The sequence below is a fragment of the Aegilops tauschii genome, chromosome 2 (assembly GCF_002575655.3).
Source record: "Aegilops tauschii subsp. strangulata cultivar AL8/78 chromosome 2, Aet v6.0, whole genome shotgun sequence".
Taxonomy (NCBI): Eukaryota; Viridiplantae; Streptophyta; class Magnoliopsida; order Poales; family Poaceae; genus Aegilops; species Aegilops tauschii.
In genome coordinates, this window is record NC_053036.3 from 239,869,924 (window position 1) to 239,942,012 (window position 72,089).

At 45.1% G+C, this 72,089-nt stretch overlaps 2 protein-coding genes and 2 long non-coding RNA genes across 20 annotated transcripts; 2 read left to right on the top strand and 2 right to left on the bottom strand.

The window, feature by feature from the left end:
- Window positions 1–4,810: 4,810 nt before the first annotated feature.
- LOC109768051 (pyruvate kinase isozyme A, chloroplastic) lies at window positions 4,811–13,485 on the top strand. Its single transcript, XM_020326778.4, has 6 exons — window positions 4,811–5,503; window positions 8,507–8,597; window positions 8,668–8,861; window positions 8,990–9,111; window positions 12,412–12,890; window positions 12,959–13,485. Exons 1-6 carry the CDS (start codon window positions 4,979–4,981, stop codon window positions 13,258–13,260), a joined length of 1,713 nt encoding a protein of 570 aa, XP_020182367.1. The 5' UTR covers window positions 4,811–4,978; the 3' UTR covers window positions 13,261–13,485.
- Window positions 13,486–39,223: 25,738 nt separating this feature from the next.
- On the top strand, window positions 39,224–44,974 carry LOC120973267 (uncharacterized). Of its 17 annotated transcripts, none has more exons than XR_012202370.1 (11): window positions 39,224–39,834; window positions 39,941–40,832; window positions 40,954–41,312; window positions 41,393–41,444; window positions 41,993–42,113; window positions 42,498–42,593; window positions 42,847–42,924; window positions 43,182–43,306; window positions 43,385–43,477; window positions 43,955–44,329; window positions 44,656–44,974. It is a non-coding gene; the product is annotated as an uncharacterized lncRNA (long non-coding RNA). The 17 variants fall into 17 exon arrangements; XR_012202369.1 differs by having other exon boundaries at window positions 42,858–42,924; XR_012202374.1 differs by lacking the exon at window positions 39,224–39,834 and adding an exon at window positions 41,618–41,897 and having other exon boundaries at window positions 40,452–40,832; window positions 42,858–42,924.
- LOC141041627 (uncharacterized) lies at window positions 43,239–43,955 on the bottom strand. Its single transcript, XR_012202377.1, has 2 exons — window positions 43,596–43,955; window positions 43,239–43,497 (listed from the first exon to the last, which is right to left on the bottom strand). It is a non-coding gene; the product is annotated as an uncharacterized lncRNA (long non-coding RNA).
- Window positions 44,975–45,246: 272 nt separating the features above from the next.
- On the bottom strand, window positions 45,247–47,353 carry LOC109768069 (zinc finger protein 36). Its single transcript, XM_020326803.2, has 5 exons — window positions 47,342–47,353; window positions 46,502–47,150; window positions 46,062–46,415; window positions 45,770–45,904; window positions 45,247–45,647 (listed from the first exon to the last, which is right to left on the bottom strand). The coding sequence occupies exons 1-2, from the start codon at window positions 47,351–47,353 to the stop codon at window positions 46,569–46,571; spliced, it is 594 nt and encodes a 197-aa protein (XP_020182392.1). The 3' UTR covers window positions 45,247–45,647; window positions 45,770–45,904; window positions 46,062–46,415; window positions 46,502–46,568.
- Window positions 47,354–72,089: the final 24,736 nt, after the last annotated feature.

Here is a 72,089-nt window from a genome sequence, read left to right on the forward strand (position 1 = left end):
CGTCCCCGAGGATTCTTTTGTACATACAGGGGGCCAGTGCTGGTCCAAACTAGAGTCGTGTGCGGCTTCCCCCGGGGCAACTCGGGTCTCAGTTGCTATACGCTGCGCTCATCCGGACGTGGCCTGAGACGAGATACGCACGGCTACTATCAGGGTGTTGGCACGCCGGGAGGTCTTGCTGGATTAGTTTTACCATTGTCGAAATGTCTTGTGCACCGGGATTCCGAGTCTGATTGGAGGGTCCCGCGATGGAGGATTGTCTCCGCGGATCGTGAGCTTGTCATGGGTTAAGTTGGGACACCCCTGCAGGGTTTAAACTTTCAAAAGCCGTGCCCGCGGTTATGTGGCAGATGGGAATTTGTTAATATCCGGTTGTAGAGGACTTGAAGTAAACTCAATTAAAATACACCAACCGCGTTGCGTAACCGTGATTGTCTCTTTTCGGGGAAGTTCGAGAGGAGAACACGGTTGGGTTGTGTTTGAAGGTAAGTTGTTCAGGATCACTTCTTGATCATTACTAGTTTGCGACCATTTGCGTAGTTTCTCATCTTACTCTTGTACTCGTGAGTTAGCCACCATACATTGCTTAGTCACTGCTGCAACCTCACCACCTTACCCCTTCCTTACCCATTAAGCTTTGCTAGTCTTGATACCCATGGTAATGGGATTGCTGAGTCCTCGTGGCTCACAGATTACTACACCAACAGTTGCAGGTACAGGTAATGCGATGATCATGACGCGAGAGCGATGTTTGCCCGTTTTGAGTTCTTCTTCTTCTTCGTCGATCTTGGGTTAGGTTCCTGGTCGGCAGCCTGGGATAGCAGGGTGGATGTCATTTGAGCTTTTGTTTGTGTTTCATCCGTAGCCGGATGTTGTTCTATGTATGATGTATTGATGTATTCGTGCGGCATTTGTATGCCTTGTATGTATCCCCATATATTATGTAATGGATCGATGTAATGATATCCACCTTGCAAAAGTGTGTTAATATGCGATTCTATCCTTGGTGGGACCTTCGAGTCCCTTTAGGATAGTGTCGCATATTGGGCGTGACAAGTTGGTATCAGAGCCTCGACCGACCATAGGAGCCCCCTTGATTGTTCTTAGTTGGCCGTTGTTGAGTCTAGAAGAAAACTATTTTGAGTCTTAGGATTATATATATCGGAGAGTAGGATTCTTTTTACTCCTTAGCCCCCTTCGTCGCTCTAGTGAGGACTCCTGACGTAGATGTTTTTGACTTTCCTCTCCTCATTTTCACTAAATATTTTTTAGGATCACGCGGGTATCTTGGGATCGTTCTGATATTCTTGTGACGAGAACATTGTTCTTGGTGTCTCTTGACATTTAGGGGTTGTGGCGGTGTCCCGGGGAGTTGAGCTCCGAGGTGTTGTCGTCACAATTTTATCGTTGCAGTTCCGGTATACCTGAGCTTTGCCGACATCGAAAATCTCTTATATGCAGTTAGTGGTGAGATAACCTCGACGCCACCCAGTACTGGGGCGGGAGTTCGGGAGTATTGCCACAACTCGTATATCGGATGCTTTTCGAAGGTCGAGGTACACGATTTCCGGAGTTTTCTTGGTTATGTGTTGACGGATGGATACAGTTGGAGCATAGGGCTTGTTAGTTGTGTGATATATATTGTGCCTCCCTGTATCCTCAACACCAGATTGCATAATCAGAAAGTTTCGGGAGTTTTTAGGTGGGAATTCAAGTATCTCGTAGGATATCTTTCCAACAGACACATGATATGATATGGGGTCTATCATATGTTTGTTCCGGCTTATTCTGCAAGACAAATCCTTGGTTTTGTTTTGATTGTGGTATTCGAGTTGCTTCATTGTCAAGTGTTGATTCCATACCTTTTCCAAGTGGTGTTCTCATATTTCTATGGGAGTGCTAATCGTTCGTGATCATCGAGATGGTCATGCCAATTCTTTTCCAACCAACGTGCTTCTCTTCAAGTGGATCCGATCATTTTCAACATCCGCAATATCAATTCTAAGTTTTCTCAACGGTGTTTGTTCCATCCGTCCCAAGTTGCCTTTGTTTGAAAGATAAAAAATGTTATGAATTTTCCATAGGTCAAGAGAAAGAATTAAAAAAATCATGTGTACAAAACAATTTGAACATTACAAGAAACACTGCTGATGCTTTAAGTGTCTTTTTCTTGTTCTTTTTGAGGTAGATGTTTAACGTCTTGACTTAAATATAAGGGAAAAGGTGTTGTAAATATTAACAAATTTCAATTGATGTAATTCCTAAATAAATGATGAACATGGCATTAATAGGAGGAAGCTCGTTGATATCTAAACATGTGAGTATGTATCAAACATAGAATCGAAACATCCATGCACATGGTAAAAACGACTAGCATATAAACGAGTAAATAGGGGATGAAAAATTCATACCCTTCCTAAGGTCACGACGGCGGCTACGACTTCCTCCGCAACCTTCTTATTGGCGGAGGCGGCGGCCATGGGGTCGGGGAAGTAGTCGAAGTAGAGAGCAAAGAAGTACACAAAGAGGAAGCAGTCGCGCTGAGGCGCTCCCCAAAAACCTTATCACCCTTCTCTCGATGCAGGATCGCAAAGGGCAGGGTTTCAAAGGCTTACTCTCCCGAATGGTTGTGCACGCGGTCGACGAGATGGGGTCGCGGGAAGCAGCAATAGTGAGTGAAACAGTAGCTGACAGCTAGGGTTATGCGCAAAGAGGATTTTAGTGTTTTCATTGGAGTGGCCAATACCTCCAATATATAGGCCGTTGAGTAGGAGTTGTGGGCCTAGGCTTAGGCCCATGACCGAGTTGGTAGGCAGCCCACGGACCAACATCTCGGACAGTGGTACATCTATTAGCGACTCGTAATTAATCTTGGATTAATTAACCATTCATGACCGATAAAAAAAGCGTATACATGACATAGGTCTGAGCTCAGCGATCACGAAACACGATGGATGCGCGAGTGTTGCGTCGCAAGGCGAGGGGTGGGGTGGAGGAGGAGCGCGTGTACCACTCCTCTTCTCACGCTCCAATAGTAACTAGAAGAGAATCCTTTATAAACATGCCTTAACTCTCTTCCACTAACGGTATGGTACTAAACTTCATCATGTCATGGCATCTCATATGGGACATAGAAATTAACCCGAAATTATTTTTTATATGGCCCAACACCCATGCATAATTCAACAATCCCCCACTAGATCTCGAGGCACATTATGTTGTCCTTTGTTTCAAACAATGTTTTGATATACCAGAATTTTTATTGGGACCAATTAAGGTTGAACATCCACCTAGAGCAAAGAGCTAGACTTCTTCACAACTAAACAATGAACCATGCCTTTCAGTTTGGCGTTCAGAAGTTCACCAATTGGCTTACTAGTACTAGGCTACCGAAGGCTAACTTCACTGGTGGAGCATATTAGTCACACTTCTGACCTTTTCATGACCTTGCTAGAGATTACCCTATCTCATAGGTTATGACCAGTAGTCAGACTTACATAGATGTGTTCTTCCAAAGATTGCTCTGTAGTATAACATCTTGCTTTTACAAGTTTTAGAACATATTAAGACAAACATCAACCTGCCTTAAAGATTACGAGAGTACCGCATCTCCAACAAAGTGGGTTGGTAAGGTTACTCTCCTTAGTTAACTAGTAGCTTGTCTTCTCAGCTCCTATTTCACGGGATCTCCAATCACATAAGTTAGGTTACTACCATATGTCAACTCATGTGCGTCTCATACCATCTCACTCGATGCATTTTTTATCACAATTCACGATAACCCTTCCGTAAAGGTTCCGCCAGGTTCTTAGCCGATTGGATGTAATCTAACGACACTACTCCGGAGTTTCTTATATGCCTGACATATTTCAATCTCCTTATATGCTTTGTGGATTGCATATTGTCCCTTGACCTCTTTGCCTTGGCAGTTACTGTCTAATTATCACAGTTTATAAGGATAGTCGGAATTGGCTTTTCAACCACCGACAAGTCCATCAAAAGCTCTCGAAGTCATTATGCTTCGACACATGATTTGTCTAATATTGTGAGTTCAGCTTCCATTGTTAACTTCGTTAAGATAGTCTGCATGCAAGACCCCTAGGAAACACCACCACCACCAAGTATGAACACATATTCACTTGTGGCTTTCGTCTCATCAGCATCAGAGATCATATTCGCATCACTATACCCTTCAAGTACCATCGGGTATTCGGTACAGTGAAGTCCATGGCTCACAATTCCTCTCAGATAGCGCATAACTCTTTCAACATCACGACAATGTATATCGCTTGGATTGGAAACAAATCGGCTCACTATGCTCACAACAAAAGCGCAAACTAGGTACATTCGTGAACCAATCACTTAAGAGTATCTCATTTGATCTATATCCGCGCCTTCGAACTTTCGAATCGGCATGTTATGGTTATATGGTGTTAGAGAAGGTTTGCAATCTGAATACCCAAAGCGACTCGGAATCTTCTCAACATAGTGGGATTGCAGAAGTGTAATCCCACCCTCACTATCTGTCAACATCTTGATATTCAGGATAACACCAGCCACATCCAGGTCTTTCATCTCAAAATTATGAGATAGAAAAGCTTATTTTTTAAGCTAAGCTTCCCACATTTAATTATTTAATAACCAAACTCTTTTATGCATTTGTTGGTGAACATTTTGCATAGTTCCACGTGATTAACACTATTTCTTTTTAGATCATCATAACATTCTTTTCTTTTTAGTTGCTTTGTCAAGTCAGTTTTTTTTTACTACGTGGCATTCATATTTGTGCATATAGCGTGAAGCACTCGGAAGGACAAGATGATGTCACCAGCTCATACGGCGACACTCCCAACCGAACCGGCGGCATCTCCCAAAGCATCATCCTCGCAATCTCCGCCCCCCTCCCGCGAGAGCCAAAGCCCCCGCAAAATTTACTCACTACTCTCCGCAAGCGCGCATCTCCACCGCCGACGCCGCTATGCCCGCCGCGCACTCCCTCCTCCACCTCGCGGCGCCCAAGTCCGTCGCCCCCACGTCCACCCTCTCGCTGGCCGGCGCCGCCCACCTCCGCCTGCTGCCCTCCCGCCGGCCTCAGCGCCTGGTCGCGTCCTGTAGCTCAGCCCACCCTGACCTCGCCGCCTTCCCCAACCCAAACGGCCTCCTGGTGGCCGAGCCCGCTGCGGCAGCGCCCATCGACATTGACGTGGCCACGGAGGCCGAGCTGCGGGAGAACGGGTCCCGGAGTACGCGCCGCACCAAGCTCGTCTGCACCGTGGGCCCCGCCACCTGCGGCCCCTCGGAGCTGGAGGCGCTGGCCGTGGGGGGGATGAACGTCGCGCGTCTCAACATGTGCCATGGGGACCGCGAGTGGCACCAGAAGGTCATCAGCTCCGTGCGGATGCTCAACGAGGAGAAGGGGTATGCCGTTGCCGTCATGATGGACACCGAGGGGAGCGAGATCCACATGGGGGACCTCGGCGGCGCGCCAGCGGCCAAGGCAGAGGTGAGGTTGGCGCTGGGTTTTGGCTCGGCAGCTGCTCTTCCCTTTTCATGTTCCTTACGAATTCTCATGCACATCAGACAATATGTGCTTCGCTACGGAGCAAACACCAGCTGTCATGAATCAGGGTTGGTTTGGCTGAGGAATTGGGTAGTGGAGTGTCGTTCGTGTCCGGTGAGATCGAAACCGTTGCGCGAAAAATCTCCATCCTCCAACTAACATAATAGAAAAATTCGAGGAGTTCTTATCGAACACATTAGGGACTCGGCTGAGGTACGCCGGTACAGCTGTGCACACGTACGAGCTACCTTGATCGATTCCTACTTTTTGAATAATTAAACGTTTCACAAGTAGTGAACTAAATTTCTTGTTATTACAACTAACAACTATTTCCACAGGTTCAGAACCATTTAATCCATAATGGTGGGCAAATGCATAAATATATTCCTGAAAGAGAAGTGGGTAGACAAAGTATTGTTGACGAGATTTATGTTTTTCTGAATACCCTTCGAATTTTTCCATTTGTATTTCTACTTGAATCAGAGAGAAGAAGCATTTCTCGGTTTATCGAATGATGATACATAGGGCAATATGGTCAGAACAGGGTGTTGCATTTTTAATACAAACCCTGGAAAGAAAGGGAAGTATTGAAGGCTGGCTTAACACACACGCAGCGCACATGACACGTACATCGATTTGGTTGCCTCAGAAGCTTGCCTTTCTTTGATCTGATTGATTACACGTAGAGTTACATGTATAGATATATAAAGCAGCAAAAGGTAGCTAGGTAATATCTATACAGTGATTGTTTCGGGTCTGACCTGGACTATGACTTGTGGTTAATTCGAACAGAAGGATTAGGAGATAGCCCAGCCATACTGGCGTACGTGAGCTAGACTCTTGTGTTCCTGTTTCATGTGTGAGATGGACAACCGAGGAAAATCTAGGGGGGAAGCTTTGCGCCTGTTGATTGAAAAGAAAGGATAACTTGTATGCTTCCACCGGCCTATTTGGCTGAGTTGGTTACAACAGATAGAACTAAACCGCAAGTCACGTGTTTGAATCCCATCTCCGTATGGCCAAGCCGCTCGCGTGGGCATAAAATTCCTGTTCGCTGCAAGCTGTTTTTTTCAAAGCCCAAGTGTACGCGGCCAGCCGGCCACCAGGTTTTTCGCTGAAATATACAGGCGAAGTCCCAAGTAGATGCGGTCTTTTCGGTGGCTTTGTTTTGCTTTTGGAGCGTGGGCAAGGCCCAACCGAACGAGGGAGGACGAAACAAAAATTAATGACCTACAAACACCAACTTCCCTTTATAGTAGAGGTATCCCATTTTTAAAATGCTGGTAGCATTTCTAATTTAATTTCTTGAATGCAGGGGCCAGTAAAATAGCTGAAACAAGGGATATTATAGCAATTATCTCGTTTCAGATATTTGTTTTTGCGTATCTTTGTCATATGTTTGGTACTGGGTTGAAAAAATTCTAGATTCTAGATAGCTAAGAAGTTAAGAAGTGATGAGCAATGAGCTTCTGAAGGTAATTGTCATGGTCTAGGGTCCAACACTTGAATAATCGTATGAAGCATCCTTCAGGTCTTGCTTTTAGCAGCTCTCGAAACAAAAAAGGTATTCTGATTTGAGTGACTTCAGTGGATTGGTTGTACCAGATTTAGTTGTTAGGAATTTAGTATGATTTTTTAAAATCTAATCTGTAGTCACTTTTTGGCCATTTGGGTTGAACTCCCAATGACCCCAACATGACTGATATGTGACACGGTTGGGCATGTTGTCTTTGGTTAACTTATCAATAGGATGTGGGCATGAGTTTTCTTTTCTTCTAAGATGTTGTTATTGCTTCTTTAAATACTTGGAAGTTAATAGTGCTTGAGACCGTGTTTTGAAAACATGTATATATATTTTCGGAGAATCCTTGAAAGGTTAGGGCAATTGATTGTAAGAATAGAGTTGCCCAGTTCATTAGGGAAAACCAGGCGAAAACCAGAAGAAACTTGTATACTTAAAACCCACAAATTTCTTGAATCTTTTCCCCTCTCTATAGGCAGGCTTAGCAAAATCTTCGTGATTAGTGGAGTCTGAACTTTGCGGATCACCTTTGTCAATGGAAATACAATGGTAAGAAAAGTCCAATAAAATCGAGTAACTCAAAGGAGAAATGCATTTTGGCATGCAGTCGCCAAGTTCTACGATCAAGAAAAGACTAGTGTAATCATAATAAAAATTAAAGATATGCATGTTCAACCTAATGCAGCCTTTTATGAAAGCTGGGTTACTTTTCAAATTTAATCTTATCTTCTATTCTTAAATAGTTGCAACCCACTATCTATTCTAAGCATGCAGAGCCTCCACATGAACAAACCATGCATGTCCTCCACGTCTTTAATCTACCATCCCAAACTATTTTCCCCATGCATGCAACCCTTTCACATCAACAAATCATGCATGGCTGCCAAATCATTTGCCATCACATCAAAATTAATTCTCACAATTATTCACGTCATCAATGTAATTATCCATGTTTTCAGCCTACCATCCCGCGGCAACGCGTGGGTTATCTACTAGTTTTCCATATATAACAGTTGAAATTTTGATGGTAACTAGTGGTGGCATGATACGGTCTATTTCATACTAAATGTTATGAATATAATCTGTAAAAATTTCAGACTAAAGTTTAATCAACAGCTATAGGTAATTGAGGCACTACTCTGAAAAATGAGATTCTGACATCCTCTTTGTGAAAACATCATATAACAAGAGCTGGACATAAGATTGAAGAGTAGCCAACTACCCAACCCAACTCATCTATACTCATATTTAATGAGAATCCCTGATATGCTCAGCTATATCGTTTACTGTGCAATTTCTGATTTGAGCCTTGGGTGCAAGTGTTTCTGTGGTCATCACTAGGAATTTTATTTGCTATCTTTTTTAGAGAATTGCCTTAGTACCATTATAAGTTTGGTCACACTCTATTTTGGTGGATTTCACAGGATGGAGAAATCTGGACATTCAGTGTTAGATCTTTTGAGGCACCTCTCCCAGAACTAACTGTTCATGTGAACTACGAAGGCTTCGCTGAAGGTTAGTATACCTCTTCATTACCCTCTATAGTTTTTGTCGCCGCTTAATTGTATTTCTGATTCCTACGAAGATGTGAGAGTTGGTGATGATCTTCTTGTGGATGGTGGAATGGCTCGGTTTGAGGTCGTTGAGAAACTAGGACCGGATGTGAAGTGCCGTTGCACAGATCCTGGTTTGCTGTTGCCACGTGCCAATCTTACATTTTGGCGGGATGGCAGTGTTGTCCGCGCGAAGAATGCCATGCTTCCGACAATTACATCTAAGGTGACTTTACTATCATGATAAGCTGTTGCTATGAATCTGTAGTATTCTGGGTGGTTTTTTTTTTTGCTGAAAAAGGGATTTGGTAGTTATCCATAATAATCCCCTTTTTCTTGTGATGCCTTTTGCAGGATTGGCTTGACATAGACTTTGGAATTGCTGAAGGTGTAGATTTTATTGCAGTTTCATTTGTTAAGTCAGCTGAGGTTATTAACCATCTAAAGAGCTACATAGCAGCAAGGAGTCGTGGCAGGTAATATTTCTCTCAAGTTCTTGACTAGTTGAAAAGAATTGTTTAATGCCGTCTGATGCGTTCTTTCCCATCCTTCTGTCCATGGAGCTGTGGCATCACTTTACACATCCATTGGATGAAATAATATTGTCATGGAGATCTGAGCTCAGCTAACATACGCACATGCAAACTAATGCCTGAGCTGTACAAGGTGCACATGTCAGTCGCGCAGACAAGTATCATGTTTTTGGTCCCACAGCTCCCAACATCCCATGTACAATATCACTAACAGACCCCCCCTCCCCCCACCCCGCCCAAAAGAAAAGAGACTCGGTCATAACAGCACTGACCCATTTTGTGTGAGGCAAGGCAACTTTTTCTTTTCTTTCAAGGGTTGTGTTCCGAGGGTGGGTCAGGCATGTTGGATTGAGTGAGTTTTCTCCCTCAGTTGTACATATTTCTTCCTAATGAAATGTTACAAAGCTGTCTTGCGTGTTTGAGAAAAAATAACAGCGCTAAGCCTTTCTAGTTCTCCTCCACTGCTGTTCGCATATCGATTTATGTATTTCCTCTATGGATGGCAATCGGGCGTGACGGGTCCGTTTAAGGGTCACCCATGCCGTCCCTGCCACACATTTTCGTGCCCATGAGGACCACTCATGACAGGCACACAACCTTGCGCATACCCATCACCGGCTATTGCCCGACACCCATGGGTATGCTCATGTGCCTGACGCCCATCGGTCAGTAGCACATGGAGCTACCAAGTTCAGACGTCGATGCTACCTCACTCCCAAAGAAGGTCCACATACAACAATTGATTCCATTGAATTAGACAGGGTTTAGTTTTGTAAACGGGTGGACCCGGCACAGGTTACCTATGCTCTTGACCACTTATTGGGCGTTACTTTGCACCTGCGAAGATGCCTGCGGGGAGAAAACTCGGAACATGTGCGCAGGTTATTGGACAAGATTGCCATCCTTAACTCTCTCCATTTCATATTTTAGGGCGTGTAGTTTCTTTTCTTACTTTATAAGGCGTATGCTGGTAACAAAGCTGCAACCAAGTCACATCTTCCTACACTACCCCTATGTTACTTTTCTTCCTCCATCCACCGCTAGAGCGACGGAGAGTTGCCAGCCATCAAAGTCTCCTAGGAAAGCTGAAATACATCCATTCATCGCTGCATATTGGAAAATAATTCACTAATGCAATAACCTCGGTGCAAGGCTACATAAGTTTTTCTACTCAATACTCTCTTGCTTTTGGCTCACCTTAATCTTCAGTTCACACTGGTTGCAAATACTTCTTGAAATATGAAATGGAGGGAGTAAGCTAAAGTTGGTTCCTCGACTGCCCTATTATCTCGCCATGACTCATACCCATGTGCGCACATATCTTAACCTCTTAGCTTGTAATCCTCAAGTGTAATAGTGTTTATTAATTTTGCAAAAAATAAACAGTGTTTATTATATCGCCGTAATTTAAATGAGTGTGAGATCCAGTTTTCCTCCCCGCATCATCATCTGTTCTTACTGGTCAGAGGCCCCCTTCTACCCTGGTGCTTCTGCTCCAATCTCAGCAGCAATGGCTCTGTCATTGTGTGCTGCCCTCATCGCTGATCCACACTACATCCTCACCCTGCTACTGGATAACTTGATTTGTATCATGCATCTCAATGATATTCTCCACTCTCCAATCGGCTCTTTGATCTGCCCCCGTGCTGTGAAGAGGGTAATGGAAGCAGCTATGCCTAGACTCCAGTGTCTGAAGGCCGGTTAATAGATCAGACATGTTGTAGTGGCGGACACAGGGCTTGATGGAACCAGAAGCACGCTCAAGACCAAATGAGTAAGGTTGATCACATCTTTTCTCCAGTAAGAGCCTCCTTGGGTAATGCTAAGATTACTTGTGAGTGTCGCTTGCAAAGATGAGTGTGTCTGCAAGTAATGCCACTGACGAAGCATGCCCATTGCCACTACGCCGGCAGTTGCATGCGATATGCTGTAGATGTAGCAAACCTGTATTCCGCTGCAATATACAGGCACCTCATTCCTATATAAATAATTCACTGTCTTTTGTTTCAATAGATTTAGCACATAAGGATCTTCATGTTTTTCAATCCATGGTAACACAGACATTTAGTTAGTTAGTTAGAGTTGAATTTTATTTTCTCAATGGTCTGCATACTTGACAATACAATATGCATGACTACTATTTCTAGAGCTTTATCAACTCTTATACCCCCAGGTATGGTTTTAAAAATCGGACCGGACCGGCGGTCGAACCGGAAAAAACTGGAACCGGTGGCACTCACGGTTTCTTAAGCACTGTGTGGACCGCCCCGCCATCGGACCGGAGCGAAACAGGCGAATCGGCCGGTTTTTGGGGTAAACCAGGAGTAAAACCGAGCGGTTTAACCGAATCATGGGAGAACGCCTTTGCATGAAGCAGAAAAAGGATTGTGCCGGGGAGGAAACGAACCCAGGTCGCCCAACAAACAGGTCGTAGCCTAAGGTCTGGCCCAGCAACCAACCCAGCTAGCCTACGTTGTTGTCAAATGAAAGAAGACTATTTTATTTGACCTCTGTTAGTATATTAATACACAAACATACCTTTTATAGCCTAAACAACCAGAATGAACCAATGAATGCACTGATTCTTGGTAGTTACTAGAGATAATAGGGCAAATCAACGACCTTTGATCACCTTTTCACAAAAACAGAGAAGGAATTACAAATAATGTTATGTCGCAGTTGCGGACTTACGGTACATCCAAATGGATCATCTGAATGGTGCAGTCAGCTATAACTTGCTGCAGCTCGGCCCCTTTCACCAAATTCGGGAACCAGCTGTGTATGGCTAGCTTTGTCCACTTTTTCATTATTAATTCCGGAGGACAATTAAGCGAACCATGCCTACAGGAATATTTGAGCTTTCAAATGTGAAGATTAGCTAGAGTGTCAGATTTTTTTGAAGATTAGCTAGGTTTCTCATGTACCATACTGTTGGGGCTGCATGAATCTTTGTTTAAATTTGAACCCCTTAAGTCGTAACTTCTACTCACTCCGTGTGTATTTTGTTTGTGGCTAAATGAATGGGCATGGTAAAGAATTGCATGAAGCTGAATGGCAAAAGAAAATAGCCGTCACTCTGTTGGTATTTTGTAGTCTTTCGGAAGTTGATCTATGCGCCTTATTTTCTGAAAAGGCCAACATAGATTATGCATTATGAATAGAAATGAGCCACATGCTGTGTTTCTGAAACATTGACTCAAATTGTTTCATCCTGATCATTATTATTTCGTTGTCTATGATCAGTGATATAGCGGTCATTGCAAAGATCGAGAGCATTGACTCTTTGACAAACTTGGAGGAGATCATCCGTGCATCGGATGGTGCCATGGTAGCCAGAGGGGACTTAGGGGCACAAATTCCCTTGGAGCAGGTCCCTTCAATACAACAAAAGATAGTTAAACTGTGCAGGCAGCTAAACAAGCCAGTCATTGTTGCTTCCCAGCTTCTCGAATCGATGATCGAGTATCCTATACCCACCAGGGCCGAAGTTGCTGATGTTTCTGAAGCAGTCCACCAACGTGCGGATGCTCTGATGCTTTCTGGCGAGTCAGCAATGGGTAGATATCCAGATAAGGCACTCATTGTCCTCAGTAGTGTTAGCTTAAGGATTGAAAGATGGTGGAGGGAGGAGAAGCACCATGAGCCACTAGAACTTGAGGACGTTTCGTCTTCTTTCTCTGACAAAATATCAGAAGAGATCTGCATTTCTGCTGCTAAAATGGGTAAATATTGCTGTCAATTGGCCCTTTCACTTACTTGGTCTATAATATCTAACCATTTTGACTTGCAGCTAACAAGTTGGAAGTGGATGCCGTTTTCGTCTACACGAAGGGTGGCCATATGGCCTCCCTGCTTTCACGGTGCCGCCCTGACTGCCCAATCTTCGCCTTCACGAACTCGACGTCCGTGAGGAGACGACTGAACCTCCAATGGGGCCTCATCCCCTTCCGCCTCACTTTCTCCGATGACATGGAGAGCAACCTGAACCGTACTTTCTCCCTGCTCAAGGCGAGAGGCATGATCAAGTCCGGTGACCTGGTGATCGCCCTCTCCGACATGCTGCAGTCCATCCAGGTGATGAACGTACCATAAGAGGCATGAATCCCTAGCTGTGCTGTTCTGGCCAAAACGAGACACTGCTGTAGCGTTTGCAATTTATTCGTGTGTTCTTGTATTTAGACGGACCTGAGAACTCAACCGCGACAATAATAATGTGCTGCAGTTCCTAGCCTGATGAACTCATGTACTACGTATTATCTAGGATTAGTATGGGAATCGCTTGATCTATGCTTTTGTATTATTTGTTTGGTTTGCTTATATCAAGTGGTACATGTAAAAATGGTACTCCCTCCGTCCGGAAAAGCTTATCCCTAAAATGGATACATCCATTCAAAAGACTAATTTGGGACAAGCTTTTTCGGACGGAGGGAGGTGGGACAAGGTTTTTTGGACGGAGGGAGTACATGTAAAGTGATATTCTCCCTCTGTAACACGCCGTAAAGTGAGACACCAACCTTAGATAGTTCCTTGAGCCTTTCGCTTGATCAATAGCAGAAACACTTTGTTGGCGGAGCTCATGCTTGGGGAAGGTTGAATTTTAGAGCGATTGGGACGAGCTAGCGCTGCTAATCCTTCCACGGCTCATCTGCTCGACCAGTCCACTGGTAGTATCGCGTTAGAATTTATACGGTCAAATATCCTTGTTGGGGGAAACTAGAAGTAAACCTTCGGCCGAGCCTCCCAACCCCGCGCTGCTGGCCACTCCGGCCGCGGCGGCCACAGATCCGGCCGTTGTGGCCTGCCAGTTCCCTCTCGAGTCCCATGGTGACGCCCCGGCCGCACCTACCCTTCTACATGACGGTTCGTCGGCAGTGCCCGGTCCATTGACGCCCCTGCCCTCCCCCCTCCCCAGGCTTGCCCGTGTCAACGGTCGCCGGGTCAGATCCAGCCTCGACGCCGCGGATCCTGCGACGGGGCGGGTCCTCCAGCATGGCGTCGGGGTTCAACTCGACGGATCTTGCCCCCCCCCCCCCCCCCCCCCCCCCCCCCCCCCCACTTTGGCAGCCACGTCTTAAATCCCTGGTTGTCGCGCCTCCCCCCGCTGCCGGCCTTTCCCGTTCGGGCTACGAGGATGGGTGGGTCGAGGTCTCATCCCGCAAAGCCATGAGGGTTGTCGCCAACCTGTGGACGCTGGGCAGCACCGCAGGCTGCTGCATTCGGACCGTCGCGGTGGGGTTAATGCTTCCCGCGGGCACGAGGCTTTCTTAAGCCGCTTCAAGGGAAGTGCTTCCGGTGCCTCTACAAGCTTCATCGCCGCGTAGACTGCAGAGATCCTCTCCGCTGCATCATCTGCGAGCTCCAAGGCCATTTCGGTCGCAAGTGTCCACAAAATCCAAGGAACGGCGGCCCGGAGGGGCCGCGCGTGACCTTTTCCGTCCGGCACTGCCCAGGGCCCCGGTCCATCAACGCATGCGCTTCCCGTCCCCGCCGCCCCTCCGCCCCAGCCATGCAGCGCTTCCTCCACTGCGATCCGGCACGGCGCCCTCGAGTCAGCAACAAGATGGTGGTGACGTCCCCTGCGCTCGAGCACGAAGAGCACATTCTGCGCCAGTACGCGGTCTCCCTCTCCGCCGCAGACCGGGTCCATGCCACCAATCCCATTGCTGTGGGGAAGGCCATCGAGGCGCAACTCTGCACGCCCCTCCACCACCCCGAGGCTTCCTTGTGTACTTTGACCTGCCGGCGCACCGCGACAACGCGGTCCGCCACGACATCATCAAGGTGGACGTCGCCCGGTTCTTCATCAGGGCATGGCACGAGAACGACCATGCGTCGCTCATGAAGCTCCCGCTCCACATTCGTGTTGTCGTGGTGAACCTGCCGATGCAAGCAGAGAGAGGGCACACCAAGACTTTCGCGTTCTTGGGGATCGCTGGAGGATCCCGTCCACACCGGCGATATGGGTGCTCATGCGGGGGTGGGGGGTGGGGCAGGGCGCGTCGACGAGATCCTCGGCTTCTCCCCCCGGATTGCCACGTCCCTCCGCCGCCGGGCGTTCGGCGCTATGATCTACCGCTCCACGTGGACAGGGTGGAGGACTGGACCCCGCTCTCTCCGCGCTCGTCGCACTCTGGACAGAGCGGCTCCCTCCTCATCCTCTGGCGACAATCGCCCCTTCACAAGGACCGAGTCAGGGGTGTGGGTCGGTACCGTGGAAGATGGACAACCGGACAGACGACGTGTCGCGCCCCGCCTCGCGGCCCAGGGCTGCGGCGACCCGCACGCCCGGCCGTAAGATAGGCGAGACAACGACGACGAAGATTAGGGTGGCTCCAGGCGCTCTTGGAGAGAGGCGCTACTGGGCACCTTGCTACTTCTTGAGCTTGCGTTGGTTTTCCCTTGAAGAGAAAAGGGTGATGCAGCAAAGTAGAGTAGTATTCTCCTTAGTTAAGAACCAAGGTATCAATCCAGTAGGAGGTACATGCAAATCTCCAATAGTTGACCTACACAAACAGACAAATACTTGCACCCAACGCGAAAAAGGGGTTGTCAATCCCTTCACGGTTAATTGCAAGGATGAGATCTGATAGAGATATGTATAAAAGATAAATAAAAAGTAAAGGTAAATAAATTGCAGCAAGGTATTTTTGTATTTTTGGTTTTATAGATCTGAAAATATATGATGAGAAATAGACCCGGGGGCCATAGTTTTCACTAGAGGTTTCTCTCTTGAAAGAACACATAGATGGATAAACAAATTACTGTTGAGCAATTGATAGAAAAGTGCAAAGTTATGACGATATCTAAGGCAATGATCATGAATATAGGCATCACGTCCATGACAAGTAGACCGACTCCTGCCTGCATCTACTACTATTACTCCACACATCGACCGCTATCCAGCATGCATCTAGTGTATTAAGTTAACGAGAACGGAGTAACGCCTTAAACAAGATGACATGATGTAGAGGGATAGATCCAATCAATATGGTAAAAATCCCATGTTTTTATCCTTAATGACAACAATACAATACGTGCCTCGCTACCCCTACTGTCACTGGGTGAGGACACCGCAAGATTGAACCCATCACAAAGCACCTCTCCCATTGCAAAATAGATCAATCAAGTTGGCTAAACCAAATCAATAGATCGGAGAGAAATACAAAGCTATCTTAATTATGCATAAAAGAGTTCAGAGAAGACTCAAATAATATTCATAGATAATGTGATCATAAATCCACAATTCATCGGATCTCAACAAATGCACCGCAAAAGAAGATTACATCGAATAGAACTCCAAGAACATCGAGGAGAAGATTGTATTGAAGATCAAAGAGAGAGAAGAAGCCATCTAGCTACTAGCTATGGACCCGTAGGTCTATGGTAAACTACTCACACATCATCGGTAGGGCAGCAAGGTTGGTGTAGAGGCCCTCCGTGATCGAATCCTCCTCCGGCAGAGTGCCAGAAAAGGCCCCAAGATGGGATCTCATGAGAACAGAAGCTTGTGGTGGCGAAAAAGTATTTTTGGTGTGCCCTCTGGTATACGGGGAATATTTGAGTATTTATAGAGCTGGAATTAGGGTTAGGGGAGTCCCGAGGGGACCACAAGCCTGGGGGCGCACCCTACGAGCTTGTGGCTCCCTCGTGGCCCCTCTGGCCTCCTCCTGAACCTTCGTGGTTGTCTTCTGGTCCTAGAAAAATCCTCAAAAAGTTTCGTTCATTTGGACTCTGTTAGTTAATGATTTTCTGTAGAAGACAAAAAACAAGGAAAAACAGCAACTGGCATCGGGCACTAGGTTAATAGGTTAGTCCAAAAAATGATATAAAATAGCATATTAATGCATATAAAACATCCAAGATAGATAATATAATAGCATGGAATAATAAAAAATTATAGATACGTTGGAGACGTAACACCTCGTGCCACGCCAGAGGCAAAGGCGACAGACATGGTTGAAGCGGCCCCAAGGTGAAGGAAATATGCCCTAGAGGCAATAATAAAGTTATTATTTATTTCCTTATATCATGATAAATGTTTATTATTCATGCTAGAATTGTATTAACCGGAAACATAATACATGTGTGAATACATAGACAAACAGAATGTCACTAGTATGCCTCTACTTGACTAGCTCGTTAATCAAAGATGGTTATGTTTCCTAGCCATAGACATAAGTTGTCATTTGATTAACGAGATCACCTCATTAGGAGAATGACGTGATTGACTTGACCCATTCCGTTAGCTTAGCACCCGATCGTTTAGTATGTTGCTATTGCTTTCTTCATGACTTATACATGTTCCTCTGACTATGAGATTATGCAACTCCCGTTTACCGGAGGAACACTTTGTGTGCTACCAAACGTCACAACGTAAATGGGTGATTATAAAGGTGCTCTACAGGTGTCTCCAAAGGTACTTGTTGGGTTGGCGTATTTCGAGATTAGGATTTGTCACTCCGATTGTCGGAGAGGTATCTCTGGGCCCACTCAGTAATGCACATCACTATAAGCCTTGCAAGCATTGTGACTAATGAGTTAGTTGCGGGATGATGTGTTACGGAACGAGTAAAGAGACTTGCCGGTAACGAGATTGAACTAGGTATCGAGATACCGACGATCAAATCTCGGGCAAGTAACATACCGATGACAAAGGGAACAACGTATGTTGTTATGCGGTCTGACCGATAAAGATCTTCGTAGAATATGTGGGAGCCAATATGGGCATCCAGGTCCCGCTATTGGTTATTGACCGGAGACGTGTCTCGGTCATGTCTACATAGTTCTCGAACCCGTAGGGTCCGCACACTTAAAGTTACGATGACAGTTTTATTATGAGTTTATGTATGTTGATGTACTGAAGGAGTTCGGAGTCCCGGATGAGATCGGGGACATGACGAGGAGTCTCGAAATGGTCGAGACGTAAAGATCAATATATTGGACGACTATATTCGGACTTCGGAAAGGTTCCGAGTGATTCGGGTATTTTTCGGAGTACCGGAGAGTTACGGGAATACGTATTGGGCCTTATTGGGCCATACGGGAAAGAAGGAAAAGGGCCTCAAGGGTGGCCGCACCCCTTCCCTTGGTCTGGTCCGAATTGGACTAGGGAAGGGGGGCGCCCCCTTCCTTCCTTCTCTTTTTCCCTTCCTCTTTTCCTATTCCATATGGGAGGTGGAATCCTACTAGGACTAGGGAGTCCTAGTAGGACTCCACACTTGGTGCGCCCCCTCCTAGGGCCGGCCTCCTCCTCCCTTGCTCCTTTATATACGGGGGCAAGGGGGCACCCCAGAGACACAACAATTGATCCTTGAGATCTCTTAGCCGTGTGCGGTGCCCCCCTCCACCATATTACACCTCGATAATACCGTTGCGGAGCTTAGGCGAAGCCCTGCGTCGGTGGAACATCATCATCGTCACCACGCCGTCGTGCTGACAAAACTCTCCCTCAACACTCGGCTGGATCGGAGTTCGAGGGACGTCATCGAGCTGAACGTGTGTAGAACTCGGAGGTGCCGTACGTTCGGTACTTGATCGGTCGGATCGTGAAGACGTACGACTACATCAACCGCGTTGTGATAACGCTTCCGCTGTCGGTCTACGAGGGTACGTAGACAACACTCTCCCCTCTCGTTGCTATGCATCACCATGATCTTGCGTGTGCGTAGGAATTTTTTTGAAATTACTACGTTCCCCAACACAGGGCACCAAAGCAGGACGCCGGCGGGCAGGCGGCACGCCGGTGGCGAGCGGGGCCGCACTAAGAGCAAGGGAGCCCGCACAGGAAATGCGCCGAAGGCCACACCCCCGCAGCCTCTTCTGGCTCAGGCCGCCCCCCTTCAGGCGGATAGCGACCCAGACCTCGTGGCGGCTTTCTTTACCTTCTCCGGTGGCCTCGCCCTCTCTCCCCCATCATGCACTGATGTGATGTAGTTGGAGATGGAGAATGCCATGCTGGAGGCGCTCAACACTCCGTTGGCTTTCGAAGCCGATAGGGCGTTCCACCCCACACCAGGACCCGCAAGATCGACGTCAGGGACGCCAACGATGAGCTCTGCAAGGAAGACATGTTGTCGTGCATCGTTGATCTCGCATAGCCCATGGCATACCCATGCGTCGCGACACCAGCGCCGACAACTGTCGGGTTCCACGTCTCTACGATCACGCAACAGGTCGATCATTTGCAGATTGGAGGGACACGCGAAGAGGTCGAGCAGGCTGCCACTCCAAGTCTGTTCGCTGCGGTGCAGCCGATCGTCCTCGCCGCGCCACCGCCGCCGAGGCACCGTTGATCCACCCTTCCCAAGACGCGGGCATCATCTGCCCCCATGAGGCGCAACATCCATCAGGCATCCTCTGGATGCAGTGTCCCGGTCGCCTAGCGCGCGGTGCTCCGCCTCATCCAGGAGCTCGGAGGGCTCGGCTCGAAGGACAAGATTACACCAAAGGATGCGGCCGCGCTGCTGAAGAAGTTCGACGAACCACTGACGCCGGACGACATCGCTACCATTGTCAAGCTGACTGGCCTTGACAGCGAGGCGCTGGAGATTGCTACTAGAATGGCCGGCGCAGAGGGAGAAGCAGAGTAGTCATGTTAGGTCACCTAATTAGTCTTCGTCGGTGACTGATCTTATATCAGCTTGAGTTAGGATTTCATCTTATCACGTGTAGTCCATGGGTAATGTGGTTTAGAGCTAGACGACGATGGGGTTTTGGGCCTGCTGGTGGCCGTCCTTGCCCCCCGACTTGTTGTAAGGTGTTTTGTGCTTTCTTCAGGAGTAATCGTAGTCGACGGAGCAAAATCGAGTGTCCCCATGAATGATGTAACAAACCCAGTATCATGCTGTTGGGGAGCGTAGTAATTTCAAAAAAAATTCTACGCACACGCAAGGTCATGGTGATGCATAGCAACAAGAGGGGAGAGTGTTGTCCACGTAGCCTCGTAGACCGTAAGCGGAAGCGTTATGACAATGCGGTTGATGTAGTCGTACGTCTTCATGATCGACCGATCCTAGTACCAAACGTACGGCACCTCCGCGATCTGCACACGTACAGCTCGGTGACGTCCCACAAACTCACGATCCAGTAGAGCTTCGAGGGAGAGTTCCGTCAGCACGACGGCGTGATGACGGTGATGATGAAGCTACCGACGCAGGGCTTCGCCTAAGCACCTCTACAATATGACCGAGGTGGATTATGGTGGAGGGGGCACCGCACACAGCTTGGAACAATCAACTTGTGTCCTAGGGTGCCCCCCGCCCCCGTATATAAAGGAGCAAGGGGGGAGGCCGGCCGGCCTTGGTGCGCCCCAAGGAGAGGAGGAATCCTCCTCCTAGTAGGAGTAGGATTCATCCTTTCCTAGTCCTACTAGGAAGGGGGAAGGGGGAAGGAGGAAGGAAGGAGAGGGAGAGGGAGAGGGAAAGAGGGGCCGCGCCCCCTTCCCCTAGTCCAATTAGGACTCCCCATGGGAGGGGGCGCGCCACCTCCTGGGCTGCTGCGCTCTCTCTCCCCTAAGGCCCACTAAGGCCCAATACTTCCCCCGGGGGTTCCGGTAACCCCTCCGGCACTCCGCTTTTCTCCGAAACCACCCGGAACACGTTATCCATATCAACTAAACCATGTCCGATCATCACGTGAGATGGAGTAGTTTTCAATGGTGAACATCACTATGTTGATCATATCTACTATATGATTCATGCTCGACCTTTCGGTCTCAGTGTTCCGAGGCCATATCTGCATATGCTAGGATCGTCAAGTTTAACCCGAGTATTCTGCGTGTGCAAAACTGGCTTGCACCCATTGTATGTGAACATAGAGCTTATCACACCCGATCATCACGTGGTGTCTCGGCACGACGAACTTTCGCAATGGTGCATACTCAGGGAGAACACTTGTACCTTGAAATTTAGTGAGAGATCATCTTATAATGCTACCGCCGTACTAAGCAAAATAAGATGCATAAAAGATAAACATCACATGCAATCAATATAAGTGATATGATATGGCCATCATCATCTTGTGCATTTGATCTCCATCTCCAAAGCACCGTCATGATCACCATCGTCACCCGCGCGACACCTTGATCTCCATCGTAGCATCGTTGTCGTCTCGCCAACTATTGCTTCTACGACTATCGCTACCGCTTAGTGATAAAGTAAAGCAATTACATGGCGATTGCATTTCATACAATAAAGCGACAACCATATGGCTCCTGCCAGTTGCCGATAACTCTGTTACAAAACATGATCATCTCATACAATAAAATTTAGCATCATGTCTTGACCATATCACATCACAACATGCCCTGCAAAAACAAGTTAGACGTCCTCTACTTTGTTGTTGCAAGTTTTACGTGGCTGCTACGGGCTGAGCAAGAACCGTTCTTACCTACGCATCAAAACCACAACGATATTTTGTCAAGTATGTGCTGTTTTAACCTTCACAAGGACCGGGCGTAGCCACACTCGATTCACCTAAAGTTGGAGAAACTGACACCCGCCAGCCACCTGTGTGCGAAGCACGTCGGTAGAACCAGTCTCGCGTAAGCGTATGCGTAATGTCGGTCCGGGCCGCTTCATCCAACAATACCACCGAATCAAAGTATGACTTGTATCGCCCACAACTCACTTGTGTTCTACTCGTGCATATAACATCTACGCATAAACTTGGCTCGGATGCCACTGTTGGGGAACGTAGTAATCTCAAAAAAAAATCCTACGCACGCGCAAGATCATGGTGATGCATAGCAACGAGAGGGGAGAGTGTCGTCCACCTCGTAGACCGTAAGCGGAAGCGTTATGACAACGCGGTTGATGTAGTCGTACGTCTTCACGATCGACCGATCCTAGTACCGAACGTACGACACCTCCGCGATCTACACACGTTCAGCTCGGTGACGTCCCACGAACTCACGATCCAGTAGAGCTTCAAGGGAGATTTCCGTCAGCACGACGACGTGATGACGGTGATGATGAAGCTACCGACGCAGGGCTTTGCCTAAGCACCGCTACGATATGACCGAGGTGGATTATGGTGGAGGGGGGCACCGCACACGGCTTGGAACAATCAACTTGTGTCCTAGGGTGCCCCCCCGCCCCCGTATATAAAGGAGCAAGGGGGGAGGCCGGCCGGCCTTGGTGTGCCCCAAGGAATGGGGAAGGGGGAAGGAAGGAGAGGGAGAGGGAGAGGGAAAGAGGGGCCGAGCCCCCTTCCCCTAGTCCAATTCGGACTCCCCATGGGAGGGGGCGCGCCACCTCCTGGGCTGCTGCCCTCTCTCTCCCCTAAGGCCCACTAAGGCCCAATACTTCCCCGGGGGGTTCCGGTAACCCCTCCGGCACTCCGGTTTACTCCGAAACCACCCGGAACACTTCCGGTGTCCGAATATAGCCGTCCAATATATCAATCTTTATGTCTCTACCATTTCGGGACTCCTCGTCATGTCCGTGATCACATCCGGGACTCCGAACTATCTTCGGTACATCAAAACACATAAACTCATAATACTGATCGTCACCGAACGTTAAGCGTGCGGACCCTATGTAACGCCCACGATGCGGCTATATCTCCCATGTGTCGAGGCACGACTTAGAGGCATAACCGCATTGTGGTTTTGTCGCAATAAGGGTGATCTTCATACAATCCCATGTAATGAACAAGAATGGGATAAAGAGTTGGCTTACAATCGCCACTTCACACAATACATAATTTAATTCATACATCATCCAAAATCCACACATAGACCGACTACGGTCAAATCCAAATGAAAATAAGATAACCCCAAATGCTAGATCCCCGATCGTCCCAACTGGGCTCCACTACTGATCATCAGGAAAAGAAACATAGTAACGACCACGTTCCTCGTCGAACTCCCACTTGAGCTCGGTTGCGTCATCTGCACTGGCGTCGTCGGCACCTGCAACTGTGTTGGTAGAATCTGTGAGTCACGAGGACTCAGCAATCTCACACCCGCGAGATCAAGACTAATTAAGCTTATAGGACCGGATGGTGTAATGAGGTGGAGATGCAGCATGCACTAAGCATATATGGTGGCTAACATACGCAGATGAGAGCGAGAAGAGAAGCAACGCAACGGTCGCGAAGCTAGAAATGATCAAGAAGTGATCCTGAAACTACTTACGTTCATGCATAACTCAAACCGCGTTCACTTCCCGGACTCCGCCGAGAAGAGACCATCACGGCTACACACACGGTTGATATATTTTAATTAAGTCAAGTGACAAGTTCTCTACAACCGGACATTAACAAATTCCCATCTGCCTCATAAGCGCGGGCACGGCTTTTGAAAGATAATACCCTGCAGGGGTGTCCCAACTTAGCCCATTATAAGCTCTCACGGTCAACGAAGGATAAACCTTCTCCCAGGAAGACCCGATCAGTCTCGGAATCCCGGTTTACAAGACATTTCGACAATGGTAAAACAAGACCAGCAAGACCACCCGCTGTGCCGACAAATCCCGATAGGAGCTGCACATATCTCGTTCTCAGGGCACACCGGATAAGCTAAGCGTACAGGTACCAATGTAACCCAAGTTGCCAAGGGACGGTCCCGCACGGTGCTCTAGTTTGGACCAGCACTCAGAGGAACACTGGCCCGGGGGGTTTAAATAAAGATGACCCTCGGGCTCGCAAAAACCCAAGGGAAAAGGCTTAGGTGGCAAATGGTAAAACCAAGGTTGGGCCTTGCTGGAGGAGTTTTATTCAAGGCGAACTGTCAAGGGGGTCCCATAAATCACCCAACCGCGTAAGGAACGCAAACTCAAGGAACATAATACTGGTATGACGGAAACTAGGGCGGCAAGAGTGGAACAAAACACCAGGCATAAGGCCGAGCCTTCCACCCTTTACCAAGTATATAGATGCATTAATTAAATAAGAGATATTGTGATATTCCAAAATATCCATGTTCCAACATGGAACCAACTTCAACTTCACCTGCAACTAGCAACGCTATAAGAAGGGCTGAGCAAAAGCGGTAACTTAGCCAAACAACGGTTTGCTAGGAAAGGATGGTTAGCGGCTGACATGGCAATATGGGAGGCATGATATAGCAAGTGGTAGGTAGCGCAGCATAGCAGAATAGAGCGAACAACTAGCAAAGCAAAGATAGAAATGATTTCGAGGGTATGGTCATCTTGCCTGCAAGGTTCTCAGAGTTGTCGAAAGCTTGATCCTCGTAAGCGTACTCAACAGGTTCCTCGTTCACGAACTCGTCTTCCGGCTCTACCCAAAACAAGAACACAAGCAACGGAACCACAATCAATCACGGGAAATGTACAAGCAACATGATGCAAAACATGTATGATATGCGAGATATGATATGCGATGCGTATGCGTGCTCCGGAAGCAAAAGGATGATCAAGGCAGTAACTTGGCAACCAAGTATGCCACTGGAAAGATGAGATGATTTCGGTCGAAATCGATATAAAGATCACCGGAAACGGATGCACGGTTTGCAAATGGCAAGCAAAACAAGAATGACACGATTATGCGATTAACAGCATGATAATACTTAGAATGCAACAAGTAACTATGCTAAAGCACTCCAACATAGCAACAAAGCATATGGCAGTATTCTACAGGAGATGCTTGACAAAAGATGAACACTGAGCTACGGCTAGATCACAACATAACAGGTTCAAACAAGCATGGCAAAAGTTCAAAAGATATCAGGTTCACAAACTTGGTGAAATTACTGGACATAGCTGAAACAGCATCAGGTAGCAATGTTCAGAGCAAGCAAAACACATGCTACAGGAACTTAACATAGCAAAACAAGGCATGGCATGAATCTACTAAATGCATAGAACAAAAGTCCCTTACTGACCATGAGGCAAAAAGGATCATAAGATATGATGGCACCCAGGTAAACATAGCAAGTTCCGTTAACAGGTTTCAGACTTAGCAGAAAACAGAGCATGGCAGAAACAGTATTTTGAAGGCATCTTGGTGAGCTTGATTCACTCACCATAAAGCAATTCATGACAAAACAAGCATACCTACAGCAAGATGGCATGTTTATGAAGCTATCCATGGCAAGAGCAAGTTCATAGCATGTATGAAACAACTACAACAACCTTGGAAAAATTGAATATCATGTTAACAATCTGCCAGGAATATTTTATAGCAAAAGTAGAGCAAAATTGAGTCATGCTAGGGCACTCCATAATTGCAAACAGGGGCATGGATGGATAGAGCACAATTATATCTACAAAACATCCTTACTGAACATCACCAAAAGGAGCATGGATCTCTTTGTAGACACATGGATACATAGCAACAAAATAACAGCAGAAACAGACTTAGTAAAATATTACAAATAATTCCTAAGTAATTATGTTGAGGAAAATAACATCACTAAAATTCCCAAAATGACCCTGGGGATTAATTAAGAGGATCTGCAGCAAAATACTTGATGTTTTCAATTTCTAAAAATATCTAAAGTTTGTCAAATGCTTTGGAACTTTTTGTGTAACACCACACAATTGTGCATGATTTATGTGCCAAGTTTTGTATTAAAAAAACTCATTTAGTAGCTCAACTAAAATGCAAAGTAGTAAAGAAATAAAAGAAACAAAAGAAGGTGGAAACAAAAAAACGAATTAAGCCTGTTGGGCTAGTAGGGCCCAGCCCAACAGGGGGCTCTTCAACCTCCTGTAGCGCTACAGGAGGGGGACAGAGGCCGTGGCGGTCATCCATGGCGCGAGGGCTACGTGTCGGCCATCCGCACCCCCCTCGGCCTACTAAGTTGTCCCCCAGAAACCCTAGCCCGCCCGCGTTCGTTCCCCCCTCGATTCCCATCGTCCCCCGTCTCCCCTGGCTCGATTTTGAGCTCGCGGTGTCAGGACCCGAACCGAGAGCCTACTGACGAAGATCATGCAGAGACAAGTCAAGTTCAGACAAGCAACGGTTCAGATACGCAGCAACCAGCTCAACGGCTTGGATGGAACCCTCACCGTTTCACCCGGGGTTAAGTTTCAGTCACTGTGTGTAACTGTTAAGTCTTGTTTAAGGGTTTTACCGCGATGAGCTGGACTGTAGCTTAAAAGCAGCCGCGGAGGCGTGGCTCAGCAAGTTGTAATTCAGATTTCCTTTTAGTTGGTAGATAGAACCCTAGCTATCGTATGGAAGACGGGGTCTCTTGCCTCGCGATCCATCTATTGTACCACTGAACTCCCAGAATTTCCCCTGTTCTTGCATAATTCGAGACGATCTAGCAATTCCTGGTAATTTGAGCCTTACAAGGGTATCAGAGTGCCGACTGATTTCCTCGGCGGCTACTCGACGGCGGTGAATCGGGCTGGGGAGAGCAGGAGGTTGGGTTCTCTCGTAAAATCCCTCCCGTCCCTCCCAGTTCGTGGCGGCGGTGTTTGGTGGCGGCGATGCGGCGGCGGTGACATTCGGGCGCAGATCACTGAGTCCGATCCTGTTGCTAAGAGATCTTCTCTCGGTGGTAAAATTTCGGGATCTGACGGGGTCCGTGCGCCAATGGAGTTGGTCCGTCTAGCTTTGGGCACGCGGGACCAATTTCGGTCGCAGTTCACACTCGAGCAAGATGGCGGATACGAGAGCCAAGGTACAGATCACAGTAGATCGAATAGAGAAGGAAGTAGCAGATCTGAGGGCTGAGATCGAGGGATTACAGGAACTTAAGCCAGAAGTAACAGAGCTCCAGTCAGAAATGGTGACTATGCCTAGAGTGGAAGAAAAATTGTCAGAGATGAATGACGTGATCCAGCAGACTCTGCAATTAATTTTGAAGAACATGAACATTGGCTCTCAGAAAACAGAAGTGCTAACACCGGATCCAAAACAACAAGAGAACCACAGCCAGGAAGGCACTAGTGTTCAAATGCCAGTACAATTTCGGACAACACAACTTTTTCTTCAGATCCAGTTTCTAGAAACCTAGAACAAGAGTTCAGGACTCAAGGAAGTGCCAGTAACCAACATAGCAGGCCTTACTACTGGGCTATCAGATGCACAGTTGTTTAGTGAAAGCACAAGAGTTGTCAGTGCCAAACAATAAGAAGCACACATTTTGGGTCAGTTCAGAATGGCTCCAGCTAATGTAAGTGCCACAGTGCAAGCTCATACCTTGGGATTCTCGGGCAACAATTGGTACTTTGCTCCTATAAGTGCTCCACTTTTCTCACTTTTCTCTCCACCTCATACATACAATCCCATTACTGGTCAATATATTAACATGACAACAACTTCCCAAGGAGCCCCTCCTGTATATCAGGCAGTAGGGAATTTGTATGATATGAAGAGAAATCAACATGCAACTCAACTAGGGGATCCCTCTTATTTTGCTGAAGCAGTGTTTAAAGGTCCAAGATTGAAAATACCCCTTTTTAGTGGAGAAGATACTATTGGATGGCTCATAGCATGTGAAACATTCTATGATATGTCTCGCACTCCCTATGAGTAGTGGGTGAATTTAGCAACTGGGCATCTACAAGGCAGAGCTGCTAACTGGTTGAAAAATATCTGTGTTCCTTGGCAGATGGTGACATGGCAACAATTTTGCCAAATGATCACTGACAGATTTTCAGAGGCTAGTGTTCATGAAGCCATGGAACTGTTGAAAAACATACAACAAAGTAACACAGTAGCTCAATACATTGACAACTTTGAGCAGTATGTGGCCTTAGTAAAAAGAGATCATCCCTGTTTATAGGAAAATTTCTTACTCAGTTGTTTCATAGGAGGTTTGAGAAGTGACATTAAACATGATGTTTGTGGGTAGAAACCTACTGGAATCATTGAAGCTTATTGGTATGCTAAAGTATATGAGAAAGTTGTAGCTGCCAGGAAAGTACAGAGTCCTCCAGCTTACAAGTCCAGAAACTATTCATCTTCTTACAGAAATCAACAACTCCATTGCAAGTACAAGTTCCTGCACAAGAAAAGTACAATGTACCTTTTCCAAAGGATGCCAGAGCATGCTGGTACTGTAGAGAACCATGGACAAGACAACATAAGTGCAAAATTGGGAAAACTTTGCACATTCTGCAAGAATTGGATGAAGATGAGGACAGTGACAATACAGAAGAAAATTCAGGTGTAGAACAAGCTTATCACACATCTCCAAACACACCTGACAAGGAAAAGAGCAACAACACTGTAGAAAAACCTGCACAGGCCATGCACATCTCAGTACATGCTGCAGAAGGCACTCCAGGCCCAAATACTCTCTCATTGATCCTGGATATTGCAGGAAGAAAAGCTACAACTCTGTTTGACAGTGGATCTTCAGACACATTTATTAGCACATACTTTGTGGTTAAAAGCAACTTTCATCAATAGCCAATGCAACCCAGGAAAGTTATTGTTGCTGGAGGGGGCAAACTTATGTCACTGTCCAAAGTACCAAGCATGGATTTCATGATACAGGGTCATATTTTCTGTAGTAGTTTTAAAGTGCTGGATTTACAATCCTATGACATCATTTTAGGTGCAGATTGGATTTATCAGTACAGTCCTATTTCTTTGGATTTGATAGAAAGGCTATTGGTGGTCACAGGGCCAGTCAGTCACATTATTTGATCACTCCATTCCTAAGAAACACCGTCTCTTGTCAGCAGCTAGAATGAAAAAACTGTTACAAAAAGGTGTCATGGGATATATCCTGCAGATAAATGAAGTGCAGACATAAAACAACAAAAGTCCCTCACCACCTCCAGTGGCATTACAACCTCTCCTACAGAAATTTTCAGACATCTTTGTAGAATCACAAACACTTCATCCAAAAAGGGATTGTGATCACAACATTATATTACAGGAAGTAGCAAAACCTCCAAACTTGAGACCTTATAGAGTTCCTCACTATCAGAAAGCTGCCATGGAAGAAATCATCAAGCAAATGATAAAAAGGGAGAGATCCAGGAAAGTTTTAGCCCCTTCTCATCTCCTGCAATTATGGTGAGGAAAAAAGATGGTGGGTGGAGGTTATGTGTGGACTACAGAGAACTAAATGCAATAACTGTGAAAAATAAATTCCCAATGCCCATTATTGAAGATCTTTTAGATGAACTGCATGGGGCTAAAGTGTTCTCTAAGTTAGATCTGAGGTCTGGATATCATCAGATCAGAATGTCCATAGAAGATATTCCAAAAATTGCTTTTAGAACTCATATGGGCCATTATGAATATATAGTAGTTCCATTTGGGTTGTCCTATGGACCAGGTACTTTTCAGAGCCTTATGAACACTGTGTGTGAGGAAATCAATGAAACAGAAAAGGAGAAGTCTATCTTGGTGTTCTTGGATGACATGTTAATTTTCAGCAAGTCATTGGTGCAACATTACAGACACTTAGAGAGGACCTTCACTATCTTGAGGAAACATGAGTTATATGTGAAGCAATCTAAATGCATTTTTGCCACAGACCAAGTAGCATATCTAGGTCATATCATTTCTGATAAAGGAGTGGCTACTGATCCAGATAAGATCACTTCAGTAAGGGATTGGCCAGAGCCTGAAAATGTCACAAAGCTCAGAGGTTTCCTAGGACTGACTGGTTAGTACAGAAGATTTGTGAAAAATTATGGACAAATTTGTAGACGACTGCATGCCATGCTTAGAAAGATGCTTCCCAATGGGGACCTGAACAAAGCAAAGCTTTTCAAACTCTCAAACACACTATGACTAGCTGTCCTGTGTTGGCCCTGCCAGACTTCTCTGCTCCTTTTACAATTGAAGTTGATGCTTGTGCCAAAGGTATTGGAGCAGTGCTCATGCAGAAAGGCAGACCTATTGCTTATCTAAGCAAAAATTTAGGTCCAAAATCTGCAGCTCAATCCATATATGGAAAGGAGGCCATGTCAATTCTAGAAGCTCTTAAGAAGTGGAGGCATTATGTGTGGGAAACAAACTGATCATCAAGACAGACCAACAATCTCTGAAATATATGACTACTTAGAGATTAACTGAAGGAGTTCAACATAAACTACTTCTTAAGCTGTTGGAATATGATTATTCCATTGAGTATAAAAAAGGAAAAGAGAATACAGTGGCAGATGCACTGTCTAGAAGAGATAGCAGTCACCAGATACAATGCAATAGTATCACTAGGGTCATTCCAGCCTGGACTAAAGATGTAATGAAAAGTTATCAGGGAGATCTAGATACTGACAAAGTTTTGAAGAAAGTTGCTGCAGACAATGAGCCACATCCAAAATTTTCTACTCACAATGGCCTACTGAAATATAACAAGAGGACATATGTGGGAGCTAGCACTGCATTCAGTCAGAAACTCCTACAAACTTTTCATTCCTCTGCTTTAGGGGGTCACTCTGGCATTAAAGCAACATATTACAGGATCAATAAAGTGTTTTACTGGCCCAACATGAAGAAAGACATTGAACAATTTGTCAGCCAGTGCCCTGTGTGTCAGCTAAACAAAGTGGAACATATTCATCCTCCTGGACTTCTCCAACCTCTTCCCGTTCCTAATATGGCTTGGTCCCACATTACTATGGATTTTATCACTACACTGCCAAATTCTCAAGGCAAAGAGGTCATTCTGGTGGTAGTGGACAGACTAACAAAATATGCTCACTTCCTACCTTTGGCTCATCCTTACACAGTCCAAACAGTGTTTGAAACATTAATGGATAAGTGATCAAATTACATGGTCCGCCCATCTGCATTATGTCTGACAGAGATTCAATTTTCACCAATGCTCTGTATCAGGAACTGTTTAATGCTTTTGGGGTGAAGATCAGGTTCAATATTGCTTCCATCCACAAACAGATGGCCGAACTGAGAGAGTCAACCAATGTTTAGAGGCTTATCTAAGGGGCATGGTTTTTCAAGAGCCAAAGAAATGGTTGAAGTGGTTACCACTGGTAGGATTGTGGTACAACACCAGCTACCACTCATCACTGAATTGCACTCCATTTCAGGCACTCTATGGTTACAAACCTCCACAAATAGGAGAATTTGCTGCAGAACAGTTACTAACTCCAGAAGCAACTCCGACCATATCTGAAAGAGAGCACATGATGCAAAGATTGAAAGCAAATCTTGAGCACGCCCAAAGCAGGATCAAGCATTTCGCTGACAGAAATCGTACAGAGAGACAATTGGAAGTAGGTGACATGGTGTTCCTGAAAATATAACCATACAGACAAAATGCTTTTGGTCTGAGGGGTTCACTAAAGCTCAGGTCTAAGTTTTATGGGCCATATAAAATTCTGGAGAGAATTGGAGAAGTTTCTTACAAGCTTCATCTTCCTGAAGGCACAAATATACACCCAATGTTTCACATCAGTCAACTCAAGAAGCACATAGGCCACCAAGTTGTTCCTCTTCCTCATGTTCCTATTGTAACTCCAGAGGATTATGTCAAAACCATTCCAGTAGCAGTGCTTGATCGTCAAGTCATACAAAGGAACAAATCTCCAGTGGGGCAATGTTTGGTGCAATGGGAAAGTTTGGCTCCGGATGATGCAACATGGGAAGATGCAGCCTTCCTCAACAAGACCTTCCCAGGACACAAGCTTTTCCGCCTCGAGGACAAGGCGATCATCATGGTGGCGGCATTGTCGGGACTCGAACCGAGAGCCTACTGACAAAGATCCCGCAGAGACAAGTCCAGTTCAGACAAGCAACGGTTCAAATACGCAGCAACCAGCTCAACGGCTCGGATGGAATCCTCACCGTTTCACCTGGGGTTAAGTTTCAGTCACTGTCTGTAACCGTTAAGTCTTGTTTAAGGGTTCTACCGCGATGAGCTGGACTGTAGCTTAAAAGCATTCGCGAAGGCGTGGCTCAGCAAGTTGTAATTCAGATTTCCTTTTAGTTGGTAGGTAGAACCCTAGCTATCGTATGGAAGACGGGGTCTCTTGCCTCGCGATCCATCTATTGTACCACTGAACTCCCAGAATTTCCTCTGTTCTTGCATAATTCGAGACGATCTAGCAATTCCTGGTAATTTGAGCCTTACACGCGGTGAGCAACTCCTCTGGACCCCCCTTCCTCCACCTCGACTCGGTCGCCGTTTGCCGTCCCCGAGCACATCCGAGCTCACGCGTACTCGTACGTACGTGCGTGCGTGCGTGAGCTGCCGCCTGCTTTTGTTGCACTGCTGCTCGACTGCGCGCCTGCTCTGCTGCCGCGCTATCTCTCGCTACTGCTCCTGATGCGTTTGCTGCTTCTTGCTGCTCACCGGCTGTCGCTCCTGATGCTCTACTTGTTGTCGTCACCGCCTACTGCGTCGCTGCTACCTACTGCTCCTCCTCCTGTTGCGCGCGCTGGCTTGGCCGCCCCCGCACGTGTCGCACCACGCCCACCCGCTGCTTGCCCGCCCACCCCTGGCGAGCCTCGCGCTTGACCGCCGCATTGTTGGAATTCCGTCCACAGGATCGATCACATCAAAGTAGACGAAGAACACGGGCACGAAAACTTGGCCAAGGGCACGTGTCGTGCCCCTTCTTTCTCTTTTTAGTTTCTCCTTTTTCTCACCACAATGTTACAAAGTTATGCCCTGGCTGCATATATATATGACAAATGTTTCCTACAAGCAGTGGTAGTTACCACCACTTGCGTTTTGTATGTTGTATGTAGTATCTGTCGAAACCGAGAGTATGTATGTGTAGTATGTAGTATATAACAATGATTAGGTAGTATATATACTAATTTTTAGGTAGTATGTACCTTTTTTGAGTATGCTCTTTTTTACGTACAAATATGTACGTATTTCATAAATATAACAAAAACTATGGGCTCATATGCAATTTTTTCATGTAACTTGCTTTGAAATAGCTTAAATATAGTATATGAACATATTGAAAATAATAAAATAGTATATATAGTACCATATGGTAGTATATGAGACATGTGGAGTAACTATCACCGGGTGGTAGGATGAATTTTCCATATATATATATATATATATATATATATATATATATATATATATATAACAGAATATTATTATGTTAGCATCGGTCCCTATAAAGGCGCGATGTGCAGAGCACGGTAGAAACTCCCCGACCCGCTCTCAACCTAACCCGCCTCCTGCCACCGGAGGCAGCCGTCGCGGGCGAGCGAGCGACTGCGGCAGCCGGAGCGAGGGAGCCCGCGGCGCCGTGACGGGTCGCTCCTCCGACCCACGCGCTGACGCCAGCCGGCCGTCCGCTCCTCCGCCGACCGGCTATGCACACTGTCAGGACTGTTGCCGATTCAGGCAACAGCCTGAACCAGTACAGGGCAGGATTCGGTTAACTCGAAGAAGGAGCACCGTCAATCTTCGATCGCACGGCAGCCAAGGCCCAATTACCGTTTCGTCCAGGCGGGACTTCCCTGACCACTGATCTTCAGATGGACGGCTGGAGTGGACGCGAGCACCGTAGCTTCAGATCAACGCTACCTGTAGTGGAGCTGCTCTGTCCCTTTTGCTTTTTCACTTTCTGTAGCTATTTAACGGAGCCGATCCTTGTGTGGAGGGCATCTACCTTGTAATTGGGCTGTGCCCGAAGCCGCCGTGTTCCGGCTGGCACCAACCCTAGCTACTTTCCCCTTTGCAATTCCTCTGAAATCACATCCCAATTGGAACATATTCCTGTGTTTCTCGTAATAGATGCTTACAATTCTCGACAGTACTGGCTAGGTCCTGTCAATTGGTATACAGAGCAAGGTTTAATCCTCGGAGGCGGCTCGTAGCGGACTTCAGATCGGATCTGGAGAAGGCTTGGTGGCGGCGCGAAGCAGGGAGGAGACGGCGGCGGTAGACTGTTCGGAAGCAGGATCGGACCGGTGAGTGGTTTCTGAAGAATCTTTCTTCAGTGTCAAATCCCACCCAACCCTCCCTTCCAGTGCTTCTTTCTCCGGCGACGGACGACATTCATGGCAGCTCCGGCGTGGCGTTCGGGACGAGGCCAGGTTTCCGGAACACCAGAGTAAAATCCCTCCCTCCACTCCCAAGAAGCAGCTCCGGCCACGGCTCTCAACGCCGAATGATCAACCCTCCCCTGGACCAGATGGCGAAGGAGGACGAGTCGTTGGACACAGCGTCTCTGGAACTAGAATCTCTGCAGCTGGACATCAAGACCCTGAGGCAAAACAGAGAAGAAGATAAAAAGGAATTCTATGACTTCACTGAAACTGTCAACAGAAATTTTGCCAGCATTGACAGAAACTTCAAGAAGATACAGGCGAGCTTGCGCAAATTAACTGAGGAAGAGAAAACTGAGGAAGAAGAAGAAGATCCAAGTCCTCACTCTGGCTATGGGAGTACTATACCTCCTGGCCGCCCCAAGCAGCTCTCAGGCTCAAACCAGACTGCACGACCAGGAGCCACAGTAGCTGGATCTGCTGTTCTTATTGATAAGGCAACAGGAAAAGAACTGAACTTGGATGGCACACCTAAAGGGCCTTATAGACATCCAAATCATACGGCAAACAAAGTGGAAATCGTCACCCCTCAAAGTAATGTTGGAGCAAACCAGGGAGCACTTCATGCTGTGGAAGAGATACATGAAGAGGGCCATCACCAGGAGACACAACGAACACGACCTTTGCACAATGATGTGCGAAGGAACATCTTAAGTGTCAAACCTGCTAAACTTAACATCTCTGAATTTGAAGGAACTGATGCAGATTCTTGGATACAGAACATCGAACAGTTCTTTGAAGCTTCCAGAACACCCCTAGAACAGAGAACAGAGATTGCAGTTTCTTACTTAAAGGGAGAGGCCATTCAGTGGTGGAGGGGAACAGGATATCTGGTCACTAACATGCCCTGGCACAGATTCTGTACCTACTTAACTGACAGGTTTGCACTCACTTCTGTGTGTGAGAATGTAAAAGCTTTTCACAGTTTGACACAATCGGGCACCGTGGGACAGTACATTACTGCGTTTGAACAGAAAATGAACTTAATGAGAAGGGATAATCCAGCAATTCCTGATGATTATTATATGAATAGTTTCATCTCTGGGCTAAATCCTTATATACAGAGCCATCTGGAATGTCTGCAACCAACCACTATACAAAAAGCTATGTGGTTTGCTAGGAGAATGGAAAACTCTTGCCCTCCAACTACCAAAACCCACACCCCTTACTACAGGAAACAAGCAACTGTTGAAACCAGCAAGCAGCCTGTCTATACTTCCACTCCTGCAGCTACTGTCATACAACAGGCCAGAGAGAAAGGGATACGCTACAAATGCAGAGAACCTTGGTTTCCTGCTCACAAGCAAGTCTGTAAGATGTCTCAAAAGGCACAAATCCAAGCTCTGCAAGAACTGAAGAGTGATAAACCTGAGGTGATTTACATTGTTGATGCAGAGGAAGAAATGTCTGAAACTGAAGAGGAATTAGAAGATAAACAACAACTCAAGATTTCCATGCATGCAGCTACGGGTTCACCTGAAGAGTCTACCAAGCACACATTTACTCTACAAGTTAAAATGGGACAAACAATGGGACTCGCTCTGGTTGACAGTGGGAGCACCACCACTTTTATGTCACCACAAGCTGCTCAACAGGCTGGTTGTAACATTACTCCAGTAAAGAGAGTCCAAGTCACTGTGGCCAATGGTGGCAAATTAACAAGTGATTTCTCTTGCGTTCAGGCAAAATATTCTATACAAGGAGAGAGCTTTCAATCTGATTTCAGAATTCTGAACCTCACGGGATATGATATCATTCTTGGAGCAGATTGGATGTTCAAGCACAGTCCTGTTACCTTTGACTTGCCCAGAATGGAACTAACAATTAAGACACAATCTGGACAGTTAAAGACATTTGTTGATGAAACGCTCCCAAACAGCCCCTGTACACCAGAACTACAAGATATGGACCAGATTCTTGACAATATACTGACTGGAGCCTTGATGTGGATGCAACCAGTACAAATCCAGCCTGAAGAGCTTCTACCACAGAAACCAGCAGTAACTAAAGTGTTAGAAGAATTTCAAGATGTGTTCCAAACACCTACTGGACTTCCACCAAAAAGGGATTGTGATCATGCCATTAATTTGGAACCAGGAGCACCCGTGATCAATCAAAGGTGCTACAGGATGCCCCACCAGCAGAAAAATGCTCTTGAAGCAATCATCAAGGACTTAATTGCTCAAGGAATCATAAGATTGAGCACAAGCCCTTACTCCTCTCCTGCTATATTAGTCAGAAAGAAAGATCTAACTTGGAGGCTGTGTGTGGATTACAGAAAGTTAAACTCACACACCATCAAGAATAAATATCCAATCCCTCTAATTGAAGATCTGTTGGATGAGCTCAATGGAGCAAAAATATTCACCAAAATAGACCTCAGAAGTGGATATCACCAAATTAGAATGAAAGAGGAAGATATTGCAAAAACTGCTTTCAGCACTCACATGGGTCTGTATGAGTTCTTGGTAATGCCTTTTGGAGTGACTAATGGCCCACCATCATTCCACCAACTTATGCACTCTGTTCTGGGCCCTCTCCTCAGGCATTGCGTGCTTGTGTTCTTCGATGATATTTTAATCTTCAGCAAGTCATTCGAGGAACACCTGGAACATTTAGCTCTTGTTCTGTCTGCTTTGAGAAAACATAACCTCTATGCAAAACTCTCCAAATGCACGTTTGCCCAACCCAAGGTGGAATACCTAGGACATGTCATTACTGCTGAAGGTGTGTCCACTGACCCTGCAAAAGTAGAAGCAATAACTCAGTGGCCTACTCCTGAGAACACCACTCACCTCAGAAGTTTTTTGGGGCTCACTGGTTACTATAGAAGGTTCATCAGAAATTATGGGATTGTGTGCAAGCCTCTCTATGAAGCTTTGAAGAAAGAGGGTTTCAAGTGGGAAACAGAACAACAAAATGCATTCCTGCAGCTCAAAGGCCTCATGACACAAGCTCCTGTGCTAGCCATGCCTGATTTCTCTCTGCCATTTGTGCTAGAAGCTGATGCTTCTGGATATGGGATTGGTGCAGTCTTAATGCAAAAAGGACAGCCACTTGCATTTCTCAGCAAGGCCATTGGACCTAAAGCAGCAGGATGGTCTACTTATGACAAGGAAGCTTTGGCAATTATTGAAGCAATAAAAAAATGGAAACATTACTTCGCTTCCTCTTCGATTATTATCAGGACTGACCAGCAGAGCCTCAAATACATCCAAGAGCAGAAGCTCACGGAGGGTGTGCAACACAAGCTACTAATCAAATTGTTGGGCTACAAATTCACTATAGAATACAAAAAAGGAAAAGAGAACAAGGTGGCCGATGCACTTTCCAGAGTTAAACATTCTGTCCACTCCTTCTTCTCCTCTGTGGCTATTCCTACATGGATTACTGATGTAGTAAACAGTTATAAAGAGGATGCCAAGTGCTCTGAATTGCTGTCCCAATTAGCTGTGGCTCCTAATGGAAAACCACCATACACTCTCACTAATGGGGTGTTGAGGTACAAGGGCAAAATCCTCATTGGAACAACCACACCTCTCAGAACATCCTTGATAACTTCATTTCACACTTCTGAATTGGGGGGTCACTCTGGAGAAAGAGCCACATATCATAGATTGAAGATCTTGTTCACCTGGCCAGGAATGAGAACTGCTGTGAAAGCATTTGTGCAACAATGTCCAGTCTGTCAACTGAACAAAGCTCATCATTCTCCTTACCCTGGTTTATTACAACCATTACCAGTTCCTGATTTTGCTTGGACTCACATAAGCATGGATTTTGTGGAAGGACTACCTGTCTCAGAAGGCAAGGATATGCTGTTAGTAGTAGTGGATAGATTCACTAAATATGCCCATTTCATAGCCCTCAAACATCCAATCAATGTCAAAGTGGTTGCTCAAGCTTTCACAGATAACATCTTCAAGTTGCATGGCCTGCCAACTGTTATTGTGACGGACAGAGACAACATTTTCACTAGTCACTTGTGGCAGCACCTGTTCAAGAAAATGGGCGTCAAATTACATCTCAGCACCTCCTATCATCCTCAAACCGATGGGCAGACCGAGAGGGTAAACCAATGCTTGGAGAATTACTTAAGGTGCATGGCATTTGCACACCCCAAGAAATGGCACAAATGGCTTTCCATGGCCGAGTGGTGGTACAATACCAGTTTTCATATTGCCCTCAAAATGACACCGTTCCAAGCCCTTTATGGTAAACCTCCCCCATTGATTGCGGAATTAATGCTACCACCTCCAGAGGGAGACGATGCTCAAGCAGAGTTGGACAGGGAGGCAATGGCCCAGCAAATCAAAGACAATCTGATCAAGGCCCAACAGAGGATGAAGCACTATGCGGATAGAAAGCGATCTGACAAGAAATTGGAAGTGGGAGACATGGTCTATGTGAAACTTCAGCCTTACAGACACACTAGTTTGAGCATCCACAGACATCTGAAACTGCACTCCAAGTACTATGGGCCTTTCAGAGTCCTGGAAAAGATTGGTCAGGTGGCATATAAACTACTACTACCTGAGGGCTGCCAACTTCACAACACCTTCCACATCAGTCAGCTTAAAAAGCACATTGGACCTGATGCAGTGCCAAATCCCAAACTGCCTCTTTTGGACCAAGAAGGACACATTCTGATCCAACCGGAGGTCCTGCTCCAAAGAAAGCTGATTCCAAGAGTCCAAGGGGACATCAGCATTCCCGTGGTTCAGTGGCTGATCAAATGGGTTAACCTACCGGTCGAAAATGCTACCTGGGAAGATGTTGCTTTCATTCAGAAGGTTTTTCCTGCCTTCCAGCCTTGAGGACAAGTCTGGTCTCGATGGGGGGGGGGGGGGGATTGTCAGGACTGTTGCCGATTCAGGCAACAGCCTGAACCAGTACAGGGCAGGATTCAGTTAACTGGAAGAAGGAGCACCGTCAATCTTCGATCGCACGGCAGACAAGGCCCAATTACCGTTTCGTCCAGGCGGGACTTCCCTGACCACTGATCTTCAGATGGACGGCTGGAGTGGACGCGAGCACCGTAGCTTCAGATCAACGCTACCTGTAGTGGAGCTGCTCTGTCCCTTTTGCTTTTTCACTTTCTGTAGCTATTTAACGGAGCCGATCCTTGTGTGGAGGGCATCTACCTTGTAATTGGGCTGTGCCCGAAGCCGCCGTGTTCCGGCTGGCACCAACCCTAGCTACTTTCCCCTTTGCAATTCCTCTGAAATCACATCCTAATTGAAACATATTCATGTGTTTCTCGTAATAGATGCTTACAATTCTCGACAGTACTGGCTAGGTCCTGTCACACACCGAGCCGAACCGATACGAGCTGGGTAAAATCCCACCCACCGCCCAGCTCCCACTAGCGAATGGCCTCCGCCCCTGCTTTCAGCGCGCCGCCGCCGGCCTACCGCCACACGCGCCGCCGCCGGCCTCCCGCAAGACTCGCCGCCGCCGGCCCCCGCTTCCACCCGCCATCAGCCACCTTAAAGGGCCACCCAGTCACCTTCACCGCCGCCACAAGCGACGCGCCTCCTCCCATGGATGCGGTCGCCGCCCTGCGCCTCCTGCTGGCGACGAGCCCAGTTCTCCTTCCTTCTTCCAGCGACGCGCCGTTCAACGCCACCACCACTGCCAGTTCAACGCTGCCCCGACAAATCCTGTGCGTCAACCCCCTGGCTGACTTTGCTTCTCTCAACTTCAAAAAGAGGTTCCGTTCAGAAGCTTGAACAAGAAAAAGAGGTTCATTCAGAACTTGCGTGTGGTGTCTGTACTGCTGCTAACCTTGTTTTGCTTCTTTACAAAGCCTCTAGGAATATTAGTACTGAATTGTTTATGTCAGTTCCAGCCGGCAAGTGGCCCTGCACAACAACATGCAGCAGTTCGACAGGGGAGTGTGGGTCAGTACCACGCCGACAAGTCAGGCAGACGTCCTTTGCATCACGAACTAGTGCAGTTCGATCTTGCGCAAGCGGGAAATTCCCTGATGCCGGGTGTGTCAGTACCACCCTACACAGCAGCAATCATTGTCTTCTTGCAGCTTCCATTGAACAATTAATCCAAGGAATTTTGGGTGGAGCAACATTTGTCGGTCTTAGGAATCTCGATCATTATTCACCACCAGCCATGGTGATGGTCATTGCTGCTCTTTCCATCGCATGGGAGCCGGTTGTTGCTGCCCTTCAATATCTCTATATCTGAACTATTGTTGCTTGCTATCTCACCCCTCTCAAAACTTTTTGATGGTTCGTGTACAGAGAAATACCTTTTTTGTGTTTCTTTTTTAAGTCATTATATGCTCTCGAAATGTTTATGTTTATGCCTCAAAAGAGAGAGAGAGAGAGAGAGAGAGAGAGAGAGAGAGAGAGAGAGAGAAAACCAGTACGTGTGTCTCACTCTGTTACATAACATTTTAATTATCTTTGCCACAAAGCTTCATTTATCCAGAGAAGTTCAAAGTAAAGATTAGTTCACACTTTAGGTTTTTCTCCTTTGGTCTATTTGTTCAGTTCTGAATCCTTCGGTTTTGGTTGCAGAGAAAGTTCAAAGTTCATGCTCCTTTGTTTTTTGTTAAGTCAGGCAGAGTCAGGTCTTGCTCGGGCATCATCTCGTCTCGTCCGTTCAGCAAATGCCTCCAGATAAGTTTACACTTGTGGTTATTCTCGTTGGTTTAATTCTTCAGTCCACACTCCTTGGGTTTTTGTTCTAGAGAAGTTAAAGAAAACCTGTAGAAGTTTGTGGTAAGTTATGTTTCATTTGAAGCAGGAACATCAACTGCCACACCGTTGGTGTTTTGTATAATTCGTACCAATTGATTCATATGTTTGATTCTAACCCTTTAAATTTTACTGGACTACGCAGCCCAAGGACATGGTGTTGAAGCTGTCGGGCGTGCAGAGGCAGGCGGTGCTGAAGCACGGGGGCTTGTTGCTGCCAAGGGGCCGAACGACGCCCCTGTACTAGAGCAGGTAGTACTGCCTGGGCATGTCCACCTGCGACGTACCTGGCCACGGTGGCGGCACAACGGTGTCGAGCACGAGCTGCACGCAGCGCTTGCCCATGCAACCCGCCGCCTGCTAGCCCCGCATCCTGCCGGCGGTCGTCTCCACATCAGTTCGATTTGGGCACTTGGGGCAGCGGCTTAAAAGTTGACTGATGCCATGATTTGGCATTTGCTCTATGAATAGTGAAATAGTGTTGTGTATTCTTATCAGTTCATGGTAAGCACCCGAGCCGCCTTGGCCGCCTACTCATCCTCCACCTTGGCCACCTACTCATCATGTGCTGGTCATTGGTACAGATTGCCATCATGATACTTGTATTGGGGGCTAGAGCTCATGTATTACTCCCAGGTAAGTTCAAAATTTCATGTACATTGACAATGAATAAGTTCAAGTATATTAATAATTAGAAGTTCAGGTATATGGAATCTGATGCTTGCTGTGTGCATATGAGGGTCAGTTCATCTATGTGTTTGTTGTTTGTCTGAAGCACATCTAAATTTAGTGTCATTGCTAAAATGCAGGTTTAATTTTGTTGGTGTATGAATTTTCCACGGCAATCTAGCAGAAAAATGAGTGAAGGGGCATGTGTTTCTGAAAAAAATGTGTATGTTCAAAATGGGAGGCACGGTACATAGGGATGTTGTCCATCATCATTGATTGATTAAGTCACATGCGCGCGCGCACACACACATATTGACTGAACTACCCTGACATCGATGATAGAGCCTTTTTCTAATTCCCTCCTACACGACGACAGTACAATGATAGAATAAAAATCAGTTCAAAATATATATGCTGGAGGTTTGTTGGAATGACAGAAAACATCAGTTCAATTTTTCTATACCATCGCTTTTATTGCTAGATGTTCTAGTCACTTGTTTTCTTGATGCCATCAGGTGTTTGCTTAAATGCTTCAGTCCAACAAAAAGCTCCAGAAAAGTTCATAGTTTGTTTTCAGAAAAGCTCCATGGCATTTCCTCGGCTGCAGCATGTACATGCATCCCTACAAAAAAAATGGTGAGCATACCCCCAGTTGCACGCTGCTTCCCCTATGCTCTGCATTTTTCTTCTTGGAGCCAAGCTGTTGTTGCTAATGCGTTTGGATTTGATAAACAAGATAGAGAATAAAAGGGACGGGTGAAGAGAGAGCAAGTAGAGGAGAAAAATTGTGGGAGCCAGGCTTCTTGAAACATTGCATCCGAGCTGATTCTGGCTGCCTCACGAGTTGACAACTAACTTATTTACAGAACTAAAAAATATATACGTTGCACTAAATATATATACGTTGCACTTCATCTTTACAGAGCTTATTTTCTAATAGCACCATGCCGTGCCTCTTGTGCTGCAAGACTGCTAGTTCTTCAACTAAAAAATATATACGTTGCACTTCCATCTTTACAGAGCCAAATCCCGGTGTGCCCAGCCGCTGCTCGTGAACCCCGCCTCCATCAGCCCCACTTCAACGGAGCCGTCAGTTCGCAGGAGTAGGGGTAGCAGGTTCACCCGACGTCCGACGCATTCTTCCATCTCCAAAAATCTTGTTTTTTTAGTTCAGTTCTTCGTCACATGTTTCACTAGCTGAAAATGCATGGTGTTCTTAAATTGCTTGCGGACCACTAGTTGTAATTGCTTGACGAACAGAGCAAAGGTTTGTATCTTCATCTACAGTTTTTTCAGATATTCGTCGTATGCACGAGCACGGCTATATTTGCTTGTTATGATCTAGTGGGCAACATTAACATTTTGGTAGTCCTTCTGCAGGGCCCAAACCCACTATCGTGCAAGAAAAAGAAAGCAAAGCCCCAACCATCAGCTGCTCAATCATCAGGTAATTAATCAGCACTAAAACATACGTGTCTAATCCAATGTTGCGAAAGCAAGCTTGGAGTTGCCTGACTTATCTTTAGGTGTAGAACTGATAGTAAGATGGAGAAGAGATAATGCAACAAAAATCTTAGATAAGGCAGTGAAGTCCATTGCGCATTCTGATTTTTTGTAGCTCCAGACATCAGTTGTATTGAGACATGGATGGCTCTACACCTGAAGCACATATATCTGACAAGCATGATCACATGTTCCCTTCAGGGTCTGATGGCCCATGGAGAGGCGAAGCGAAAGACGGTTAGGAAGCGCAAGAGAATTGGCAAAGACAGCAAGTCCATCTGTATTTAATAGCAAGTCCATGTACTACTACATGAGAAGTACTGCTAGTGAGACTTCACTGCCCCATTTCAACAAACTTGTATACGCAATCCTGGTTTGACAAAGTACTCTGCTGCTGGTTTCAGTTCCCTCACTGGATTTGCAGGCTCACGACCATCCTCTAACACCCCGTCAGTGCCACCGATTTAAAGGAGCTCCGTGAGCGTGTACTTCTCCTGGTATACAATTTCGTTCCTCCCTATATTGCAGTCATTTTGGTTAGTAAACTTGTATGGACGAAAAAGAATTGTGCCAGGAAGTTCATATCTTAAATCTAGATAAGTTCGAAAAACAAACCACGACCAGTTTGAAAAAGAACCACCCTCGCGCCACCGCGGCGCCCAGGCCGTTCACTGCCGGCACCACAGTCCGTTCACCGGTGACACAGAGGCCGTTCAACGACGCAATGGTGAGGTCTGGCCTTTCCCCTTCCTCTTTTTATGTAGCCTCCGAGTCGAAGTTCACCTCCATGTGCTACTCCACTCGTAGCTCCCAGCCTACCCTCGAGCAAGTTCGTGCCGTGCACGAGATCAGTTCAACCTGTGCACTTGGTACATTTGTGGGAATGTCTGAGCAAAAAGAGAAACCACATATTTTTCTGCAACATTTCGACCCTGCATCCCATGAGTTCCTGATTTATTTCTTTTGTGCAATAGTTCGACCTCGACGCTTGTGGCAGTCCCACAAGGACGAGTATGGTCTACGATCGAGCAGTTGGTTCCCAAGCGAGTTCTTGGCTGAAGGTGGGCTTCCACGATGAGGTGTGGAACGCAATGTACATGGAGATCCTGATGGAGTACGATGATGGCGATGTGGCGCAGGTGGACCTCATGGAGTTTGGCTGGGCTGGCGGCGGTCGGCGGTGGACGCGGGTGCATGAGTTGTGGGGCTCCATCTGCCGCTCGACCACCACTTACTCCCACTCTGTTCACTGGTTTTGTTTTCATTGTCACGCCTGTTCCTCGTCGACCTGCAGCAGGAGACACGAGATCACCCCGGCACTGCTGGTCACATGAAGGTCGCCAAAAATGGTATATTCTCCATAAAAATAGGTGTTTGCTTATCTATATTCTCTATTGTTGAATTATATAATGTTAAAAAGTCCACTAGATGAAAAATTCGCTGTGTTAGCTAGATCAGTACGAGTGCTCATTAGTAAGACAAAAGTAGCAGTACTGATCATTACGACTTACACAAATACTAGTACTGATCAGTACTATATAGAGCCAAGCTTCACTATGGATATTACTGACCATAGGAATTTATTAGAATAATTTAATGTTTTTGTAGCTCACCTCTAATTTGTTTCTCTCTACTGCTCTTTTCTCTCACCATTTTGTTTCTCTCTGTACTGCAGCACGAGAGAGGTTTGGACGGACGCTGATCACTAGCCCACTATGACGCCGCCGATCACTAGCACGAAGGACACCAGCAGGTTGAGGATGAAGTACATGACGCAGACAATGAGGACGACCGAAACATGGAATCCGTACACATAGCACCAACTGCAAATTCAAAATTTCTGTCTGATGATTTGATTGCTACTTCTTAAAGAAAGTGTACATAACAGTTAGATGTTTCTGCAAGAAAGGAAAATTTGTATGAATCAAAAACAATGATCAGTATGAATCAAAAACAATGATCAGTATGAATCAAAAACAATGATCAGTTCGATAGTGCTCTCTCCTGCCTATTTTGGTTGATGCCACGAATAGTGAAAAAATTGTATGGGAATGTTTAATTATTACTAGCATGTAAGTTCAAAAAATAAAACACAGTCAGTTTGTCTGTGAATTTGAGGAAATCCGTCAATGGACCCGAGGAAATTATGCTCAAACAAAAAACACAACACATTATTCGGGTAAAAATTTATTTCAGTTCAGCTACGCAAACCATGCAAGTTCGATAATGATGATACCATAAGTTCGGACAAGGAAACAAATATGAATTTAAAACCAAAAACTTTCACTTCTATAAGTTCAAGTGCTCATCCATACACGGTAATTCAAGTTGGTAAAAGTTCAAGTCGCAAAACAAAAGAAGTCCAGAACATCATTGCAAGAAATGTGAGTTAAAAAAGAAACAAAACATTTTTCTTTTATAAAAAATGTCATTCAGTTCAACGATACAAACGATGCAAGTTCGGGGACGATGATATCGTAAACCGTTGAAAGGCCTGGCATGCTGCTGGCAGACGCCTTGGCTGAGTACCACTTCCCCTCCTACTTGCTCATGAGCGGCCACATTACACCCCAGGAGAGGACGGCGCCGAAGAGGAGGGAGAGGTTGACGAGGTGCGAGCAGATCATCCCGGCGCCAACATACGTCAGGCTGAAGTCGAAGAAAAATCTGGCCACGGAATCATCGAGAATTTAAAATGGTGAATTCTCTCATGCATTTTCATTTTTCAACCATCGAAACTTAAAAATTGTTCAGCGAGAGAAAAAAAGAAGAAGTCATATAGGCGTTACGTTTACTTCAGGTTTTTAGCCCGAAGGTGGGAAACCGGCGGAAGCCGCAGACGTTGCCATCGGTGTAGAACCACTGGAAGAAGCTCCAGAAGAAGCTGATCCCAAAGTACTTGAGGAATCCCACGGACCTGCTGCCTGTTGCGGTAAAGGTTGAAAGAAATTCTGAATCAGTCCGGGCCACCCGTTTCTAAAGCATTTTTTACACAGTTAAAACACGATTTGATTCATCGTAGCTGGGAATAAGAAGATGTCCTTTTCACGCAAAAGAAAGGAAAAATAAAAAGGGTCGGACCTTGCATTCTTATCTCCTTGAGGTGTGTGGAACCCGTTTATGAGGACGGCAGTGGCAGTCCCACTTCGGTAGATTAGCTTGTAGTCGATCATCAGTACCTGAAAGTGTTTAGTTTCACCACCAAATCGTCAGTTAAATTGAAGACCGATTGCGACTACGAATCAATTGTAAATATCTTTCTCATCAAGAACAAAAATAAAATGCAGACTGGCTAGGTTTAGTCAGTGACCGCAACCCTGGTGCTACGGTCTTGCGAGCAATGCCTCAAGTTTCAGTTCTTCTGACAGTATAGCAGCGACCCAGGAAAATCGGGAAGCGCGGCTCACCATGGACACGGAGAGATCAGAGAGGGCGCTGGAGCATGGAAATGGAATTAAGCCCATAGTTTTAATTTCTTTGTGTCCTCATAAATACAACAAATCAACAAATCATGGTGATACCTAATCAAATTCAACAAATGAACAAATCAATCAAGGGGCGGTTGACCATTGGCCATCTCTCCTTCTTTTACAGCAAAAGCCTCAGCTTCTTGGTGGGGAGAGGGCTCTGCACCTCCTCCTCCTCGGCCCACCTCTTCACCCCTGCTTTCTCCGGCATCGGCAGCAGGTTCAGGTCGAAGTTCCTCAGCACGGCGGAGGACGCCGACATGGAGACGGACATGGACATGGACACGGAGGTGCCGTCCCAGTAGTGGCAGTGCTTGTGCCCTCCGAGCGCCTGCCCGGTCTTGAAGCCCCGCCCGCAGACGGTGCACTGATGCGGGCCGCCGCTGCTCTCGCCCGAGGACGCCGCCGCGCTCGCCTCCGACCCACCGCCCGCGGACGCCTGCACGGCGATGCAGCGCTCTCCGGTGGGCGGCGGCTTGCGGTGGCTGGACTTGTGCCCGCCGAGCGCCTGGTACGATGCGAACGCCTTCCCGCAGACCGCGCAGCTGAACCGCAGCTCCTGAGCCGGCGCGGGGGACGGGTTCCACGCGCTCGCCTGCTGCTCCTTGTCGGTGGCGACGAGCGCGGCGAGGCAGATGGCGAAGTAGTCGTCCTTGTTGAGCGCCGGCGTGGCGGTGGGAACCAGGGAGAGGGAGAGGTCGGTCTAGTCCGCCACCATCCCGCGGACAAAAACAAATCCTAACCGGACTCTAATTTACTAGTAGTTAACTCCTATCACAACACGGACTAGTACTTCTGCTACTTGCGTGCAACCAGCCACACGTACTTTCCTTCAAAAAATTTTTCCTTCCTTCCTTCCAAAAAAAGAAGCCACACGTACTAATCACCGGCTACCTTGATCACCATTAGTCTAAATCTAGTATAAACTCCTACTACATGACTCAACCAATGCTATGACTAGGACAAGATTACCTAAGAATCTTCCCCTAATCTTGATTTGTTATCTTCTCGTACTCGTTCTGATCTTGGCTCGTTGAATATCTGCATCTTGTCGACTCATCGACTCAACCGCCATATCCGTACACCGAGTATGACCCATTTGGAAACATGCGGAACCTTCTTGCTCTACAATGTTGTGCCACAGCCATTGCTTGGCCGCTGCCTTGCACTCGGTCCGCACCATACTCAATATACTTGCTTGCAGTAGATCCACTCTTCACTGGTCGCACTCCTCGCTTTTTGATGGCTTCGCCTACCATCATCCGCCTTCGGCATCACACCGAATCTACACTGGCCGCAACCAGGACGCTCCACGAGGACATGGACATGACTCACGGAACACCGTGCATACCGCTTCAACTCCAACGAATCACACACAGAGACGAGCACTTGGACATGACGACGACTCATAGACGCAACAACGACTGATCTTGCAAACTCGCACGACTCCTTGACTCATCCAACTCCCCTGGATGACGATCTTGATGAGCTCCAGTACCGCACCTCGGCACCACCTCTCCCATCAACGATCTCCTTCCACCATCTTCCCGACGACAACCTGTCGTCTACCACCTTGTCGCTCCACCGAACGACGATCGCCTGACCCTCCTCGTCGCTGCATCACCCAACGACTTCATGACCCGCCCCGGGGCGCTAGTAGGTCACCACCCTGGGGCAAGCGCGGCTTCAAATCAACCTTGCTCTGATACCAATTGTTGGAATTACGTCCACAGGATCGATCACATCAAAGTAGACGAAGAACACAGGCACGAAAACTTGGCCAAGGGCACATGTCGTGCCCCTTCTTTCTCTTTTTATTTTCTCCTTTTTTCACCACAATGTTACAAAGTTATGCCCTGGCTACACATATATATATGCACACGCACGCCCATGCGCCTGCGTGCGCGCGTGCACGGCATGGCCCTGCCGGCTATGCCACTGGCCGGCCGATTAGCTTAGGCCTAATGGCCACTGCGACTTGGCCCCAACCCCTGTTAATTAGGGTAGGCCTAATTAATTTTGCCCAAAAAACCTTGTTAATTTATCTGTCTTTTTAGTTTAGTCTGGTAATTACACAATGGCACCTGGGTCAATTGGGCCCTCTGGACCCACATGTAAGCCACATGTACATAGTGATGGGTACACTTCTGTGTGCCCACAGAATTTTTCCAATTAACTTCGAAATAATTAATAATTCCAGAAATTCAAATAAAATTTGAAAAATCATATAAATAATTCGTAACTCGGATGAGAATAATTTATATATGAAAGTTGCTCAGAATAACATGAAGAATCCGAATATGCTATCCACTCATCTGTCACATGCCTATAAATATGATGAACACAAATCTTTCCCCTCTGGTTCATTTGTCCGAAAACTGCCTAAAGTCGGGAAAACATTCCCAGATGTTTCCCCGCTTCGTCTACAACGTGTAGCACTGCGATAGCTCACCCTAACACAACATATTGCCATGTCAAGCATCACGATGCATTTGTTTGCTTTATATTTACTGTTTCTTCCCCCTCTTCTCTCCGGTAGACCCCGAGACGACGCTGCTCCCGGGGTACGACTACACACCTGACGACCAGTCCCTTTCAGCAGAGCTTCCAGGCAAGAAAAAACCCCTTGATCATTCCTATATCGCCCATTCCTTCTCTCTCATGTTTGCATTAGATTTTGCTACCATTGTTCGTCTATTCCCATTCTGATGCATAGCCTGCTTTTGTAACCTGCTATTGTTACCTTACCTTGTATCATATATGCTTAGTATAGGTTGATTAGTAATCCATCAGTGACCCCTCACCTTATCCCTGTTGCCCCCGCTTTATTACCGGATGTTCCGATCAACGTGATCGAGGTGCAGAGACCGACACATCACCGAACACCCCCTTAGTTGTACGACTCTGCAGAGCTACTATTGAGTGCTGAGGGTGATACCTCTTAACGCACTCCTAATAATATCTCTGTAGTGTAGATAATCGGTCGTGGATTACGGAGGGTGATTCCTCCTTCACCACTGTCGATAACGACTCTGTCGTGCAACTCCTCAAGTGTGAACCCTTCAAGGGTGATTCTCCAAGTTCACCTTGACGGTTACATTGAGTGGAAATCCATCGAGGCTGATTTCTCAGGGTTTTCCCCTTGATATTGGACACAAGGTTACCTTGACTTTACCTCAGAACCTTGTTGAAGTCGGGTCGGCCCCGAGGGGTACCCACGAGAGTTACCAGAGTCGGATTGACCAAGAGCGTACCCGCGAGATAATTACGCGGCACAACCGGGCAGCCTTAGCCCTTGGCATAAGTCCGCGAGATGGGACAAAGGGACCACAGATCATGGATCATTAATCATTTCCGCACCCTCCCAAGATACTAACGGGTTTGGATATGTGAGCTGAGTAGGCCTCTAGCCTTTCCGCATTGACCACCACGCGGGAATAAGTATGGGCAATCGGCATCGTACGATTCTTTCGAAAGCTCTCAGATGTCAGCAGTTTAGCAGTGCGCGCCCGGTTGGACGGTGACCACCTGCGCTTGTATAAGGTGGTGGATTTGCTCCAGGCCGCGTTCGCAACGTGCAGGATTGCAAACGATGAATGGCCCATGACCCCTTCGCATTTAGGATGTAGACTGTCGTGTTGGCCTCTCTGATGAGGCTAGGTAGGACTATGGTGTGTCGATCAGTCGAGGCCCGGCATGACCTAGAAAAGTGTGTTCACCCGGATTTAATCAAGCGTGTTGGGTAAGTTGGTGCACCCCTGCAGGGAAGTATATCTATTCGAATAGTCGTGTCCACGAATAGATGCTCGGAGTTGTATCCCGATCTATACAACTAGAACTAGATACCGGAGGCACTAATTGGATATGATGGCTCTGGGATCACTTTCTCGCAGGGAGTCGAGAAAGGATCTCGAGGCGTTACTACAACATACTTGTTACTTATGATATGCTAATCTGCACTCCTCTAATGCTGCAAAACGCTGCAATATTCTAGTTTTCGATAGGCTAGGCCTTCCCTTCTATTCTGGCATTTCTGCAGTTCAGTCCAAAGATTTAGCCCCATTCCTTTGATACTGATGCATACTTAGTATAGATCTTATGTAAGTCTTGCGAGTACTTTGGATGGGTACTCACAGTTGCTTTGCTACCTTGTTTCCCCATCTACCTGATTATTTTTTATCAGATGACAGAGTCCAGGATCCATCTGATCCCGCTGACGACTACTACTACCCCGACGAAGCCTACTACTACGTGGAGACCATTGACGACTAGGAGTAGTTAGGAGGCTCCCAGGCAAGAGGCCTTTGCCTTTTCGATCACATGTCGTTGTTTTGCTAGCCATCTTAAGGAAGACTTGTCTACTTATGTCTGTACTCAGATATTATTGCTTCCGCCGACTCTTGTGTATTCGATCTTATGTATTCGAGCCCTTGAGGCCCCTGGCTTGTAATATAAAGCTTGTATTATTTTAATTTGTGTCTAGAGTTGTGTTGTGATATCTTACCGTGAGTCTCTGGTCTTGATCGTGTGCATTTGCGTGTATGATTAGTGCACAATTAAGTCGGCGGCATCACATGTTGGTATTAGAGCCGACTGCCTGTTGGAAGCCCCTTTCCAACTACTTGGCTAAAGTTGAGTCTAGTCTTTGGAAAACTATTTTACTAACATTGTTGTGTGGCTTACGGGCCCACATCGCCAATGGATGGTATTAGGATCTTTTATTCCTCTCCTTTACTCCGGAATTATGATCTCTCTTCTATTCGGGTTAAAGGTTTTACTAACTCTAACTTTAGGTTCTCGTAACTACTTCCTCCCGGAGAGCCCCTCATTCCATATGATGGCTTGATTCATCAGAAGACTCTGAAGATACTCTCAGATGTTCTCTCGAGAACATGTTGTAGCATCCCAAATTTCCAATTTGGAATGTTATACATAGATCATTCATGCATATCATATTTTTGCTGCATTTCGTTTCGCGATCCTCAAAATCCTAAGCAACTCAAGGACCCTCAGAGAGAGTTCGGGATTTCCCTGTTTTCATATTTGAATTTTATCAAATATTGAAACGAGGATTATTTGTTTTAATTATTTTTCTCTCCGAAAATATTTCGTATTCAAATATATGAGAGGAGATAATATGACTTCTCAAAAATAAATGAAATATTGGAGGAAAAATATTAAAATCAAATATTGGATTTTATTCGGAGTTTTTCGCTATTTTATTTGAATTAGGAAAAATATACGTTTTTTAAAATTGCATTTTAGGCCCAAATAAATGTTCACCTTGTCCGGCCTATTTTTAGAGGACGGGGAAAATTTATTTCGGGATTTTTGGAGTCCGTTTAATATTTCTTTTCTTTCTTTTTCTGCACGTTAGAATTATTAAAAAAACAAAAGTGAACCGACTCAGGGCCGTAACTGGCCAGGACTCCTCGGGCCGGCCTTTAAAGCCCGAGAGCCCGAGCCCCGAGCCAGCCCAGCCGTCACCCGCGCCCTAACCCTAATCCCGCCGCCGCACCGCGCCGCCGCCCGCCGCGCCGGACTCGCCGGACCCGAGGTAGCCGCCTCAGTTTTCGTGAGAAAACCGTTTTGGTTCTTTTTCGAAACCCTAGATCCATATTTTATATAGATCCGGTTCGGTTTATTTTCGGTTTAGTTATTTAGCGAACGCCCGTTTTACGTTCGTTTTAACGAACGGTTTTCACCGTTTAACCGCAGACAACGAACGTTCGTTCGTTAGCCTGTTCGTCAGTTTTTCTTTTTTCTCAGATTTTCCGCGATTATTTTCGATCGCGATTTCTGATCCGATTTTTGTTTTAGTTTATCTTTTCGCTCGTTTATCGGAATCAGGCGATTCAAGCACCTAGATCTTCGTCTCGAAACCCTCTTTTTGTTTAACCAACTTGAACAAGATTTTGGTACTGTAAAATTTGACTTTAGTTCAGATTAGTAAACGGATCTTGTTTCTTTCGCAGTTTGAGTTTCGTTGCTCCGCTTGATTTGATTCTTTTTGCAAACCGGAGTTCTTAAGTTGAACTTTCTGGTCAATTCCTCTTACTTGAGTTTTGCCCGTGCGTCTTTGCTTGATTGCTTATATATGCTATTGTTTGTTTGCGATAGAATTCCCAGAGTGCGAAGCGTGCTACTACGAGTCCCTAGGTTTTGTCGATCGTCAGCAAGGCAAGTAACACATTGATCATACTTCTTTCATACCCAGCTTTTATGCATTAGTTCCAATCCTCAAACACTGCATGATTAGGATGTGATTAACTTGTGGGTATTGGGAAGTAGTTGATGAGGTAGAACCTATTGCCCTGTTATATTCAAACCTTGGGAGTTACTTCTACGTATTGCTTAAATTGCTATGCTATGCTCGTAGACGTGGATTAGGTTTGAGTGTATCCATGACAGATGTGAGATTGATTAATTAATGGTTCAACTTAAGGTGGCAACTTTAATACACATCTGGGTGGATTGCTTGTCGGGCACCTGGAGAATCCAGTGTTGTCCTAGGATATCCCGGAGTACCCGTGTGATCATCCTAAGGTCCGCCACCCAGGCTCAAAGGGAGCTGAGATAATTTCATGCTAGAAACTTCCGTGTGCAGCCACAAGCTATTATGGGCTCTAGCATAGTTGAGTAAGTTGTGTGAGCTCTTGAAGAGGTGGATCAGCAGGTAGAGGGATGTAGGTTGGTATGGTCTGCCCGGAGTAAAGAGTTAATGTTTTTGAAAGGCTATGTCTCGGTCATCCGTTTCTCAAACACCTTGTAGTGCGAGAAATCCAACGGAGGAGATCGAGTCTTGTGGGGAAAAGTGCGCAAACCTCTGCAGAGTGTACAATCTAATCATGGTTAGCCGTGTCCCCGGTTATGGACAATCTTGAGTATCTAGTACTTGGAGTATCCTAAGTATCTCATCACTCTAAATTAATATTGTTGGGTTGATAGTTACTTTAATTGGGATTGAGTTGGAGGAACCTTCTCAATGATGTTTCAACTACCATGATAGTTAAAATAAAATCTATTCCTTTGTTGTAGGGAAAAATTGGCTTTTCGCAAAACTATAACCATAGAGCTTTCCACCAGCCAAATATTCATGTAGTGATAGCGTTATTCTGTTCTTGCTCTACTGTGTTATATTGCCAGCATATTCCATGTGCTGACCCGTTTTCGGGCTGCAACGTATTATGTTGCAGACTTTTCAGACAAGGAGTAAGGTTCGTTAGGTCGTTGCCGTGCAGCTCAGCTATGCCATTGGAGTTGATGGACTCACTTTATCTTCCAAGCCTTCCGCTGTTATCGTATTAGATGGCCTTAAGCCATATCTATTGTAATAAGTTCTCTTTTGAGACATTCGATGTAATAAGTGTGTGATTGCTACTCTGTTATAAATCCTTCGAGTACTGTGTGTGCCAGCATTACCGATCCAGGGATGACACTGAAGCACAGAGACTTGACCGTTTGAGGTCGGGTCGCTACAAGATGGTATCAGAGCATAACTGAGTGTAGGACACGACCACTAAGATAAGCCCTAGATCACTCTTCTCTACTCATTTCTGACTCCTCTCCATTTTCTACTCTTTAGGATGGCGGATTTGAAGAACAAGTTTGCACAACCGGATGTAGACACACCCTTTGGACGCCACCTGAAGGAAGTCACTAGGTACTTGAACATCGGAATACCAAGCTTCACCGGGACTTACAACGCCACTTTACCAGAAGAGGAGCGCTGGATGATTCAAGTTCAAGTTCCAGGAAGGACGTTCTCGCCAATCACCAAGCCCATAGAATTTTCTTTTGAAGCACCCACCTGGAGTCTAGGCAAGAGCATGGCAGCCCACATTACCATGGGACGCATTGGAGAAGTCTACAACAAGGATCTTAAGGACACTATCTACCAAATATGTGGGCGCCGAGATGAGCAATGGGAGATGATCAACACCAAGAAGGACAGATCCATTGCAGCTTTCATCCAGGAGTTAAACCAGCACATTCGACGCCAGGAGAATCAGATGTGCGCAGACATGATAGATTTGAAGAGGCGAAGACAAGGATCATCGAGCTGGAAGAAGAACTCAAGTCTACACGCGATGGATATGAGGAGGAAATTGCAACACTATTGGAGAAGAATGACGACCTGATAAAGAAGATCGGAGTATTCATGGGAGATCCCGCGCCGGGAGAAGAGGACGACGATCCCAATTGCCCGGAGAAATACATCATCATCGACGACACCGACTCCGACACCAGTGATGATGACTTTGAAGACGAAGCTGGAGCAGACATCATGGAGTCTTCCACCGATCAAAATTTCTAGACGACCACCAAATGATAGTAGTATTTCCCCCATGTATATAGTAGTAGTTGAGCACTTTTACGATAGTTCTAGACCGTTTGTATGCCCTTGCTTGCTTGATTGAGTGAAATGTTTGTGTTTGTCTCATGTGCATATGGGTAGTGCTTTCTCACTAGACCCCTTTTCTATTCTAATCTCTCCCCTCTAAACCCACCAGATGCCTCCGAGACGTGACACCGGATTTGCCTTCCCGCCAAAGCTCACTCAGTTGATCCAGCAGCAGAATGCCTTGATGCAATTGTTAGTCCAGAACCAGGGCAACAACAACAACAACAACCCGCCTCCAGTTGACAACTTAGCTCGCTTTTTGAGGTTGCAGCCGCCGGTGTTTTCCAGTAGCACCGAGCCTATAGTTGCTGATGATTGGCTACGCCGTATTGGAAGGGAGTTGACCACTGCAGGATGCACAAATGCTGAGAAGGTGCGCTTTGCCGCACATCAATTGGATGGACCAGCAGCCTCATGGTGGGAGAATTATACGGCCACTTTCCCCATAGCCAACGTCACTTGGGATCAGTTTCATCAAGCTTTCCGCACAGCCCATGTCTCAACTGGAGCTATGAATATGAAGAAGCGTGAGTTTCGCAACTTACGCCAGGGGAACCGTACTGTGGCTCAGTACGTGGATGAGTTTAGCAAGTTATCTCGTTATGCCCCTGATGATGTGGCCACAGATGCCGCGAAGCAGTAGAAGTTTATGGAAGGGCTGAATGATGAGATGAGCATGCAGTTGATGGTGGCAACATTCAACAACTACCAGGAGTTGGTAGATAAGGCTCTTATGATTGAAGGGAAGCAGCAGCAAATTGAGAGCCGTAAGAGGAAGTATGGGCAAGGGAGGTATAATTCAGGAGCTCAGCAGAAGCCTCGCCTAACCCCGAACTCGGGATGACTTGTTCATAACCATGGAGGTCATAACCACCCCGGAGGGGAAAAGGATTAAGTATGTATCTAGGCATGCGCCTAGGAGGAGCCAAGTAAATACCCTCACGGGAGTTGTTCAGGAGGAAGTGCCTGTAGTGAAGGATTACCCGGATGTTTTTCTAGAGGAATTACCAGGCATGCCACCGGATCGAGACATCGAGTTTTTGATAGAGCTATTGCCAGGTACAGGGCCAATATCAAAGAGACGCTATCGGATGCCCGCAAATGATCTGGAGGAGATTAAGAAGCAGATCAAGGAGTTATTGGAGAAAGGTTACATTCGACGGAGTTCATCACCATGGGAAGCCCCAGTGCTTTTAGTTGAGAAGAAGGATAAGTCTCTAAGAATGGTTGTTGATTATCGTGCGGTAAATGAGGTGACGATCAAGAACAAATACCCATTGCCGATGATCAATGATTTTTTTGACCAACATCAAGGAGCTAAGATGTTTTCAAAGATCGATCTGCGATCAGGATATCACCAGCTGAAGGTTCGAGAGAAGGATATACCAAAGACAGCATTCACCACACGGTACGGGTTGTATGAATATACGGTCATGTCATTTGGACTGACTAACGCCCCTGCCTACTTCATGAGCATGATGAACAAAGTGTTCATGGAATATTTGGATAAGTTTGTTGTGGTGTTCATTGATGATATAATGGTATACTCGAAGAATGAGGAGGAGCACAAAGAGCATTTGCGTTTAGTTCTCGAGAAACTCAGGGAACACCAGTTGTATGCCAAGTTCAGCAAATGCGAGTTTTGGTTGAAGGAAGTCGGATTCCTTGGACATGTTATATCAGGAGAAGGTATAGCGGTAGACCCCACCAAGGTTCAGTCAGTCACTGAATGGTTGGCACCCACTTCAGTTAGCGAGATCCGCAGTTTTCTTGGACTCGCGGGATACTACCGAAGGTTCATTGAGAATTTTTCCAAGATTGCAAAGCCAATGAATGAGTTATTGAAGAAGGATACCAAATTTAAATGGACGGACGAATGTGAGGCAAGCTTTCAGGAGTTAAAGAAACGTTTGACCTCAGCCCCAGTACTAATTCTGCCGGATATACGCAAGGATTTCCAAGTGTATTGCGACGCTTCTCGCCTAGGACTTGGAAGTGTGCTTATGCAGGACGGAAGAGTTGTTTCGTATGCCTCACGACAACTAAAACCGCACGAACTGAATTATGCCACGCATGATTTGGAGTTAGCAGCAGTAGTGCATGCGCTCAAGACTTGGAGACATTACCTTATTGGAAACCGTTGTGATGTGTACACGGATCATAAGAGTTTGAAGTACATCTTCACACAGAAGGAGCTGAACCTTAGGCAGAGGAGATGGTTGGAGCTTATAAAGGATTATGACATGAAGCTGCACTATCATCCAGGCAAGGCCAATGTCGTAGCAGACGCTTTGAGTCGGAAGAGTTATGCTAACACCCTAGGGAGCACGGGATTGCCAAAAGAGTTAGCAGAGGATCTCAGGGAACTTCGATTGGAGATTGTTCCTAGAGGTTTTGTTGCAACAATGGAGGTTCAGTCTACATTGTTAGCAAAGATTCGAGAAGCTCAGAAGGATGACAAAGAGATTGCCGAGATAAAAGAGAGAATGAGCAAAGGAAAGGCCAAAGGTTTTCGTGAGGATGAGCACGACACCTTATGGTTTGAGGACCGTGTTTATGTGCCCAATAACACAGAGATCAGGAAGTTAATACTTCAGGAGGCTCATGACTCACCATACTCGATACACCCCGAAAACACCAAGATGTATTTGGATTTGAAGGAACGTTTTTGGTGGACAGGTATGAAGAAGGATATTGCCGAGTATGTAGCCGTATGTGATGTATGTCAGAGAGTGAAGGCAGAACATCAAAAGCCAGCAGGATTGTTACAGCCTATGCCGATACCCGAATGGAAGTGGGATAAACTTGGCATGGATTTTATCACCGGATTGCCCAGGACCAAATCAGGATATGATTCTATATGGGTAGTAGTTGATCGCTTGACCAAAGTGGCTCACTTTATCCCCGTGAAAACAACCTACACCAGTGCGAAGTTGGCCAAGATATATATGACCAGGATCGTATGTCTGCATGGAGTTCTGAGGACCATCGTATCTGATAGAGGAACACAGTTTACTTCAAAGTTTTGGCATCAACTGCACCAGACTTTGGAAACGAGATTGGAGTTCAGTACATCGTTTCACCCGCAGACGGATGGACGGACCGAGAGAGTCAACCAGATTCTGGAGGACATGTTGAGGGCCTGTGCGCTAGATTATGGATCTAGTTGGGATGCCAATTTGCCCTACGCGGAGTTCTCATACAACAATAGCTACCAAGCTAGTTTGAAGATGGCACCGTTTGAAGCCCTATATGGACGAAGGTGCAGAAGACCGTTGATGTGGGATGAAGTTGGAGACCGACAGTTGTTTGGACCAGAATTGATCAAGGAGTCCGAAGAGAAAGTTAAGTTGATCCGAGATAGACTGAAGGTAGCTCAGTCCAGGCAGAAGAGTTATGCAGATTCGAAACGCAAGAAGGTAACCTATGAAATTGGAGATAGTGCATATATGCGAGTATCACCCTTGCGAGGAGTGAAACGTTTTGGAGTTAAGGGAAAGTTAGCCCCGAGATTTGTAGGACCGTATCGTGTTTTGGAACGTATGGGAGAAGTTGCCTACAAGTTGGAGTTACCTGAAGGACTGTCAGGAGTACATGATGTATTCCATGTTTCACAGCTGAAGAAGTGTCATGCTGAGATGGCCGATACACCGTTAAGAGATATAGTACCCTTGGAGGCGATTCAGTTGGACAGTGATTTGACCTATGAGGAGAAGCCAGTCAGGATTCTTGAATTTGCCAGCCGGGTCATCCGCAGCAAGGTTATCAAGTTTTGCAAAGTTCAGTGGGGCCACCATACCGAGGATGAAGCCACCTGGGAACGAGAGGATGATCTTCGCAAAGACCACCCACACCTATTTTCTAGCCAACCCGAATTTTGAGGGCGAGATTCATCTTAAGGGGGGTAGGTTTGTAACATCCCAAATTTCCAATTTGGAATGTTATACATAGATCATTCATGCATATCATATTTTGGCTACATTTCGTTTCACGATCCTCGAAATCCTAAGCAACTCAAGGACCCTCAGAGAGAGTTGGGGATTTCCCTGTTTTCATATTTGAATTTTATCAAATATTAAAACGAGGATTATTTGTTTTAATTATTTTTCTCTCCAAAAATATTTCGTATTCAAATATATGAGAGGAGATAATATGACTTCTCAAAAATAAATGAAATATTGGAGGAAAAATATTAAAATCAAATATTGGATTTTATTCGGAGTTTTTCGCTATTTTATTTGAATTAGGAAAAATATGCGTTTTTTAAAATTTCATTTTAGGCCCAAATAAATGTTCACCTTGTCCGGCCTATTTTTAGAGGACGGGAAAAATTTATTTCGGGAGTTTTGGAGTCCGTTTAATATTTCTTTTCTTTCTTTTTCTGCACGTCGGAATTATTATAAAAACAAAAGTGAACCGACTCCGGGCCGTAACCGGCCAGGACTCCTCGGGCCGGCCTTTAAAGCCCGAGACCCCGAGCCCCGAGCCAGCCCAGCCGTCACCCGCGCCCTAACCCTAATCCCGCCGCCGCCCCGCGCCGCCGCCCGCCGCTGCCGCCGCCGCCCCGCGCCGCGCCGCCGCCCGCCGCGCCGGACTCGCCGGACCTCGCCGGACCCGAGGTAGCCGCCTCAGTTTTCGTGAGAAAACCGTTTTGGTTCTTTTTCGAAACCCTAGATCCATTTTTTATATAGATCCAGTTCGGTTTATTTCCAGTTTAGTTATTTAGCGAACGCCCGTTTTACGTTCGTTTTAACGAACGGTTTTCACCGTTTAACCGCACACAACGAACGTTCGTTCGTTAGCCTGGTCGTCAGTTTTTCTTTTTTCTCGGATTTTCCGCGATTAATTTCGATCGCGATTTCTCATCCGATTTTCGTTTTAGTTTATCTTTTCGCTCGTTTATCGGAATCAGGCGATTCAAGCGCCTAGATCTTCGTCTCGAAACCCTCTTTCTGTTTAACCAACTTGAACAAGATTTTGGTACTGTAAAATTTGACTTCAGTTCAGATTAGTAAACGGATCTTGTTTCTTTCGCAGTTTGAGTTTCGTTGCTCCGCTTGATTTGATTCTTTTTGCAAACCGGAGTTCTTAAGTTGAACTTTCTGGTCAATTCTTCTTACTTGAGTTTTGCTCGTGCGTCTTTGCTTGATTGCTTATATACGCTATTGTTTGTTTGCGATAGAATTCCCGGAGTGCGAAGCGTGCTACTACGAGTCCCTAGGTTTTGTCGATCGTCAGCAAGGCAAGTAACACATTGATCATACTTCTTTCATACCCAGCTTTTATGCATTAGTTCCAATCCTCAAACACTGCATGATTAGGATGTGATTAACTTGTGGGTATTGGGAAGTAGTTTATGAGGTAGAACCTATTGCCCTGTTATATTCAAACCTTGGGAGTTACTTCTACGTATTGCTTAAATTGCTATGCTCGTAGACGTGGATTGGGTTTGAGTGTATCCATGACAGATGTGAGATTGATTAATTAATGGTTCAACTTAAGGTGGCAACTTTAATACACATCTGGGTGGATTGCTTGTCGGGCACCTGGAGAATCCAGTGTTGTCCTAGGATATCCCGGAGTACCCGTGTGATCATCCTAAGGTCCGCCACCCAGGCTCAAAGGGAGCTGAGATAATTTCATGCTAGAAACTTCTGTTTGCAGCCACAAGCTATTATGGGCTCTAGCATAGTTGAGTAAGTTGCGTGAGCTCTTGAAGAGGTGGATCAGCAGGTAGAGGGATGTAGGTTGGTATGGTCTGCCCGGAGTAAAGAGTTAATGTTTCTGAAAGGCTATGTCTCGGTCATCCGTTTCTCAAACACCTTGTAGTGCGAGAAATCCAACGGAGGAGATCGAGTCTTGTGGGGAAAAGTGCGCAAACCTCTGCAGAGTGTACAATCTAATCATGGTTAGCCGTGTCCCCAGTTATGGACAATCTTGAGTATCTAGTACTTGGAGTATCCTAGGGTTCATCACTCTAAATTAATATTGTTGGGTTGATAATTACTTTAATTGGGATTGAGTTGGAGGAACCTTCTCAATGATGTTTCAACTACCATGATAGTTAAAATAAAATCTATTCCTTTGTTGTAGGGAAAATTTGGCTTTTCGCAAAACTATAACAATAGAGCTTTCCACCAGCCAAATATGCATGTAGTGATATCATTATTCTATTCTTGTTCTACTGTGTTATATTGCCAACATATTCCATGTGCTGATCCGTTTTCGGGCTGCAACGTATTATGTTGCAGACTTTTCAGACGAGGAGTAAGGTTCGTTAGGTCGTTGCCGTGCAGCTCAGCTATGCCGTTGGAGTTGATGGACTCACTTTATCTTCCAAGCCTTCCGCTGTTATCGTATTAGATGGCCTTAAGCCATATCTATTGTAATAAGTTCTCTTTTGAGACATTTGATGTAATAAGTGTGTGATTGCTACTCTGTTATAAGTCCTTCGAGTACTGTGTGTGTCAGCGTTACCGATCCAGGGATGACACTGAAGCACAGAGACTTGACCGTTTGAGGTCGGGTCGCTACACTTGTGCTCATTGCTTTTGCAATTCCCTTCCACCGTCAAACCATGTGGATAACTACACACACCTGTCGTTCATACTTTCATTCCTAGTTGCTCTTGTTATTACAAGATACATCGGATTATTCTCTAACTTTTAAGGATCCCTTATGTCACTACCTTGCAGTTCTTTGCCACATGAATACCCCTATGAATAATTCCTGACACTTATCAAGGATTTGTTCGTTCCTAGTTGTTCATGTGATTCACAAGATACTTTGAAATACTATCCATCTTTCGATAATCCTCTGCCAACTATTGCTCTGCAAATACTTGTCTCCTTGCATTATGGTTACTTTCCATATGTCTAGCAATATTCATTAGTATCCTTTGTCATTGTCATTTTGAGCCTTTGATTCAATATGTTAGTGAATGGTCGCAATCATCAGCCAAAACTAGAATTCGTTCCTTCGGTTCAGACGACACTCCGGACATGAGCTGATTCTCAGCCAATCAAATTGCTGCCGATTGTGCCCCTAAGTCTATTCAACTTATCCATCCTCGATCAGAGCGTCTGCTTCTGATCCTTCAATTTGGAATCATAATTCCTTTGCATTTAAGCTTCGAATTATTCAGATGATTCCATAACCTGATGGATTTGCATTATTTCCTCTTCTAGCTGAGTATCATACTCCCCTCAGCTCCTTTGTGGACCGCAAGACCATTTTGGGATTGTTATCCGACCGTTCCTGCATATTCTAAAATTATGAGTTCTTCCCCTGATACATAATGCTTTTGCTAAATTGAATCCTTTGCTTTTGTCAACCATGCTTTGCTTTCGAGCTTGTGTTATTTACTCTTAAATTTTGTGGGATATGTTCCTAAGATGCCCCGATGGGTTGAATCTATGCCTTCCCTAATCTGTATGAACCCAAAAGTTAGGCGGGTTATACTCTACTGGCGCTTCGTCAGCTAAATTCTCAACACTACAACTTAAAAAGAGACGAGGAGTGAATGAAAGGTTATGCATTGGAGAAGTGAGAGTCGACCTTGAACTTTGTGTTGATGCCCATGGACATGATGTAGATCTTATCATGGAAGCTTCTTGTAATAATAATTATCCCCTTGCTATAAATTCATCTTGTATTTTGAATTGGTCCTTTGCAACCGTGGTTCCGACCATGATTATTCATCTTTGATCCCATTTCTCGGACAAGTTAAAGCACTTGTCTTCTGCAGATCAATACGCCTGCCCAACCTCTGTCTTGATCCACCTTCGAGTATTGCCCCCCTGTTATCTCGAGGATATCGTGCCATTGCACTATCTCTTGTGAATTATTGTTGGAATAATACTCTCACTGTTTTAGTCACTCCACATGTCTGCATTGTCCTTCACTCGAGAACTTTGACAAGTGACTCAAATCCGCACTGTGATTCAGTACCCCTAGTAATTTCTTGCTGGAAAATTTAAACTCTGTCTTATCATTCCTAGACTATCGGCTACACCACTGTCGTGCTAATTTTAACTGTGCTACCTGGTCCTTCTGCTCGATGCACAATTTTTGATGATGAGCTAAGCTTACATCGATCTTCCTCGTCATATCATATCGCCTTGAACAGCAAGCTTGATTCCAAGTTTGTGTCATACCCGTGGTTCCAATAACCTTTCACTTCATCATTCCTTTTGCTTGATGTCGTCGTTGATCAATTACATCTTCATGGAACCTCTCGACAAAATTTGTCGTGATCATCATCAATATTTTGACTTCTTCCAAGATATGAATCGAATTCATGATGATAAATACCATCCTTTCCCCTTGATAATTTGTGTTGCCATCGACAACATCCTTACCTTCTTTCCAACACAAACTTGTTCATGTTATGGAGCTCCTTGCTATCCAGCTTATGTTATGTTCTACCTTGTAGTATTCCCATCTTTTATGTCAAGGAGGTCAGATTGCACCACCTCTTATAAATTCTTGATACGACGATGCTTCTCACTATCACCATCTATTTCTTGGTCCCCATGTTGCTTCTAACCGGAATACCAATAAGTGAACTCTGTCGTGTGCCTTCAATACTCCTAGCAATCCTATTGCTTTGAAGTTAGGGGATAATTTCATTCTTAGCCTATTGGTTACTGAATCACCATTCTAACGTTGATTGTGCTACTTAGTCCATATTTTCAGGTGCACTTTTCGATCAATGTTTAATTGTGGATGTTCTCCTCGAACATACTTCATTATACACTTTGGTATGCCCACGGCTATCACCTTATTCACTTAATGGTGGGCATCCATGTTTATGGAAATCTCGATGAATTATTACTGAACCCATCAGCCACATCCTCATCTTCTCTGTGGTTCATGATGAGCATGTAAGCTAATGTTGGAAACTTCTGAAAGCATTGTCATTGAGCCTAACTCATGAAGTATATGTTTGATGCAAGAAGTATCTTCTCTAAGTTCGTGTGCATTGGATGCAAGTTATTGTCGCGAATATGAGAAAAGTTGTTCGCTTTCTATGGAACCTTCCCAATTCATTCGTGCATGTGCGAAGTATTCTATGGTTTGATAGATTTGCTACCTTCACTCCATATGTATTTCCTAGCACACCAAACCATTGATTGATTTGTTCAAGGAAAACAAGTTCCTTCATAAAAGCTAATCCATACTTGCACATGGAACTTTGATATCCTCGACGATGGTTCCCAACCAGAACTTGATTGCATTCCATTTTAAAAACTTTCATGTGGTCACGATTGTCTTGGGCAGTGAGCTCATGTGTGTCTTGCAATCCAGCTCATGTTTCGGAACTTGCTTCCATAGTTCATTTCCCGAGAATCTTACAACGTCATCTCGTCAATTTGTGTTGCACCCTTTTCTTCTTAGGCATCCCGAGTCTGAGGTATCCTGACACCAATCAGATCTGAATCTCGGGCAGATATGATGGTTGGAACATTTTCGAAGAATTATAACATTGGTCTTTATGTAACCCGGTAAGGTGATGTCATGTCTAGCACACCTGGACAGAGGACCTATTGTTATAGTATCTTATTTAGCAAGGTTAGCCATTCTTCCATGAGGAAATTGGAAGATTTATTCTAGAAGTTGATCCTGATGGATCCTTGTGTTTCCAAACTCCGACCTTTACTTGATGACCATGTCGATGCTACCCCAAAGCATGACTGTGGTACAACAAACATCTATAGGACATTGGAAGTACAATGCTAAATGTTTCTTGATCAATTATCCAAACACCATTGTATGGGTAAACATCATACATTCCTTGCCCCTTTATCTAAATGGTTACATACTTGGAGTCCTGTCATGATTATCCCGCTCTGCTTGCTCTTGGGAAGGATATACACCTAATACTCGTGTATATACATTTTCCTTTCCATTGGTCTGTTCAAATCTGGTAATCACATTTTCCTTTCCTTTGGTTTGTTTAACCTTTCAAACAATTTATACGATCAAGCAGTAGTAGTTCCCTGCTTATGTAACCACCCCGATGTACAACTCTATCAGTAAGACCCTGCTACTATTGTTGATGACATTGTGGTAACCACCAATGGACGAGAACTTTGCCTATTGGTCCGCCTCGTTGAACGAGCAGGAAAATGGTTCTCTTCATCCCCCGCCCTTGTGACCGACGTTACTACCGACATAGCTGACAAGCTATCCTCTGACATGCCTTGCTATCGTGACCGTGCAAGATGTCATCGCCCTTCTTACTTTTAATCCACACTAACCATAGTTCCACAGGATCGAAACCCGACTCTCTTGTACATCCCTGTTCCGAAAGTTATTCCTCGCACTTGGCTTCGTATGTAATTCACGAGCTAATTTTCTTACCATGTTTCATTCCGGTATCAGATGCAACATTATTCTTCATTGCTTTGAAACCCTTCATCACCTGTTTTAGGCATCAACTGGATGCCTACTTGGTTGAAACTTGTTGGACTTCCTTATGTCACTCTCAATATGTTTCCTGGTGCTTCTAAAATCTCCTTACCTGAGATATACCGGATGACAATCTTTCCAGACATCCGTCCTCATAGTTTCCCCCTTCTACCCTATTCGTAAGAACGATGTAGTTCCCTAAGAAAGGATGACGACTTCATCCTGATGACCTGAAGCGGAGAAATGAATACATCAACGAAAGGGATCAACTTCTTCTAGAAGAGAAACCAAGACCGAGAAGGCTCGTTAGAATTCCGTAACCAATTCTTCCCCCTAACTCTACCACTTAAATCTCGGCATGAGATTTCTTGTAGTGGAGGAGATTTGTAACAGCCCCAGTATCATGCTACAGTAATTTCCCCTAATGGTGGCCATGTCATCGTGATTACTATGCAAGTTGCCACTTGTCCAAAATCAAAGTCAAATTCAAAATTAAAATAGAAGTCAAATTTTTGATTTCTTCAAACAGTAAAACCAAATAGTTCATAATATTAAAAAAAAATTTCTAGGTAATTATGTTGAGGAAAATAACATCACTAAAATTCCTAAAATGCCCCTGGTGATTAATTAAGAGGATCAGTAGCAAAATACTTGACGTTTTCAATTTCTAAAAATATCTAAAGTTTGCCAAATGCTCTGGAACTTTTTGTGTAACACCACACAATTGTGCATGATTTATGTGCCAAGTTTTGTATTAAAAAAACTCATTTAGTAGCTCAACTAAAATGCAAACTAGTAAAGAAATAAATAAAACAGAAGAAGGTAAAAAAAAACCGAATTAAGCCTGTTGGGCTAGTAAGGCCCAGCCCAACAGGGGACTCCTTCAAACTCTTGTAGCGCTACAGGAGGGGGCGGAGGTGGCGTCCATCCATGGCGCCAGGGCCACGTGCCGGCCATTGGCACCCCCTCGGCCTACTAAGTTGTCCCCCAGAAACCCTAGCTCTCCCTCATTCATTCCCCCCTTGATCCCCATCGCCCCCCTCTTCTCTGGCTCAGATTTTGAGCTTGCAAGCTCACGCAGTCTCCGCTGCCTCACCATCATTGACGCGTCCACCGGCCTCTCCGGCACACGGGAGCACATCCTAGAGGTTCATCACGCTCTACCGTGTCCGTTCAGGGCATTGTAACGAGGTGGGGAGTTGTGTAGCCGACGCAGTCTCCGTCTTCTTCGTCTGGCCATCACCGTCTCGCCATCACCATTGCCTCTCTGGTCCACCACGACCCTCCCCGAGCGCGCCAATGGACTCACGGTGAGCAACTCCTCTGGACCCCCTTTCTCCGCCTTGATTCAGTCGTCGTTTGCCGTCCTCAAGCACATTCAAGCTTGCGCGTACGCGTACGTACGTGCGTGAGCTGCTGCCTGCTTCTGTTGTGCACCTGCTCTGCTACCGCTACTGCCCCCGGATACGTCTCCAACACATCTATAATTTTTGATTGTTCCATGCTATTATATTATCATTCTTGGATGTTTCACGCATTAATATACTATTTTATATCATTTTTGGGACTAACCTATTAACCTAGTGCTCAGTGCCAGTTGTTGTTTTTTCCTTGTTTTTGTCTTTTACAGAAAATCAATACCAAACGAAACTTTTTGAGGATTTTTCTTGGACTAGAAGACAACCATGAAGCTTCGGGAGGAGGCCAGAGGGGCCACGAGGGAGCCAGAAGCTCACAGGGCGCGTCCCAGGGGGGCACGCCCCTAGGCTTGTGGGCCCCTCGGGGCTCCCCTAACCCTAATTCCAGCTCCATAAATACCCAAATATTCCCCATATACTAGAGGGCACACCAAAAATACTTTTCCGCCGCCGCAAGCTTCTGTTCTCGTGAGATCCCATCTTGGGGCCTTTTCTGGCACTTTGCCGGAGGGAGATTCGATCACGGAGGGCCTCTACACCAACCTTGCTGCCCCACCGATGACGTGTGAGTAGTTTACCACAGATCTACGGGTCCATAGCTAGTAGCTAGATGGATTCTTCTCTCTCTTTGATGTTCAATACAATGTTCTCCTCGATGTTCTTGGAGTTCTATTCGATGTAATCTTCTTTTGCAGTGTGTTTGTTGATATCCGATGAATTGTGGATTTATGACCAGATTATCTATGAATATTATTTGAGTCTTCTCTGAATTCTTTTATGCATAATTAAGATAGATTTGTATTTCTCTCCGATCTATTGATTTGGCTTGGCCAACTAGATTGATCTTTCTTGCAATGCGAGAGGTCCTTTGTGATGGGTTCAATCTTGCGGTGTCCTCGCCCAGTGGCAGAAGGGCTAGCGAGGCACATATTGTATTGTTGCCATTAAGGATAAAAAAATGTTTTTTTTACCATATTGATTGGATCTATCCCTCTACATCATGTCATCTTGCTTAAGGCGTTACTTCGTTCTTATTAACTTAATACATTAGATGCATGCTGGATAGCGATCGATATGTGGAGTAATAATAGTAGATGCGGGCAGGATTCGTTCTACTTGTCACGGACGTGATGCCTATATTCATGATCATTGCCTTAGATATCTTCATAACTTTGCGCTTTTATATCAATTGCTCAACAGTAATTTTTATGCCCATCGTATGTGTTCTTTCAAGAGAGAAGCCTCTAGTGAAAACTATGGCCCCCGGGTGTATTTCTCATCATATATTTTCAGATCTACAAAACCAAAAATAAAAAATACCTTGCTGCAATTCATTTACCTTTACTTTATTTTGCCTTTTTATTTATCTTTTGTACCTATCTCTATCAGATCTCATTCTTGAATTAACCGTGAAGGGATCGACAATCCCTTTTTCACTTTGGGTGCAAGTATTTGTTTGTTTGTGTAGGTTCAACTATTGGAGACTTGTGTGTACCTCCTACTGGATTGATACCTTCGTTCTTAACTGAGGGAAATACTTATCCCTACTTTGTTGCATCACCCTTTCTTCTTCAAGGGAAAAACCAGCGCAAGCTCAAGAAGTAGCAGGAAGAGTTTCTCGCGCGGTTTCCGGGGATGTTCTATATCAAACCTACCAAGTGCCTATCATAAAATCTCATCTCTTGCATTATATTATTTGCCATTTGCCTCTCATTTTCCTCTCCCCCACTTCTAAAATGTTTCCAGGAAAACATTTTTTTTGCCTTTTTTGCCTTTATGTCTTACTTGGTTTGTTTACTCGTTTGCTTGGTATAATTGCATGTTTATTCAAAATCAGAGAGCAAAAAGTTTATGGGTCCTCATCCACTTGCTAATCTTTTTAAAAGATCCAATTATGATGAACTAATTGCTAGTGAGTTGAGTGCACTAGATATCTTTATGAAAGTTTTGCTTGAAATTCATGAATCTGAAAATTGTGATGAAGTGTTAAAAGAAGAAATTTATGAAGTGATTCATGATAGCTCCTTGAATGAAAAGCATGATTGCAATGGTGTTATTATAAATTCTATTAATGTCGATTGTGCTAATAATATGCAAAACCCTAAGCTTGGGGATGCTAATTTTGCTATGTCAATTACTTATTGTAAGGATCATGATTGGGGTGATTCTTCTTATGATCTTGAAAATTTATTTCAGCCTCATGATGAATATGATATTGATAATAGTGTTTGCAATAATATTGGAAGTGGGTTTGGAAGAGTGTCAACTCTAGGTAATAATGATCCCACTACTTTGGATAATGATCAATCTTATGAATTTTTTGATAAAACAGGGTTTGGAGAGGTCATGACTTTATTTTATGATAATCCCACTATTTTGGAAGAGTGTCAACTTTGCATGCATGTGGAACAATTAGAGAATATGTTATCTGATAGCTATATTGTTGAATTTTAATATGATCCCACATGCAATTATTATGAGAGAGGAAAATATGGTTGTAGAAATCTTCATGTTACTAAATTACCTCTCTTCATGTTGAGATTGCTACCGTTTCTTTTTTCTCCCTTGCATATACTAGATATTGCTTGTGTTGATAATTTGTTTGGCCATAAAATGCCTATGCATAGGAAGTATGTTAGACTTAAATGTGATTTTGACATGCTATATGATGCTCTCTTTGTGTTCCAATTCTTGTCTTCCATGTGAGCATCATTAGAAATATCAATGCCTAGCTAAAATGTTTTAAAGAAAAGCGCTTGTTGGGAGACAACCCAATATTTTTATTTTATGTTGTTATGAGTTCATGCAATATTACTTATATAATATTTGTGATTTAATGTTTTAATTAGTGTTTATGCCAAAGTAAGACCTTTGGGATGATTTGGGTGATAGTTGACTTGATTTTGCTGAAAAACAGAAACTTTTGCGCCTAGTAACATAATTGATCCGATCTGATGGAACATGATATATTATTGAATTGTTTACACAAGATTGATATGCGAATTGCCTACATTTTCCTAATTTTTCAGAATTTTTGGAGTTACAAAAGTATGACTGTAATTCTGGTCTTTACAGACTATTCTGCTTTTGACAGATTCTGTTTTTGATGTGTTGTTTGCTTATTTTGATGAATCTATGGGTAGTATCGTGGGATATGGACAATGGAGAAGTTAGAATACAGTATATATTATACAAATGTGAAATTGGAATGAGTTCACAATAGTACCTAAAAGTGGAGATTTGTTTTCTCATACTAACGGATCTCATGAGTTTTTTTGTTGAGTTTTGTGTTGTGAAGTTTTCAAGTTTTAACTAAAGATTTGATGGATTACGGAATAAGGAGTGGCAAGAGCCTAAGATTGGGGATTCCCAAGGCACCCAAGGTAATATTCAAGGACAACCAAGCATCTAAGCTTGGGGATGCCCCGGATGGCATCCCCTGTTTTGTCTTCAATCCATCGGTAAATTTACTTGAGGCTATATTTTTTATTCACCACATGATATGTGTTTTTCTTGGAGCGTCTTGTATTATATGAGTCTTTGCTTTTTAGTTTTCCACAATCATCCTTTCTGTACACACCTTTTAAGAGGGACACACATTAATTGTGAATTTATTATAATACTCTATGTGCTTCATTTATATCTTTTGAGCTAGGTAGTTGCTCTAGTGCTTCACTTATATCTTTTTTGAGCATGGCGGTGGTTATATTTTGTAGAAATTGATGAACTCTCATGCTTCACTCATATTATTTTGAGAGTCTTAAAAATAGTATGGCAATTTTCTTAGGTTATGAATTTAGTCCTAATATGATGGGTATCCAAGAGGGATATAATAAAAACTTTCATGAAGAGCATTGAATATATGAAAAGTTTGAATCCTTGCATTTGTTTTGAGATATAAAGATGGTGATATTAGAGTCATGTTAGAGAGTAATTGTGGATTAGTAAGAATATTTGTGTTAAGGTTTGTGATTCCCGAAGCATGCACGTATTGTCTCCCGTTATGCGATGAAGTTAGAGCATGATTTATTTTTGATTGTCTTCCTTATGAGTGGCGGTCGGGACGAGCGATGGTCTTTTCCTACCAATCTATTCCCCTAGGAGCATGCGTATTAGTACTTTGCTTCGATGGCTAATATTTTTTTGCAATAAGTATGTGAGTTCTTTATGAGTAATGTTGAGTCCATGGATTATACGCACTCTGTCCCTTCCACCATTGTTAGCCTCTCTAGTACCGCACAACTTTCGCCGGTGCATTAAACCCACCATATACCTTCCTCAAAAAAGCCACCATACCTAAGTATTATGGAATTTCCATAGCCATTCTGAGATATATTGCCATGCAACTTCCACCGTTCCGTTTATTATGACACATACCATCATTGTCATATTGCTTTGCATGATCATATTTTTATACATGTCACGCTAGATCATTGCACATCCCGGTACACTACCGGAGGCATTCACATAGAGCCATATACTTGTTCTAGTATCGAGTTGTAATTCTTGAGTTGTAAGTAAATAAAAGTGTGATAATCATCATTATTAGAGCATTGTCCCATGTGAGGAAAGGATGATGGAGGCTATGATTCTCTCACAAGTTGGGATGAGACTCCAGACTTAAAATAAAAAAAGAGAGGCCAAAGAGCCCAAAATAAAAAAAGAAGCCAAAGAGCCCAAAAAGAAAAAAGAGAGAAAAAAGAGAGAAAAAGAGAGAAGGGGCAATGTTACTATCCTTTTCCACACTTGTGCTTCAAAGTAGCACCATGTTCTTCATGATAAAGAGTCTCCTATTTTATCACTTTCATAAACTAGTGGGAATTTTTCATTATAGAACTTGGCTTGTATATTCCAATGATGGGCTTCCTCAAATTTCCCTAGGTCTTCATGAGCAAGCAAGTTGGATGCACACCCACTTAGTTTTCTTTTGAGCTTTCATACACTTATAACTCTAGTGCATCCGTTGCATGGAAATCCCTACTCACTTGCATCGATATCAATTGATGGGCATCTCCATAGCCCATTAATTTGCCTAGTTGAGACTTTATCTTTTTTGTCTTCTCCTCACAACCTCCACCATATTCTATTCCACCCTATAGTGCTATGTCCATGGCTCACGCTCATGTATTGCATGAGAGTTGAAAAAGCTTGAAAACAGTAAAAGTATGAAACAATTGCTTGGCTTGTCATCAAGGTTGTGCATGATAAACCCTTTGTTTGATGAAGATAGACCATGACAAGATTATATGATTTTGTACGGATAACTTTCTTTAGCCATGATATTTTGAGAAGACATGATTGTTTTATTAATATGCTTGAAGTATTATTGTTTTTATGTCAACATTAAACTTTTGTTTTGAATCTTATGGGTTTGAATATTCATGCCACAATAAGAAAAATTACACTA

What these genes read in the sequence shown, in the direction of transcription:
- LOC109768051 (XM_020326778.4), top strand. Translation starts at nt 4,979, where the DNA reads ATGCCCGCCGCGCACTCCCTCCTCCACCTCGCGGCGCCCAAGTCCGTC. An exon ending in CGCCAGCGGCCAAGGCAGAG is followed by an intron (nt 5,504 to 8,506) that starts GTGAGGTTGGCG and finishes TGGATTTCACAG; the next exon opens with GATGGAGAAATCTGGACATT. An exon ending in CTACGAAGGCTTCGCTGAAG is followed by an intron (nt 8,598 to 8,667) that starts GTTAGTATACCT and finishes ATTCCTACGAAG; the next exon opens with ATGTGAGAGTTGGTGATGAT.